Genomic DNA, 70,662 nt, shown 5'->3' with positions numbered 1-70,662 from the left:
ATTTACTTTTAATGTTTACTTATATGTGTATTTCTTTTTGTTTAAGGATATAATTTATATCTGTAGTTTATGTTTTCCAATTCTATCGTGATATTGAAAACACATAAACAGACTAACTTAAACATTAAACACATAACTAAACATTACCTGACGATGATCGCAAAGACGGAAACGCCTCACGAATTATCGGGCCTTTACCTCGCCCTCCGCGGAATTTCAGTTTTCCCTTATCCTTTCCCCCTCGCGGAACAAAGTAGGGGTTGTAGTGCCTCGCGGGTCCAGAGTTTCCTACCCTAGGAAGTGTAGCAGTAGGTTCTTCAGGTTTGGTGTAATAGTACGGCTGGAGGGGTATGTCATTCCTCCTCAACTTACTTTCTATCTGCTTCGCACGCCCAGCCAGATATGCTACAGAATCAGACTTTACCGCCATGAGTTCCTCGAACTCAGGCCCTAAACCTTTGACGTACCTACTTGCAACTTCCTCACCATCACGAACTAACTCAGGTACTTCTTCGCATAAACGCATAAACTCAACAGTATATGCCTCCACATTCAAATCTTCCCTAGTATATCCATATAATCCCTCAGCCTATCCAAACTTTGGTTCTCTTGTACCTCCCACTCGCTCACGTATTCCCATGACTGATTCGGCGAGTGTCTTATTTGCTGTTGAACCCTCCTTAGATGGTCCACCTCAGCTAAGAACTCTTTTACCTTAAATCCCAGATAAGCTGATGTAGCAGTCGATTCAGACACAGAGCTATGGCTATTTCCAGTACTGTTTATGTCTTCATTCAACATTCTCTCTAATTCCTCTACTCCAATAGCATCCTCCCATATGTCCATCACATGCTGATGTTGAGTCAACAGCCTCTATGGGAACAGATGTATCAGGTATAACAGGCAAACCTGGTACACTATGTGGATCAGACCCCACATGCGTATGAGCTCTACTAGGCCCAGACATACTGAAACACATGAAATTTTCAGCGTAAGTACCGTATGTAATAGTTGTAGAAAAATCACATTTTCACATAACAGGTATCAACTATTAAACCTATATAAGCAAAACATATAACAATCACACACAATTCAGAGAAAATCTAACTATTTTCTCGAACAAAAATTTAGAGGAAATCTTCGCTTTGTCCTGTGTTCAAACAGAACCATTCTCCTCAAATACTGGTCATCTGTTCTGACCATTCCGCTCCATGATTGTAACGAGTTTTTAACTTAGGAACATATCACATGTTCCATCAGTTATAACATGTCTCGAACACAAGAACAACTCATGTGTTCCTGATCAAAACATCAATACACACTACACACATGTATAGTTGCTATCTATAGCTGAATGTATTCAATAACTGACAACTGATCAAGACATGACTCGAATCCTATGTTGCTGCAATAGTTTACTAGGAATTCTTATGACTTCTAGTACCTCTACTTAACATATATCAGCAACAATACTTCAGACATTCAAGTCCTAAAACATTGCTCTGATACCACACTTGTCACGACCCGATTTCCGCCTCGAAACTCGAGCCGAGACCGGTGCTAGGGAATGGGAATGGTTGTTCCGAAACCCGTAGCAAGCCTAAAACCTCTATAAATTTTTCGCCTCCTAAATATAAATATAGGTCGTATCTCGCGTACGACCCGTTTTCAGAAAACACCGTTAAAACATTTTTCCGTTTAACGTGGAAAACACATTCTGAAAATATTCATATAGGCGATATCGCGTTTTCAGAAATGCTGGTTGAATAACCCTAGTTATTCTGACCCACGCGCATTTCTGAAAACCGGTGCGGTGGTACAGGGACTTGGCTCACGTGCCTTGCCTCGCAGGCAGCCCTGTTTCAAACCGCGCACCCGAACAATATGTTTAATAAAATATATCGAACACTTTCCTTTTCAAAGCGTTGTATCAAACATATTTAAAAACATGCACAGCAGGCACACAAACGTAAGGCCAGCTAAAACTACATACAGTGTCTTTGCAGACCAAAGACGCGAAGCTTGGCCCACCCGTAGGTAGGGGTGGGCATGGACCGGTTAACCGGTCCATGAGGACAATTTGTAAACCGGTCCATTGTAATACGGTTTTTAAAATTAAAAACCTAAACCTAAAATTTTAAACGGTTAACCGGTAAATCGGTTAACCATAAAAAACGGTTCGGTTTTTCGGTTTTACGGTTTTTAACCATATAACCATTAGAAAAATTAAAGACAAAAAAGATAAAATTTTAATTCTATTTGATTTTTTAGCAAGCAAAAAAAAACTATAGAAATTCAAATTATATTAAAAATATAAATCTAAACTATCTTATGAATAGTTAAGTCAATGCAAATATTTAAAACTATTATTATTTATAAATAATTTATGAGTAATATTAAAGCTAGATTTGTATTTTTTTGAATTGTTTGTGGTGTTGTTCACGTCCACTTTCTACTATTTATATACTTAAATATTCATATTTCTGTTAAGTAAATATTGTAATAAGAAAAACAAATTTCTTTTAAAATATTTTCATATATAAATTCTCCTAAAATATATAAATATTCCTAAATAAAATATATGTCAATATATTTTTATAATTAGATTTTATTGTGTATATTATAAAATCTATATTATTTTACAGATCATAAAATATATCTTATTAATTATTAAAAATATATGAATATATATATAAACCGGTTAACCGATTAACCACGGTTTTTTGAAATCCAAAACCTAAACCTAAACCATTAACCATGAAAACTCAAAATCAAAACCTAAACCTAAACCGTTGGACCGGTTAACCACATTTTCCGGTTCGGGTTTCCGGTTTCGGTTCGGTTAATCGGTTTGACCGGTTTTTTTGCCCACCCCTACCCGTAGGGGACACCATAAAACACCATATGCCTATTAAGTAGCCACTTATTAGAGCTAGACAAAGTCAGGTTCCTATCAGAGTATATAAACAGAGGAACCATGACGTGGCTACAGGCATATCAAACCTATATACACTATTGCAGCAGCTAAGAGTTTAAAGTGTTATTTACATAATAACAGAATAAGCTTCCACTACTAGAAATCAGGCATTTAGCGACGGATTTTTCCGTCGCTAAATGCCTAAAATCCGTCGCTAATTGATATTAGCGACGGATTACCGACGGACTCAGTCCGTCGGTGGATTTCTGGTCGCAAAATCTTTTACCGACAGAAAAAAAAAATTAGCGACGGATTTAAAAAAAATTAGCGTCGCTAATTTTTTAAAATTAAAAAAAATATTTTTTTTAATTAAAATTGTAAAATGAAATTTTATTTAATCAATAGCCCACCGTAACCCACTCACCCGCGATAGACCACACACGGTCACCCACCAACAATCCTCGCAATCGACCTAACTTCCCAGTAGGTCACCCATCATTGAATTGCTCCCATCCAAAGCTCTTTAACTTTGGAGTTCCCCCGCGCGCAGCTCCATCTTAACCAACTCAAACTCTTATTACATATGTATGTATATTATATTTAAATATAACTAAAATGAGAAAATATTTACACTCGTAATTTATATACTCCCGCATTATAAAATAATTATTTTTCATACAAATTATTTTTTAAATAAATAATTAATAAATAATTATTTTAAATAAAAACAATTAGTTAATTAATTTTTAATAGTTAATTATTTTTAATAATTACTTATTTTTAATAAATAAATATTGTTAATTATTAAATATTTTTTTGTTAATTAATATTTTTTTAATAAAATAGGACTTTTAGCGACGGATAATTTAATCCGTCGCTAAAATTTAGACATTAGCGACGGATTAAACTATCTGTCGCTAATTGATATACTTTTAGCGACGGATTCTAAAATCCGTCGCTAAAAGTGCATTTTTTTTTGGCGGGATTCATCCCGCCATTTTAGCGACGGAATTTCCGTCGCTAAATTTGGCGGGATGAATCCCGCCAATTTTTAGTAGGATTTAGCGACGGATATAAAATCCGTCGCTAAATCCGTCGGTAATCTTCATTTTAGCGACGGATTTAAAATCCGTCGCTAAAATCCGTCGCGATTAAGCAGTTTTCTAGTAGTGTTCCCTGATGGAAAAGGGTGGAAGCTCGACCAGACCCGGTAGCTAGGTACCTGAAAATGATAAACAACAACGGGGTCAGAAATATAAATATTTCTGAGTGAGTAGATAGGTTTACAGTTAAATACCAAAATCGCGTACAGATAAAATGTCGGTATATAAAAATATTACCAGTCCTCGATCCAAATGAAACCCTAATCCTGATTACGTTATAATGCTAACATATATATAATGCATATGCACAACTCTTGTTTAATACAGGATGAGCTGTATACATATGTATCACAGCCATCTTGACTCTGTATCGGGTTGCTGGGCCGGAACTTAAATCACTGCCACCTCAGGACTACCCGATAGGTTTAAGCCGCTTTACAAGCATCTGGCTTAAAACCTAATCTCAATATGTATGCTTATAATATTTACCTCTCATCTAGTTCATTAACACCGGTGATCACACAGTCCTATTGTTGCCCAATAGATAGCTCGTTTCAGTGGATCTTCCTTGGCTAAGTTTCATACTTAGTGCGATTTATGGAGTTAAAAACAATTGAATACTAATATTCAAAAGTAAACAAATGAACTCACAAACACCGCTAGATCTGGAACTTAATCCTGTGGTTGTGGTCAGACTGCTGGCTAGCTGGTCGGACTAAACACACAAAGCAAACAGGATAAAACACATCAATATATGTTTCCTATAAAATTTCTAGGTCCTTAAACCCAGATCTAGGTCAAACATATAATCATATAAACACGTAACACTTATGGTATGTTTTCTTTTAAAACCATATTATAAATTCTCGTTTTGAGAAAACGTTCTAACTTCTCTCTAGAAGTTATTTTAGGTATCACAATACCCTAAGAAAACCATTTATAGTATAGACCTAATTGTCAAAACAATTCTCGGTCATATACTAAATATTTAGCAAAACTGATTGCTAAATCTTTTAAACCGTTTAAACGTTGACTTTAACTCTTTTAAAGTGCATTATAAACGTTTAACTTAACTTTTAAAATCTCCTTTTTAAAAGTCTTTAGGTTTAGGTTATAAAACCTTTTCACTTTCTTCTAACACAAGTTATCATTTTAAAATATCTAACTTTAGTTTAAAAACATTTATTAAAAATGTTTTAGGTTCGGTCGGAAAACACCTCGGGTTATTAGGCGAAAGCACGTCGGAATCGCCCCCGGAAAGTCCCCCGAAAAGCCCGAAAAAAACGAACCCCGACAACCCGTCGGGGTTGCTGTGCGCCCGCACAGCATCAGCTGTGCGTCCGGGCTGCGCACCCGCACAGCCCCGGAAACGAATTTCCGGGACCTCCCGTCCTACTTAAAACGTCCAAATAACATCCAAAATCACGTATACACAATCCAAAATCAATACGGACGTTTAAAACGATAATTCGATACGGTAACCGTTTATAAACGAGTTTATATTCGAAATAAATCGAAATAAACGTTTAATACGGATATAATACCTCGATTACGTGAGTAATCGTTGAAGAAATTGAGTTAGAATCGAGAAATGGATCGATAGGCCGAAACCCTAGTTCGTCGCCGAAGTTACAGAGCTTAGCAGCTCATTTTCTTTCTTTCTGAAGAAAGAATAAGGCTTTTGGCCTTAATTTGCATCAAATGATGCATATATATACTTAATGGATAAATTGCACTTTAGTACTAGCTCAATCATGCACTTTAAACCAACTTCTAAACTAGTCGTCCGTAGCTTAAACGCAAATGATTTCCAAATTTCGTGAAAATTTTACCAAAAATCTAATAAAATATAGAAAGAATAAAAATATTATTTTTATTCCCATCAGACTTATATTTTATTCTTAATAAATCATTTTTGATTTATTAAGCCCGCATTGACTGCGCTTGATAAAATTTCTGCTTCCAAATTTTATCAAATTTTCACGATAACCTTTTTAAAATATTTCGCGAATATTAGTACCAAAAATATTCGCTAGGGACTTATGAATTATTCTGCACCCAATTCATAAATCCATATTCCCTCCGTTAACTATATAACTATTCAAATTTAAATTCTAAAAATTTAAATTTGCAATCCTATAGCCATATTAAAAATTTAGGGACACTTGTAAATTAAATTTATCTTTAAATTTAATTTACCTACCCCCGTCTAATAAAATATTAGACACGTGGCTATATTTTAACTCTTAAATTTCCGGGTTATTACAAATCAGGCCCCCGATTTGGACAACCAGGCCCCTAACGTTTCATTTATGCGTCAAAATTAGGGACCTGATTGTCAACATTTTAAGACGTTAGGGGCATATTTGAATTTTCCGGACATTGAGGGTTTAATTGATCTCGGAAATAAACCATAGGGGCATAAATGACCCTTTTTCCTTTAATAAAAGATCAAATTTGTTGTTTTGGACAAAGAAACACCCTCAAACTAAGTGTTTTAAACAAAAACAACCTCAAAATAAGTGTTTTAACTAGTTTGACCTATTTAACTCCAAATGGTCCAATAGTTTGTTGTCACCTCAAGTCCAAATCCTCCAATCATTTTTTATCACCTCAAAAGAGGGTAATATATCAAATTAACCAACTTATGAATGTTTTTCTTCTTCAAAATCATGAGTTTATCCTTAACTTTGTGCCAAATTAAAGGGCCAAAGTGAACTCGCTATTTTTTAATTCTGCCCTATAAACTTTCTAATTTTAATTTTGCAATCAGTAAATTTTCTATCATTCATTTTTTCAAAAACCGTTAAAATTTTCTAACATGATAATAAAAAAAATTAAGACACGAATACCACATGAATAATAACACCGAAAAAACCCTTAACCTAAAAAATTTTAAACTCCTTAAAAATTAAGAACTCCAACAGCCAGCCCCCACTAGGGGTGAGCAAAAGTACCGATGAATTGAATTAACTGATTGAACTAATGACTTTTTCAGTCTGTACAATTTGATTATAAGTTTGAGTTCGCTCAGTTCCATTTTTATAATAAAATAATTTGGTTTTTGGTTATCAGTTCAACTTGAAATAGTCCAAATTAACTGAACCGACCGAATAAATTAAAAACTTGATTTAAAAAAAAATCTTTATTTTTGTAGTTTTAACCGAACCGACCGAATTGCTGACCTATTCAGTCGGTTCGGTTTTGAAAATTTTCTTTTTTTATTTGGGCAGTCCGGTGTTGGTTAGAGTTTTTTATTCAGTTGGTTCAGTTTTGGCTATTCAGTTGGAGATTTTCGATTTGATTTTAACCAAACCGTCTGAATGCTCACTCCTAGCCGCTGCCACTTCTCCTCAATCTTAGATGTTGCCGCCTTCATTCTATCTCCTCCACCATTGCCTTACTGCTGCCTCTGCCACCAGCATCTTTGTTCTAGCCAAAGATTTTGTTTCCTCGTAATATTTCATAACTAGCATGAGTTAGAAATATAAAAAGGATATCGGGATTAGGCGCGACACATATCTTTATTTTCTATGAAAGAGTTATAAATGGTATAAACGCTTGACGTTGGCTAGAATTGCAACGAAATAATACAATTAAAATATTATTATAAAAGTTAAAAAAATTTGAATGAAATTACAACAACCCGTAAATGGTTGAATTTATTTTGCTATTAGGCTTTTCTAAAACTACGTGTTTTAAATGGAATAATATGATTATGATATAAATTCGTATAAACTTAACCAAATTCGGATAATTAAGTGGATCGTGTCGGAAATTGTAAGTGCTATTCTCCATGCAAACACTTGAACCATATAACATAAATCTAATTGTTTATTCGAGGCAACGGTTGTATCACACCATGGATATTTGTGATATAGGAATATTCAATGATTAATTATTTTTTATCATTAAGTATCTTAACATTATAAATGTCATGTTGGTTGTTGTACAAATGACATGGTACAAATGTTGCACTGTACACAGTGGCAGACCTAGACACGAAATTTTGAGGGGGCCAATTTATGACTAAATTAATATTATTTTTATTCTATTTTAAAACTCTTATTTTGTCCTATAAAAAATTGAGAATACATTTGTTATGATGTTTTTTTTTTATTTTGTCTTTATTAATAGTCATGAATTTGTTTTTAAAAACTTAATTTAAATTTATAAAACAAGGTTAAGAAATAAAATTTAATGTAAAATTATTTTAAAAATTAAAAAAAAAACTTGTAAAACAGAGAAAAATAGTATACTTTATAAAATAAAATATCAATTTGTTTTTTAAATAATGTATAATATTACACTATTATTGTATATAAATAAAATGCAAAGTTAATATATAAATTAAATAAAAGAACCAAATTGGAATTAAAATTGAACGTTAAAAGAGCCCAGAAATAGAGAATGTATATTAGAGGCAATAATAAGCAGTGAAACTTGGCATTAGTGGCCCAATATTAATTTTATAACTCTCCAAAATAATTGATCATTAAAATTATACCCAATTTGTCAAAACTTTGTTTGAGGTGGCCATTAAGGACGGTCCGTCCCTGACTGTACAATTGTTCAACAAAAGTTCATTTTGACCCTTTAATTTGAAATAAAAGATCAAACTCGTGGCTTTGAAAAAAAACGCTCTCAAAATAAGCATCTTGAACAAAACCCCCTCAAATTAGGCGTTTTGACTCGTTCGACCTTTTTAGTTCCAAATGGACCAATACTTTGTCGTCACCCCTCAATTCCTATAATCATTTTTTACCATATATGTCAGAAAAGTGGGTAATATGAGTCAAATTAACTAACTAATAAGTGTTATTGCCCAAAACCATGAGTTTATCCTTAATTGACATTGTGTGCTAAATTGAGATGGCAAAACGAACCTTTATTGTATTAAATCTATTGCAGTAGGTAGGCTTTGATTTGTGGTTATGAGATTGACGCGTTCATGTAGATATGATTGGTATGAAAAAGAGAAAGAAACTAAGCATGCAAGTTCAACGAAAGACCCTTTTTTCTCTCCTTTTAAGCTCATTCTTGAAACCCTAGCTGCTGAAGGATAATTACATAGTACAGATTTGAGCATGGAAGCCCCTAATTCAGAGAAACCAGAATTAAAGAAAGGTCCATGGACTGTTGAAGAAGATGAGAAGTTAATTGCTTATATCACGAGCCATGGCATAAGGAGTTGGAAGCAGATGCCCAAATCCGCTGGTAATAATCCTAATTTTTTTTCTATAAGTTTCATCATCTTAGTGATATAGACCATGCCGTAGCCATAAAATTTAGTGGGAGGACGAATTGTAAAAGAGGAAATGCTAATTAACGGTACCAATCAGGTCAGAGTTTATAAGAACAAAAACTTATATATCAAATTGACCAACTCCGACCAATATAATAATTATTATCCCTAATTCATTTTCTCTTATGTAATTAGGTTTATCAAGGTCAGGGCAGAGTTGCAGACTTCGTTGGGTCAATTATTTGAGGCCAGATATAAAACGTGGAAAGTTCAGCAAGGAAGAAGATGAAATTATAATCAGTCTACATTCAGTAATAGGAAATAGGTAAATCGTAGTTTTTTTTTTTTTTGCAAAGCACATAATAGGTACTTAAACTTTTGCTGTTTTTGTTATCGAGTCCTCTAACTTCATTGTTGTTTAATTGGATCTCCAAACTTCTAATTATATCATTCCTTTATGGATTCCTCATTAACAAATGTTATGAGCGTATACTACAATAGTCAAAAAGAGCTCATGTTTTCTATATTATTAGATCCTTCAACTTCAGTTAGATCCTCGAACTTATTTTTTTGCCATATTTAACTTCTTGACTGATTAAAATAAAATGTTAAATATATAAAAATATCGAACTAGTCATTTGACAATTTTTTTTATAGCTACTTGAATTTTTTTTCATAAAATTTTAAGTTAATATTTTCTAAAATGAGATGAAATTATTTATATAAATTATCTCTCTCTCTCTCTCTCACTAACTAAATTTAAGTAAACTATATTTTTACAATTAAATTTTTATAAAAAAATTAAAAATATGAAAACAAAGAAGTTAAGAGAGTCTTTAACAAAACTAAAAATGAAGATCTACTTAAAAAAGAGGTGACAGGTAAATTTTATAATTTAATGCAGTTATATGTTTGTAATACATGCTCCCAACTTCTGTTAGTCGGAAATTCACAGAGATCAATTTATATAATGTGTGTTTCTTTCAATATTAAAATTGTAAAAGATGATAATATTTTTCTATTTTTTAAAGAAATACTATTTTTTATATTACATTTTTTGCCACAAAAAAATATACTATACAACTTCAAATGATTCATATCTACTTTTTCGTTTAAATTTATTTCATTTGATTGATTTAATAAATAACTAAATATAATATTTCAATAAAAATATTGTTTAAAATAACATTTAATTATTTAACGGTATATATTGTGAATGAGTTAATTATTATAAAAAAATTAAGGGAGTCAATAAAAATTAAAATTGAAGGATCTATTTTAAAATATTGTGATAGTTTAAATTTATTGTTTAATTAAATTAAATATAATAATGCACATTCTTAACTTTCGTTATTCAGAATTCCACGAATGATAAAATTGAAAATATACGGACCCAATGAAATAAAAGTGAAGTTGAATAATTAAAACATAAAAAGGTGAAAGTTTAGAGACCCGTGATGAATTAAATGTTTTTTCCTATTTTGCCTTGATCTATCTCTACTTAAAGCAATCAATCAGTTTATTCAAAAACAATTTTGTAAATGTTTTTGAGGCATCAGACGGCAATTCCTAACAAATCCTAATTAGGTCTGAGAACTTTTATTTTCTATGATGTTTTTAGATGGTCTATGATGGCAAAACATCTACCAGGAAGAACAGATAATGAAATTAAAAATTACTGGCACACTCGCTTGAAAAAGGTGATGAGTACAAGAAATTCAATGCAAGGAAACAAGACATTCATTTTTGAAGATGAACGTATGAATTTGCCGGAAATTGGTGATGTGTATAGCGATAAATATACTTCAGATCATCAAGCAAAATCCGAATCATCATATACACCAAGTTTCAACTCTCATGAGATCTCATCAATATCATCGAAGTGGTCTACAACTAATTATTCTTCACCAAACTACTTGACTGGCGTGACTCGATTAGCTGCTCAAAATAAAACCATAGACATGGAAGAGAGTAGTGGTTCATTTGAAGCACCAAGAACCTCTCAACTTTAGTGCCATGCATTCCCAATTCAAAAGATTATCCATGTAACCATTTAAAATTTGAGGCTAGAGCTTCATCTCCTGCAAGAAGCTTATTCGGTTCGAATGAGGATTAGTCTGAATGTGGAAGTCTTAAAAATGTCGTCTTATAAGGATACCTCATGTACTTGTACCAAAAAAAAGATATATGCATCTTTATTTATGTATCTAATACATGATAAACATTTTTTTAAAATGGATAGACCAAATCTGCCATATTATCCATAGACTAAACTAATCAGTGTAATAACACCACGCTAAAATGATGGCAAATTGTAATAAATATATAATAAATGTGTTTAGATTTTAGTGATGATATTTTAATTTTGCCATTAATTTAATAAGGTGTTATAACATGATTGACTTAGTTTACAGGTGACGTTGTAAATTCGGTCTATTTAAAAAAAATTCAGATAAAAGATACGTATATATTTTACCTCCGTCTTTTGGATATCTTTAATGATTTTTCAAAAGTTAACAAAAGGTGAAAAAATGAATATGCGAGGGATTTAAAAACATTTTGTTCAAAATTTAACATAAAATATAAAAATAATTACTATTATTCACATGAGTTTATATCTGAGCTAATGTTTTTCCTCGAATTTGAAAATTTAATATTTTTTTTAATTTTTATATTTTATATAACTGAAACCCGCGTATATATATATATGAGGATGTTAGTTGGAGAAAATTAAACTATAAAAAGAAAGATAATTATATTTTAAGATTCATAGGGAAAATAATAATTTGGTGTAGAGTTATAAGGTAATAGTAAACAACCTAATTACACTTCCTCCTTCCCATATAATTGTGTACTTTTATATTATCACACAGTTTAATAAAACACAATTAATTCAATAAATTTTATTTTGTTGTCTACTTTTTCATATATCTCTATTTAATATAATCACTAAAACTTCATTTACTTATAGATAACAATAAATACACTCGCTCATTACTGAGTTTTAAATAGGGATAATAAGATGACATTAACTTTCAAGATTATTACTTTATTAGAAGTGGATAAGGGTTTTTAGAAAGAAAAAAAATAGAAATAGTGGGCAACTCTATTGAAATGGAGGAAGCAACTTACATTTAAGTAAACTTGTTCATGGGCCTGAGTTATTCGGCCCGTATAAGCTAGTATCTTTAGGGCAGAGTTTGAATACTGATTTTGGTTTCAAATCCGAATAAAGTCACTATTTTATAAGTAGGTTCGAGCATATATTTTTATTAATTTTACATATAGGCTCGTTAAAATCCAGTCCGCGTCTGCAAAAATAAAGTGTAAGAGCCGGATTTGTATGGTGAAAATGAAGCCCGGCTCGGATTCGAACTAAATTTGCGCTTACTTAAACAATAAAAAAGCTAGATAGGCCCGGCCTGAACAGGCCATGAATATGTATACTTTTAAGTCACTGATCCGCAGGGGATAGATGCACTTATGCATTACATTTTGGAGCTGAGTGGAGCTAAATTGGAGTTGAAGGACCTAAAAATTGTCTTTGAAAAAGTTAAAGGGTTTATGAGAAGCGTTTTCCTAAAATGGAATAAGTGTAGAAAAAGCATCAGTATATATAAAAAAAAAAATACAGCATTCATTTACTTACTTGGTTATTCATTTCATCCTTTAATCTAAAACCCAGCTATCAACCCTAATTCTCTCTTTATCGTCTCACTCAATCTTAACCTTCCACCATGGGTAAATTCTCTATCTCTATTTGTTACTGCTTTCGATTACTGTTATTATTTCTGTTTCAATTTTTCAATTTGTATATCTATTGTTTACATATTGAATCCATGGATCTATTTGTTCGCAATTCATTTATTATCATTTTCAATCGAAATTCGTGTTATTTGATTTTGGTATATTTCGGTTGATTTGATTTTTTTAAGCTGTTTATGTTTTTGTTTTTGGTTGGAAATTAACAAGAAGTCTTAATTTCTCACTGAATAGCTATAATTACAAGTATATTTTTGGATTTTTTAATATTTTTTGTTGTCTTTTGTAGCTAAACTTGATTGCTGAAAAACACTTTTTTTTTTTGCAGATATTGAGGCAGATATTAGGTCACTACAACTCGACTCAGCTGAAGGTAAAGTCTGAATGTTTTTAGTGTTAGTTCGGAATTTTAATGTTTGCAGTATGTTTTTTTTCCCCTATTAGTGTTGTACTTCAATTGAATGTTTTCATTTAATTCCTAAGTAGAAGAGAATAATGGGGCGGTGGTCGATGTGGAAGAGGAGAAACCGTTAGAGGTGGAGGAGCATGTTGAGAAGATGGATGAAGGTTTGATTTTTTTTTAAATTTGTGTGCATAAGTTTGGTGCGATCATTTTGTATGTTGCTGTAGATGGTTTGTATTTGATTGGATGTTCGTTTAATAACTTCTCCTTTGCTTATATGCAGATCCTATTCCTATAAACGATGCTGCCCACAAGGAAGTGCCCGCTGAATCAAATGGTACTTCATTTAGTCTTGATTTATCTTTGTTTTAATTTCGTGGGTTATATGTACTGCATTGCTTTATTTGCGATTGTTGATTTTACAGTGAAACATAAGGTGTCTGCCGCAACAGAAGCAGAAACAGCAGAAGAGATAGAAGAGGCTAACAAGAAAAGGCATTTAAATGTTGTTTTCATTGGCCATGTTGGTAAGTAATGCTGATTATCATTTACTGTCGTCGGACTTATTTGTGGTTAAGTTGCTGCTGCATTTGTAACCATTTTAATGCTTTTATCTTATCGCATCTAAATTTTCTTGATGATTGCTTATTGTTGTTTTCTTCTGTTGGAACATTAATGCATATTATCATCTCATTGGATTGCAGATGCTGGCAAGTCCACAACTGGAGGTCAGATACTTTTCCTTAGTGGTCAGGTCGATGATCGTACAATTCAAAAGTATGAGAAAGAGGCTAAGGACAAAAGCAGAGAGAGTTGGTAGGAGTTTCCTTCTAACCTGTCTTTGGAACTGTTGCAAATGAGTTGCCTGTTCTTCTATACCTATTATCTTTAGTTTTGTGCAACAGCATGGAAATTTTTTGTCATCTTTATTGCGGCTCAATAAATGCTCTCTATATTTCTTACCTTTACTTGTATCCACATTTATGAATAGTTTCATAACATCAATAATTTTGATTGGCTAGGTGTAATACTAGTAATGCTTATCCAAATTATGATTTAGAAGTGTTTGTGTCTCTTTCAGACTTTCTCTATTTATATGGCTTAAGATTCATGTCTTATTATTTTCATTACTAGTCCTCTTTTCTTTTTGTACTCGTTTCACATTTGCGAGTGTCACAAAAAGGTGAAAAATGCAACAGAGAATATAATGGCCTAGCAGTCACCAACTAGGACTTGTCATAGATAAATTTATATCCTTGTTTGTTAGTACCTGCCTGGTTGTTGTCACTCGTTTTTGATCCTTGAAGTTGTGGACCAAATTTCTATTTTCAGTTTGGATCATCTGAGCTTTATTTCCAAGAACATTTGACTTACAATTTTCTATAAGAAGTCATGGCTCCTTTGGTCCATTTTGAAACATGTACTATATTTATTATGTACTTTTATGAATTGAGTGGAGTTATTTCTAAGGAGTCGATTTATGCACATCTACGCTAAGAGATCTTTATTTTAGAAAGTCAAGGACCTCGTGGACTGAAGAAATATCATGTAAACTATGTTGTGTATGCGAGATTTAATTGTTGAAAATTGGTTAATGCATTATGGTGCAGATAGTTTCTTTTCGTTTGTGTTTATCCAGTGAACTTTATGTGCTTCTCCAAATTCCAATTTCAAATCAACCGTACTTCTTATATGCATCTTTTTGGATTTTGTCAATTATGCTATAAGGACAACTTAGTCTTGGAGTCTTGGCTCTATGTTTCCTGCACATCTAGGGGACTGCTCGCTCAAGCATCCCGGTTTCTGACTAGTCACTATTAGAACTCATTTTTAAGTTCATCCTGGAATTTGGTTACAGATTTTGATCACCATCAATCAGAAAATAATGTAGTTTGGCCATTAACTTATTCATTTAATAAGTTAAGGTTATTATCTTGGATTTATTGTGATATATGTGCCTTGTAGCATGAGTATTGTAGTATTTTACTCAATTTCTGGCAACTCCTAAAAGTCATTTCTCTTCAATGTGTTAGGTATATGGCATATATTATGGACACTAATGAAGAGGAGAGGGTTAAGGTATTCTTTATTGTTTTTGAATGATGTCTCATGCAGCTAGATTTTCTTATTCAGTTAATACAGCTTGTTGGAACCATCCATTTACATCAAGAATTGCTTTCCATTGCTAGATCGTAACATTTTTCATTGTGTGGTTCTGACTATAGGGTAAAACAGTAGAAGTTGGAAGAGCACATTTTGAAACAGAGACAACCAGATTTACAATTTTAGATGCACCGGTGAGGAATCACATTGAGAAACTTTATTTGCAGTTATTTTAATTTATCTCATCCATTGAAGTTGTTGTACCAACTAGCTTAACTGAATTGTGAATTACCTGATGAATGAAACTATGCATATTAGGCATACTTTGCATGGAATATGCTATTTGCCTGTGCATGAGCGACCAAAAATCAAGGTTCCATCACATTGTTCCTGTTTTGTGTTATTAGGTTATGGATTTAATTTAGAGCTAGTTTGCTCCTTAAGTTGCATGTCAAGTTATTGTATGGCATGCTTTTACCTAAATGCCATTGTCATGTTGCATTTCCTTCTACTTCCTATTGACGAATTATTTGAAATTTTGCTTTTTTATCTCTATTTAGGGCCACAAGAGTTACGTTCCAAATATGATTAGTGGAGCATCTCAAGCTGATATTGGCGTACTGGTAAGTGAGTGCTAATATATTTTTTTCTATGATTTTTCTTTTCAAGGGGTTTGCTTCTGGTTTTTGACTAGCCTTTCTCTTCACTATTAATTAGGTAATTTCTGCTCGGAAAGGAGAATTTGAAACTGGGTATGAGAGAGGTGGACAGACCCGTGAGCACGTGCAGCTTGCAAAGACTTTGGGAGTGTCTAGGCTGCTTGTTGTTGTAAATAAAATGGACGATCCTACTGTCAATTGGTCTAAAGAAAGGTGTGCTTGTTAGATTACCTCCATGCACCACTTGTTGGGGGTGCATATACATAAAAAGTTGTGATTTAATTTTATGTTGTTGCACTGTGTAACTATCAAAAGAATAAACTTTTTAGAATTTTCCCTGGTTAGCCCTGTGGTATTTATGCCTGAATATCTCGTGTTATTTCTTTTGTAGTCTATGTGTATCTTCTTGAATGTGTTGCTTGCTAGTAGTCTCTTTATGCTAATCTTTTCCTTTTCTTTCTAGGTATGATGAAATTGAATCAAAGATGATACCATTTCTACGGTCTTCAGGCTACAATGTGAAGAAAGGTATTGCATAAATTATGTTTAATGGGTCTAGCATGTTTTTTTTTTGGATGCAGCACAATGTTCTAATTGTCTAATTTTGAATGCAACTGTTATACTAAGTCCACTTCTACAGTGGGAATACTAGAATTTGCTCTCTTTATTGTACCACATTTTCTGGAAGAAATAAATGAAATCGATGGAGTCTGACATATGAATTGGAATAAGCTTATGGAAGAAATGGTGACATGCATCATGAATTTTTATGAGTGTTTACTTGGTTGCTTGTCCATCTCTGTCGTAGGACATAATATTTATCATATAAAATGTATCTGATTCTATGCTCACTCTCTTCATGCCTTTTTTGTTTAAAATCTCCAGATGTCCAATTCCTTCCAATATCTGGTCTGATGGGCACAAACATGAAAACAAGAGTGGATAAGAGCATATTTTCATGGTGGGATGGCCCATGTCTTTTTGAAGCCTTGGACGCCATTGAAGTTCCTTTACGAGATCCTAATGGTCCTTTCAGGTGAGCCTTGTTCTAGGTTACTTTCATCTGTATTCATATATATTTATTTAGTTGTGTTTTTGCTTTCTTTCCATCGACTCTACTTACAATTAATAATAGTGTTGTGTAAATGCTTTTGTTAGATTGTTGGTGCTCGTCTTCAGTAATCTTTTTTTTTCTATATTTTATAATTGTTATTTTGTTAACATGTTCATTCTGTTTAAATATTCATTCTACATTGGTTGCTCTTTAGAGGAAATATTCATATTGCTATGGAATATAAGAGCTTGTTAATTTTGTTCATGGAAATGAGAAAAGAGTGGCCATCTCTTAATGTAGAACTCATATTTCAAATTTGTTTACTTTGTATTCAAGATAGTTTGATTCTGTTTGCATTTGAGTTTTGTTTGGGTGGAAAATTGGAAGTGAATATAATACTAGATGAGGGGCTGATCTTCTGAATAATCTTCTGAAATTAAGGTTTGAGCATTGAATGCAAATGCTGCTACATTACTAGAGTCAATTCCTTTTGCAACTTGGGTATATGCAGATTTTCTTATACTTCGCATAATGAGTAATGATATATATTGTTGATTTGGATTGCCTGCTGCTTTTAATATATTCATGTGAACTGCATTCTTGATTTAATATCTACTGCTAATCTTAATTTTTGAACTTCCAGGATGCCTATTATTGACAAATTTAAAGATATGGGAACTGTAGTTATGGGCAAAGTAGAATCTGGTAGTGTGGCTGAGGGTGATTCTGTGTTGGTCATGCCAAATAAGGTGTGTCCTCTAACCAGCCTCCACCTTTATTCTCTACTTCACATTTTCTTTAATTCTATTCTATCCAGTATACATGTTATAACGAGTAACGTATCCATCTGCAGACTCAGGTGAAAGTTCTTGCTGTATATTGTGATGAAAACAAGGTTAGACGTGCAGGGCCTGGTGAAAATCTGCGAGTTAGATTATCTGGAATTGATGATGAGGATATATTGGCAGGTTTTGTTTTATCAAGTGTTGGTAAGTTGTTTTCTGAGCCTGTTCTTTGAAATAATTTAGGAAGGTGAATTTGTGTTTAAAAGTAAGGAAATTTTCCTTGTACGCTTTCATGTGTATTTAATTGTGACGTACTAATGTTACTTATTCTGCACTCTGATTTTTCCTTTGGTTTGTTACATTCTGCAGCAAAGCCAATAGTAGCAGTTACAGAATTTGTTGCTCAACTGCAGATCCTTGAACTGTTGGATAATGTATGCTATAATGAGTTTTAATTCTTTTGCTTGAAGCCATTTTATTTTAAGTAGATAACCATCATTTTAACTGGCTTCATTATGATTGTAGTGTCTAACACATTAAATTGTTGCTGTCTAGGCCATTTTTACTGCTGGTTATAAGGCTGTTTTACACATTCATTCAGTAGTAGAAGAATGTGAAATTGTTGAGCTGCTACAACAGATTGATCTAAAGACGAAAAAACCTATGAAAAAGAAAGTGCTCTTTGTAAAGAATGGTGCTATTGTTTTGTGCCGTATTCAGGTAGCCTGTCACGTCACTTCTCTAAGGAAGTCTTGAATGTAGCAATGCTTTAGTCTTCTTGTATTTACATAATTACATTACATAAATGCACAATAATTTATGAGTATACATTTATTGCTTCCAATATCTACAGAAATAATACCAAAAAGTAATATCCCTTTTCTTTATGTTTATTTGAATCTTTCTGTTATTCATCTCAGGTAAGTAACTTAATATGCATCGAGGGATTTTCAGATTTTCCACAACTTGGAAGGTTTACTCTTCGCACTGAGGGTAGGTTTATCAATTTTATGATAATTGGCTTATTCAAATAATTTGGCCCACAATTCATCTGATGGGTTAGTTGGTCCGTGCAGGGAAAACAGTTGCTGTGGGGAAAGTCACTGAACTTCCGGCTTCAGGCTCTAGTTTCTAGACAATTTTGGTATTGATGGTAATCTTCAAAAATCTGGGCAATTGTTTGTCGCTAGCTATTTTGTAGCTTTCGTATTAAACCCGCTGCATATCAAATGGTATACTTTTAGAAAAGTGATAAATGGTTAATTTTATACCTGGTTCAGATTTCAAACCCACATTTCCAGTGTCCAGCCTTTTTTCTTTTTCATTTTCTTTTCACTTTTATCTTATAGACATGCTTGGAAGTTATGGTAATGTAATTCCATTGTTGATGTTCTTAGGACAACTTGTTTGCTTCTATTCAGATTGAACCATTTTGATTGATTTGATTTGTTTTCACATTCTAATGGCATTTTGGATAAGTCTTTGTTTTAATTTTCTATATGTTAATGTTACATAGTTACTGTTTATGTTACCATGTATTGTAAATTAGGAACTTGACAGCCAGCTTTGTGTTCCTCATGGCAGTGCTTTTTTTTGCGACATGCAGGCCGAGTTAAAAGAACAAGTTTTTTGTGTACCTTTGAGAGCTAGCACACTGAGAAGCTTCTAGACGACGAATTCAGATAATTAAGGAATGAAGGTACTGATTGGGTCAAATTGGGTGTTACTGTTGCTGCTGGTGCTTTAGATGTTTTACTAGTAGTGTATATTCACCAAGTGATATTAAGGAGATTTATATATCAAATTTTTCTCAATATTGATTTTCTGAGATCAAAGAGCGCGTAACAGGTGAAAGAAGCTTGAAACAGAAGCTGTAATTTTCTTATAAAAATTATGATAAGAACTCATGGATAGTTGAAGAGTTTATGAGGATTAATCCATGTAAAAATCCCACAGAAACTTGAGCATTAATGACGAGGTGCAGAAATGTGCTAATCAGCTGATTGTAGTTTCTTTTAAGAGAACTGCATTCTTATTATGGTAAATTGGAAACAATCACGAGTTGGAAATACTTGATAGTTGTTTTAGTTAAAGAATTGCGCTCGTAATGTCCGTAGATTTAAAATTAAAATGAATTATCATTTGCTTCACTAAAATACTACATTCATCAATTGTCATACTTGGTTCATGTAATAGGTGCGGATTAAAATTGTTATTTTATATAAAATGACTATTTTTTATTTTGGTCATGGAAAAAATTATTCTTTAGAGTTATTTTAAGATTTTGTAGAATAAACAATCCTCTGAAAAAGTAAAGAATAGTTATTTTTTATGGAATAGCTGTTTTATTTTATAGTATTCTATTCTATAAGCTAAACATGGCCAATAAACCAATCAATCCTTGATTTAGCCGCGTGTGAAGATCCTCCGTAACGTCTAACGCATTGGAATTCTTGTCACCCTAGTTGAACACAATCCTTGAAGCGAGATAGACTGAACTTGCACCAAATAACCTTCTTCATCTTCAAAGATGGCTTTACATAGCATGTAACCAATTATGACTTATTAAAGCAAAATGTTTCAGATTTTAAAATTAGCTAATAATGATCTTCCAGGCCATATTATTTGTCACATCTTAAGTGAGTTGTTAAGGTGCTCTTTTAACTTAAGTGAGGTCGCAGGTTCAAACCGTATTCATGTATGCAGACTTAAAACTTGGGTTTAGAGTTTTACTTCCCGCAAGAGACTTGTCCGGCTCGAGTGGAAATTAGTCCGAATGTGAAAGGTTTAATTGTGCTGTTTTATAATTGAAACAAGTTTAGGACATCTTATGGTCAAACAAAGAAAACATTAATTGTTATTTTTTAAATTTATTACTAATTATAACTTAATAAGGTTAAAAGAACTAGTTAAATATAAAACTAGTGATAATTAATATGGACAATTTAAAAAATGTATAAACAATTTAAGACATATTTATTACTTTTTAAATCCATGTGAAATGGTCAAATGCGTCAAATGTTATGAACCGGAGAGTGTAATTATTAACGTGACAATATAAGAATGTATAAATAATTTTTCACCTATTTTTTTTTAAAGTAATTGTTCACTTCATTCATTAACTTGCCTTATGTATTGTAAATTAATTAAGCTATTTTGTCCAACAGAAGTTGGAGGGAGTATAATCTTATTAATTTCCGTAGGTAGGCTTTTATTTTCATTTTCAAGGTAGACGCATTGATCAAGTCATCTGGATAACAATAGTTTAATCATGTGGCTTTCCTTCATCTTTTCTTCTTCTTATTATTATTATTAAATCACCATATGATAGATAAGTGAAGCCACATAATGAAAAAGATATGAAGTATGAAAAGTTCAACAAATGAAGACCCTTTTTCCCTCCATTAATGTCATATCATACTTGCTCTTTCCATATAAATTTACACTAACTGGACCTATGCATTACGAATTTTATATGTTTTATGCCTAATCAAAAATAGTAGTTAATCACAATTTTTTCCTTTTAAAATTGATTATGATATAATTAAGAGGCGATCTATAAAAACCGCTCTTGAATTATAGCATTGCTAAAACCGCCCCTACAGGCTTATGTTATTGTAGTGGATGTTCTTTTATGTTTGTTTTTCTTTACACAAACTAGCCACATCTTTTCAACATCTATATGATTATAATCATCTATACGTCATATGAGAATTTATATTATTGTTTCACTATTATTTATTGCAGTAGGTTTTGATCTAGTAATTTAGATAAGAATAGTTTAATAATACGGCCTTCCTTCATCTTTCTTTTTCTGTATTATTAAATCAACAAATAAAAAAGATGTTAAGTACGCAAGTTCAACGAAATCCTCCTTTTCTCCTCTTTTTAATATCAAATTCACATTTGCTCTCTGCATATACATTTTACAGTAACTTGACCTTGGCAAACTGCTTGAAACCCTCGTTATGGAAGGAAAACACACCACAGATTTGCCGATGGAATCCCCAAATTTGGAGCAAACCCGATTGAAGAAAGGTACTTGGACTCGCGAAGAAGACGAGAAGTTAGTTGCGTATGTTAGTAGTCTGGATGGCAGAAAGAATTGGAAGGAGATTCCCATATTAGCTGGTAAGAACATGATTCTTTTTTTCTTTTCTATAAATTTTATGAGAGTGATAATAATTAGCTATAATTCATTTTCGAAAAGTTATACTCCATGTAATTCGTGCAAGAAACCAATAATATTTTAGTCATTTGCAATAAACTCTCTTCATTTTCTCTTGTGCAATTAGGTTTATCAAGGTCAGGGAAGACTTGCAAACTTCGCTGGTTGAATTATTTGAGTCCCGATTTAAAACGTGGAAAGTTCACCGTGGAAGAAGATCAAACGATAATCAGTCTGCATTCGATACTCGGAAATAGGTAAATCATATTCTTTTAACTCTCCGTTGCTATGCTGTTTTAGTGGAAAGTTCACCGATCAACAACAATTCTGAACAAACCCTAATTAGCTTCGGTATTTATTTTTTTCATGTGGTTTTTAAGATGGTCTGATATTGCAAGACGCCTACCAGGAAGAACAGATAATATTGTAAAAAATCACTGGCACACCCACTTGAAATTGGGTGCTGGTGATGATGATGATACTGCGTATTCTAAGCAGAATCAAAATCATCGTACTTAGTAAGCTTCAACTCTCATGGAATCTCATCAATGTCATCAAATTACTCGAGTCATGTGACTACGTTACTTCCTAAAAATAAAAGTATGGACATGGAGAGTAGTGGTTCATTTGAAGTACCATGAACCTCTCCAGTTTAATGGTATGTGTATCAAAGGAGAAATTTGTTAGTTGGTTATCACATGTGATATTCATTATAAGGTGTTTATTACATTTATTATTACAATGTGTCACCCGATAAATAGTTAATAATTTTACGGCAAAAGACTTAGATCATATATATATATAAGAATTTCTCATATCAAACACTGTATACAAATGCTTAATTATTATACTACCTTAAATGCTACGCCATCCTGCAATGTTACTCTTTTTGTTTTTGTTTAGTGTTGTATAATCCCGCAATATTACCATAAATCCCAAGAATGATATAACAAAAAATCCACATATTTCAAGATTGATCAAGTTTTTTCACAAAATTATCATGATTTTAAAACTAAAGATCAATCTTCCTTAACTAATTTTGGAGTTTTAGGATTTATCAATAATTTAATTTATTTGTTTATCTCAAGGGTTTGAAAAACATCTCCAATGGTACTTTATCTATACTCTTATCGCCTCTGATAAACATACCAGAAGAAAAACATCTAATTTAATGCATCTCAACTAAATTATGTATTAGCGATTAAAATTGTTACTTATACAAAAACCATTCTTATAATTAAAAATATGAAATAAAATACTATAATCTACTAATTAATTACAAAAACCATTCTTGTAATTAAAAAAAAAGATATAAATACACTGTAATTAATCTACTAATTAACGATAAACCCTACTGTCCCATTTAGATTCATTATGATCCCAATCCAAGTGAGGCCTCAACTGAGAAGATTGAAGAGTCAGTTCAAGACCAATAGTCGTCAAATAAACATCGTACTGACTCGAACCCTTCTTCCTAGTGATCTGACCGACCCACCACCCAACTCCGTCAAAAGCATCAACCGCCTTGTATCTCAAAAACCCACTAATCTTCGGAGACATTCCCGGTGCCGGAGGAGGAGGCGGCCGAACTTCATCGGCAGGAACAATCTCCGTCAAACTCGTGTTTTCTTCTACCGAATACTTATAGCGAACCGAGTAGGAGTGGTCCTGATCAAGCGGTTCGACCACTGTAGCTTCGTAGTATGAACCAACGTAGCCATTCTGTTTGCAGCAAACTTCCACCTTGTCGCCGGCTTTAAATTTCATCTTCTTTTAATGCAAAGAAATCGATTAAATGTAGAGACAGAAATTAAATTAAAAAGATTGTAAATGTCTTGAATTTTATTAATGAAGAGTGTGTATGGTGTATGCGTATTTATAATACTTTTTTGATTGTCCTGATACAAATAATATTAGGAAAAATCAAATCCTTTTGTATATGGAAATAATTATTGTTAAGATAAGTAAAACAAAACACACGGATTTATAAACTCCACAAGTTAATAATTAACATTCCACTTTTACTTTTTAAATTCTAAATGACTTAATTATCCTTTACTTAAAGTTATGTCTTAGTTATTTTTGTGAATATATTTCGTAATTATATTCTTTATTTTTCTTTTTGATTTTGCTGAATTCGGTTTAATAGTTAACAATTAGACTTAAATATTAATTGTTTTCTAAGCTTTCAAGTGGTGGACAATTTGTTTTTTTGACAAAATTGAAGTTGAATTAAATAAAATTATCTTGTATCAATTGATTTATTGAATTTTATCAATTTTTATTATTCCAAAAAATATTATTCCTTTTATACTCAGCTTTATCTTTTCAACGTATTTATTCATCTATTCTAGCATAAAGTTTTAAATTTTTAAAAATAATTGAAAATTAAACAACAATTTTTCTATGATAATACTTATTTGTATATATCAAATTACTTCTTTTCATAAAGTTTGTTGTAAATAACTTATAATATATTTCTTAAAATTTATTATTTACTTTAACTAATATCAACAAAATTAATTTATGAAATTGCTATTAAAACACTAAATTGTTATTTTAATAAAACAATTATACTTATAATATCTGAATTTAGACCCTCAGATAAAATTCAAATGGGCTGTTTTCCTTTTCCTAATGGTAAATGAAGGTAAATAAAAGGATAAGATAGTAAATAAAGAGAAGTGGCGCCAAGCGCTAATATTCCGCGAAAAATTGACCGTTATTATGTTGTTAGTTTTAGCCCCAATCTTGTAATTAAGTACAGTATTTCAGATAACTCCGGATTTCATATTACTACTACTACTAGTACACACTGATTTTAATAGCAATATTTATGTTGTTATTTCTCTATATAAATCTGACCACAAAACTCTCAATTTTCTTTTACTGCGTTCTCTCTTTTTCTTGCGCTGAATTTCTCTTCTTCTTCTTCTTCTCCAATTTCATCATCCTCCTCATTTTTTTTGCTGTTCTCTGTTTTTTGTACTTGTTCTTCTGTTTTACGCTCGTCGCATCACTGCCGCTTTATAAAGTGGGTGGCGGGTTTTAAAAGAATGGATTATAATTTACATCTTTTAGCAGAGACGGCGTGCATTGTTGCTGCCGATGATAGTATTTTGGATAATCTCAGTGACAGCGCTACTACTGTTCGTAGTCGTACTGATTCAATGGATCTTTTAAAATTTATGACGAAAAAGAAGAGATCGTGCATCAAACATGAGAGCCCACCTGTGGTAGCAGTGAACAATATTAATTCTGAGAATGAGTCCGAATCTCCATTTTTCAAGAAACATAGGACTACTGATGATGCTGTGGATCGCGATACAACGACAACTCCCACTTCGGTATTGGATTCAAGATCGCCCGACTGTAGTTAAAATTGGGTTCCTTTTTGATAGTTCTTTGAGTAGCTTGTTTGTGGAGTAGAGATTTTTGAATGTGTTGATCTTAGGCAGGAATTTAGGGTATTTACTGTACAATGGTCTGTTTGTGTTTGGTTTCTTGTAGTTTAGGTTTAATTTCGTCTCAACTTATTAACAAGCTTGTTCATTATGTTTTCAGTTTAGTAGGTATCAATTGATAATATGGAAGTGTAAAGATTTTGATCATAATCATATATGATGGTTATAGATTGGTTTTACTCGTAAGCAAATTTTGTTAACCAAACCGAATCGGAAAATTTGATTCGAATTGACATTAATTAGAAAATGTAATTTTACAGCTGGTTGAATTTTAAAAATAAAAAATTCAGTTCAATCCAGGTACCCAACTGAACTTAGAAAAATATTTAACTAAACTATCCGGTTCTATTTAATTTAAATTTTTATAAGTTTAAGTCGGTTTGATTTAATTAGAGTAGAATGCTCATTCCAAGCCACCATGAATTTTATGGTTAAGATGTGATGTTCATATTTACTTCCACACTCGTCCCCAGATGACCATATCTACATGGTGAGCGGATAATATCGTAAATGCAACTGTTGTGCTATGTTATTCTAAACAACCAGATGTCGGTTGAGATATTCATTATTTGTTTAATTTTTTTTATCACTAGATATGCTAATACTGTATACATTTTATTGATTTTTTTTTTGCACAAATGACATAGTAACAATCAAGATCAGGAATTAAACCATGTATTTATAAAAAAATTAAAATTCTTTTCTGCTTTCTTCCACAAAACCATCGTTTGCATAAGCAAACAGCAAGTGATTAAAATGGGAACATGAAGGCGACATGCCTTCACATAGGTTTCTTTTGCTTTTAGGTATTTCAAACTCTTCATATAAGTTCGAATTAGCCAGATGAATGGGCGCGCACTTGCCTGTCTGCATTAAGTGATTATTTTACACAACGGTTATAATAAATTAATGAGTATTTATAATTTTGTAATATTCAACTATCGTGTATTTTTTATCATTAAATACCCTAACATTACAAAGAGTCTCATTGATAAATTACTCACTATAAAAAATACTCTATTTAGCAACGATAATTTTGCAGCTATTTTTTTTTTTGCTGCTAAAAAACATTTTGCAACAACAATTTTAAAAATTGCTGCAATTAGTTAATTATAGTAAATTTTACTGCCCATTACTTCCAATAACGTTTTATTAGCAGTAATATGTCACAATTTTTTTGTTACTACATATTAATAGTAACAATTTTTGCACTATTAACAGTAAAAATATTTGTTGCTAATTTTAATATTCCTTGTAGACTTGTAGTGAGTTATGTCACGTCATTTTTATAATAAATTAATAAAAAACTATAATATTTTATTTATGAATTTAGTGCAAGAGAACCTGTTATGCTTTTTAAAATGAAAAAAGTTTGTTGGATGATAATCCAGGAAAACATCGCTTATGTATAGGAATGAATTTAATACAGAATCATAAACAAAGAAATGTGTAATATTATTATAGAATAAGTGTCAATACATCTAGTGGCACAATGACACTAACAACTAACAAGAAGAACATTCCAAACCACAAGTAGCTAGTTTAAATTTATTATTCTCCCGGAACAAATAGATGTAGAACAATAATCAAAACTTAATTCAAAAAAAAATTAAACTCGAACGAACGAGCTTCCATCAAGGACTACAACAACAGACCGGAAGTTTTCCGGAGCGTTGGCCTGTAAGACATTTACCAAATTTGAACTTTTTAGCAATGCAATCTGCTAAACATTCTGTGTTGGAATAGGATCCTGAGCAAGTCTGGTAGCAAAATGGATCAACTGCTCTTTGTGTTTCAAAATCTGTAACAATATATATATTAGATACGTATAATAAACATATTTGAAAATATTGTGTAATAGAAAAAATATTATATTCATATTCGAATTCAACCTTCAAAAATGTAGAATGCAAAATTAATTATTATATACACTATATTTAGGCCAAGCATTTGGTTGGTTTGGTTAAAACGAAACCGAAATCTCTAAAACCAAAATTAACCAAACAGACGAATGCATGCTCAAAATCGAACCGACTGAAAACTTTACCTTAACTAAAACCCAGCCGCCAACAAAAATTCAAAACCAAAGTGAACCTAATAAGTTTTCGGTTGGTTTGGTCAAAACTTAAAAATTACAAGGAATAACTATAAAAATTATATAAAAAAAAAATCAAATATTTAGTTTCTTTATCGGTTCAATTTATTTGAACAATTTAAATCTTATATAAAAGAAAATCAAATATTTTGCTCACTTCTTCATTTTATGTATCTCATAAATATATAATATGATAAACAACTTAATTATCATATTTATGAAGATGGTTGGTTATGGTTAGATTTCGAGCTCGAGCTCAAATTCGAAATAAAAATCAAAGATGTACAATTTCGAAGTATGCTTTAAGTATTTACCTGCCCTGACGGTAGGCATCAAAATCAAAGCAATGATAGCAAGAGAAACAATAACAAATTTTGCTACTCCCATTATTTTTTTTTCCTTTAGTTTGGCTACAAAATATGTATTAATTTTACTTGTTATTAGGAATATAAGGATATAGCTTTATATAAGGCCAAGAGAGAATACAAATTAATTCTTTATTACAAGGTGCATGTATATGCTTCAGACAATACTAATGTTTTGATGGATAAATTGCTGTAACTTTCTAATTTTGATATTTCCTTACAAATATAAAAATATAATTCTTATTTACCCATTTATTTATTGTATTAGTTTTTTTTTCTTTTAATATGAAGGTCTAATGATTCATGAACTACATTATAGAAATTAGAGTCTTCAATAAAATATTTTCGAAAGTGGTCACATTTAAAAAAGAACCAATTATATTTTTAATTTATTTTATTTATGTGTCTCTAGTAAAAAAATATATGACATGGCTGCTATATTTTTATATTCGTCATAAAGAGGTAAATTATTATTTTTACAGATAAATATAGTTATTCAGAGACTGAAAATTAAAATATTCACAAATTCTATCAACAAATTATGATCACTTTTCTGAGAAATTTCTAAGTAGACTAAATCCACCACGTCATTTATGGACTAAACCTATCATATTATGACCCGTCATTAAAATAATAATATTATCATAATATTACTATTCAAAAGCGTAAAAAATAAAAAAAAATTACGATAGTGTCATTATTTTAATGACGTGTCATAATATGATATGATAGTTCATAGATGACGTGGTGGACTGAGTCTTTACTTTCTAATGCAAACTGGATGCTTTAATTATAGGCCTAATGGTAAAAAAATCCAAACCTTTACGACTTGTTGCAATTATATCCAAACCTTTTAGTTTTTGCAATAATATTCAAATTGCATTTTTTTTGTTGCAATAATATTCAAATTGCATTTTTTTTGTTGCAATAATATTCAAATTGCATTTTTTGTAGCAATAATAGTCAAATTGATGATAAAACTTGTTGTTTCAATTAAGATATTAGGCTATTATTATGTTTTGATATATAATAATATAGTAAAAGTCCCAAAAAAATGGCAAAAAACTCAAAAAAAAAATTCATATAAAAAGTGCAATTTGGATATTATTGCAACAAAATAATGCAATTTGAATATTATTGCAAAAATTAAAAGGTTTGGATATAATTGCAACAAGTCGTAAAGGTTTGGGTTTTTTTTCGCCATTAAGCCTTAATTATATTCAATAGGAAACATTTATTTTATACCTATTATAAGAGTACCTTCCATATGTAAAATAAAATTATTTGATATTTTTTTGCTGTATATTAAATTAAGGAAAATAATTTGCTTATTTATGAATCAGAAATTGGTTGCATATTACTTGTACTGTCTAATTTTAGAATATTATTACTTTTTTTCTTATTTTTGTATGATACTGATTTGAACATTCTCTTTTAGTTGAATCTTGTTTCTTATATTCTATGTTGCAAAGAAAAATACATGCAATATTGTCAGTTTATATCAATATAATTGTCAAGTAATGCTCTTACACTGTTAAAGAGAATAATTATGTTAATTATGTGACAAACTTAAAGCATTAATCATTGTGGTTGTCCATAAATAGAGCTAGCCATGGGCTGGTTTGATCTGTGAACCAGCCTGGTCAAATCCGATATGGAATCGGTTAAATCTAAAACCACACTAGAGCTGGCCCGGTACTGTAGAATAATTCTCAATGATTAACATTGAAGCTATTTTCATGAATTTAACAATGAAGCTACGAATGCAAATTCATGGGATTTTTTTTTTACTGCATTAGGATTAAATTCTCAATGATTATTTAAATTACTCCCACCGTCCCACTTAAACAGTATCTTTATAATATTTCATGCATATTAAAAAGATATAAATTATAGTATTTGTTTTTTTTTCTTTTGCCACTATTTGTTGTGCTTTAAAATTATGCATATCATTAAGTGTCTTATAAAATATGGTTGACCATTGAGATAAAACAAGAATAAAAGAGGAGAATTATGCTAAAAGGCACAATGATTCATTTTAAGTGTAACACAAAAAAATAACAAATTAACTAAGAGACTTCCTAAATGGATGGAAGGAGTTAAATTTAGAGTAAATTACTCACATACTCCTAACATTTATCATACTTTTATGGTTTCGTCTCTTTTATTTAAAAATTAAATAATATAATTTTTATTTTTTATTTTTGTTAACATTTTAGTCGTCCTGTTTATTTTGATATTAGTAAATTAATTTAAAAGTTTTAATTCATAAATTAAAATTAAAGTTAAAATTAAAATTAAAACATAATCTTTAAACTTATTTTCAATACAAATATAAATATAAAATTATTTTTATGAGAATAATGACTTAATTTAAGTTATTTTTATACATGTATTCAAATTTTAATTTTTTAAAATAGATTTTATAGTATTTTAAAAAAAATCATTTTTAAAAAATAAGAGAAGTAAAAAAATAAATTAATAAAAATTAAATAATATATATGAGATTTAATAAACTATTAAATTTACTAAATATGTAATTTTTATTTTAATTATATCAAAAATAAATTTAAAAACTAAACTAAAATTTAATTTTAATTTAATTTTTTAATTTAATTGATTAACATAAAAAATGAATGAAATGGCTAAACTAATGTCGAAAATAAAAGTGAAAGATCATATCATTTAATTTATACATAGAAGTGACGAATATGTATTCTTTTACTTAGTCCCAAGATATTTTATTTTTTTATTTAGTTTTTTTACTTTATCTTTTCTTTTTCTATTTTGTTTGGAGAACTCTTTTTTTTTTCTTTATTAGTCTTTGTATTTTATAATTTTTGATAAATATAAATTAGCAGGGAGCAAGTAAAGAAAAATGGTAAAATATAAAGATTAAGTAGAGACGAAAGAAAAAAATGATTAAATATAAAAATTAAGTAAACAAAATGGCTTAATGAAAAAGTAAAAAAAAGTACAAAGTCATTTGAATAGGTTATGCCCACTCTTTCTTCTCCCGTACTATTTTTATTGTCCACCTGTTCCTTTTTGCCCTTATAGAAATATTTTTTTCAAGAAATATTTACTCTTATTTTATTTCTAGTGTAGTGAAAGGTTCATTTTATCGCTTAAACTTGAAATTAAAAATCAAATAAGTATAAATTTATGGTTTCGAATAAAAATATTCTTTAATTAGATAATTTAGATAAAAACATCCTTAAAATAAACATCTCGACTCATTTTTTAAGTTCAAATGGTCGAATAAACTGTCATTAGCTCAACTTTGCTCCAATCATCTTGTACTGTCACCTCATCTAAGAAGGTAAAATGAGCTAAATTAGTCAAACTATCAATGTATTTTAAAACCATAAATTTATCCTTAATTGATATTTAATATATTGCTAAGAGAAAAAAAAAACCTTTGTTGAATATTTTTTAGTCATCTTACATTTTTATTCCTCATTTTTTACTGTTTTCTTTTATGGAACTACAGTATGCCACCTTTTTTTGGAAAAAAGAAAAGTAATACCTTTTTTTTTTCTCTAGACCATTTTGATTTTAAATTTTAAATTTATTTTTTGTTTAGTATTTTAGTTAAAGTTATATCTAACTTAATTTATTTTATTATAAAAAAGTTTAATTAATATAATATATGTATTTTTTTTTATTTTCGGATGGAAATGATGTGTGTAGCAGTTAAGAGAGTTTGATCTCAAAGATCATAATTTTTAACAGATATCTGGAAAGAAAAAAAACTAACCTTCTATAGCTTTTCTCGTAGATATTTTTTGACGGTCGTTAATATTTTATTTTTTTCGTTAACAGTAGCCACCCCTTTATTTATATTATTTTAATTTTATAAAATATAATAAATAGCAAAAAAAATTTATAGATTAAAATTTATCAACAAAGTGCATATTCAATTCAACGGAGTGCATATTCAGCTCTTTACCATCTTTTTAAAAAACAAATTGTGATGTATATGAAATGTATCACATATGTATTATAAATGTATCTCTAACGCGTTAAGATATTGCTGCTGACGAGATGGAGTGCTGCTGCACTGGCACGTCTAACACGCTAACGAAAGCGACATGTGTCATTTCTACAAATGTGAAAAAAAATGTTGGATGAAAAAAAATAAAAACTCAATATTTTTAAAAATATTAAAAGTGTTAAGATTTTTGTTTTATTTCCCCGCCTAATTATATGCCTATTTGATGCAGCTTCATAATATTGAATATATTAACTGATAATAACTTTTTCAATAGTTATATTTTAAATTTTTTATTCCAACATCTCATAATACTAAATCAGACTGAATAATTAATTTTTTTACGGTTCCTTAATCATATATATTTACGGAATAGTTATCGGTGTTCATTTGTTAAGTTTTGATAACTGGATTTTTTTTTTCTGAAATAGGAGACCATTCTTTCAACTCCAGCTAATAATCGCCTATGAGGCCAACAAATTACCTACCTGGAGGGGTGTGCAAAAACTGAACAAACTAAAATGAAACCAAATCGAACTTACAAATTCAATTTAGTTCGGCTAGATATAATAAAAAATTGATTTTTTAATTTGGTTTTATATATGAAAAATTCAGTTAAGCTCCAAACTAATCAAATTGAAAGTTGACTGAACCGATTTATTTTGGTTTGGTTTTAAAAATTAATTTATAAAATTTTGACTCATTTTAATTTTGAAAAATGAACAATTTTAGTTCAGTTCGACTTGAATCGGATACAACCCTAAGTAGTGAAGTTGGATACCCAATAATTTGTCAGTCATATAAGCAACTATTGATTGAAATGGACCGAATAATCTGTAAAAAATAAAAAATTAATAATCTAAATATGACAAATAAAACTTTAATAACCCATCTGTAAAATATATATACAGATCAGTATATAATCACCATTTATCAAAAAAAAAATTCAGATATAATTTAGAAATTGAAATTTTCTCAAGTTCATTTTAATTTGAGAGGTCAAATTCACGATCTACACCATTCATCACTAAGATTGTACCTTTTTTGATCTACACCATACATCGGATAAAGAATAGTGTAATTTCATTGAATTTGATCCCTCAAGTTGAAATGATATTGAGGGAATTCTAATTCATAATTTAGCAATACCCATAAAAATATGTAATTAATTGGGCTCTATTTTTTATTATACTAGGACTAAAAGTGGATATTAAACTCTATAGGTTATTAGGTTTTATCCAATTTACAGAAAGATCACTAAACAAACTTTTGTTACAAAAGTATTACTTAAGTTAGCAATTTGTTATAACGGGATGTCACCCGCACGAAATTCACCGTTTTTGGTGACATGACTTGCCAGATTTGTCCAACAAAGTACTAACATTTAATTAGAGTGATTCATTTATTGACGTGGAAAATGAGACATGAACAATGTGGACAAATCCGGCAAGCCATGTCATCAAAAACAGTGAATTTTGTGCAAGTGATATTCCGTTGTGATAAATTATTGACTACAGTGGTATTTTTAAGTAAAAGTCTTTTTAGTAGTCTTTTTATAATTTGAGCAAGGCCTAGTTACCTATAAAATTTAATATCCACTAAAAAAAGTAGTTCACCGCAACTCAAATTTGTCAATTTAACCAATTTTCAGATTTGTAATCAGCTAGGCTACACAATTCTTGGCTACAGATGAGTCCCAAAAGAAAATTGGTGCATTTAGGTACAAAGTGGTTGAATGTCACTTAATTGCCAAAACTAAAAATAAATCCTAATTGTATGTTCCAATTTTTATTTTATTTTTAGAAATTTAATTGTTTTTTCATTGACTATGCCCAATCATTACTTTTATTTATTTTTGAATAATGCATTCTTCCGTAGCCACATTTGGTAATTTACATACGTATGCAAAACAAAATCCTTCAGATACACTTGAATTAAGAGTTTAGGTTGAGAAATTTTTAGGTAGATTCACTCTACCATGTTATCCGTGGACTGAATCTATCACATTATGACATGTCATTAAAATAATGATACTATTGTAATATTATTATTTAAAAATGTAAAAAAAAAATTATGATAGTATCATTATTTTAATGACGTATTATAATAGGTTAGTTAACGGATGACGTGGTGGACTGAGTCTACCTAAAAATCTCTACTGTTGAACATTGTTGGTTACAGTATCAAGTTTTGGTTCTCCTACCCACTTTTAACAAAGTTCTAAAATGAGATTAGGACAATTAATGCTGGGATTGCTTTGCTTTTTCATTTCTACAGTTTGATTATCTAACTTTAAAACATTATAAATTAATCATCATACTTTACTTTTGATGATTACAACAGATTAAAAAAAAATCCGGCCAATTTATGCCTACGTGGCAATTAAATATCACTTTAAAATTTCAGATTTAAAATATAAAGAAAGTAACATGATAATTGATGGAGTCTGCCTTCTGAACCGGTAAGTGAACCTGCAAAACAGGGTAGAAGCTAACCGGACGGTGGTTGTCCGATTAACTCTCCGATGCTAAAGTCAGTCTAGAGCTTTGAGCAGCGTTTTGAGTATATGAATGTAATTGTGATTCTAGGCATAGCTCGTGCTCCTTTTATAGTAGTCGAATATACCTAGTAGAGTTGTATTAGGCAAGTGAATCCTACTTTATAGGGATTCGGCAATATCGTAGAGATTCTCCTGATTTGTCGAGATCTACCTTAATCTGATAAGAGTCCTATTTAGGAACGTCTTCCTAAATAGTCTTATCTTCCTAAAGTAGAGCTTATCCTTCCATATGTAGTGTTTGTGTCCGAATAGGACAACACTTCCATAATTAGTCGATTATCCGAATCCCGGACCTGACGCGCTTTCGGCAGATCATGTGGGATTCGGTCTTTATTAGCATGTCACCGAATCTTAAGAGATTCGGCATCTCCTTCATATCTTCCGATCTTCAGGGGGAGTCCGGTATCGTCTGAGAGTGGATCTCCTGCAACTCGGCTCCATTATACTTACAATAGGATTCGGTATCCATCATTAGCCCCCCCGCAAGTGAGCTGAAGTAGTTTGGCATTTATGCCTTAGTGGATTTTAGCTCTTTTGGAGCTGAGTTCTCTTATACGGGCGAGTCGTTTTGTATTCCGGGCGAGTCGTTTCATATGTTTGTGGGTGACGTTTCTTCTTTAGTAAGATTCTGTGTTGCCACGTGTCGGCATTTAATGATTCAACGGTTAATGATTCAAAAGCGTTTTGTATTTAATCTCTTTGCATTTCTTCTTTTCCCTCTTACTCACTTTTCGAATTTACTCTCATTTCTTGTAGCTATTTCCTTTTCGTTCTTTGTTTGATTATTTGATTCTTCGTGACTTGTTTTCTCCAGATTTTTCAGGTATGTTTTCTTTCGTCGTTTGGATGTTAATATGGCTTTCTTCTTTGTGTATATTCTCCATGATTTATATTCTGGAAATTCCTTTTCTGTACTTGGTGTTCTTCGATGTGTTCTTCAACGTGTTCTTCAATATATTTTTTGTTTGATCCTTATTCTGTGTTTATGTTTGTGATTTCCTGTTCTAGGATGCCTCTTAGTCGAGTGGAAGATGCATGCGCTGCTATGGCTTTTACCCGATCAAAGCTTCGTAGGGATGAAGTCTTAGATATCTATTTTAAGTATAGCTTTCCTTTCGATTATAGGGTAATATTACCCGGTGCCGATATGGCTGCGTCCGATTCTCCAGGATCTTCTTGTAGGGCGGTTCTCTTCGAAGAGCAATTTGCTGCTGGTCTTAGGTTTCCTTTAGATTCATTTTTAGTAGAAGTGTGTAGGGATTTAAAGGTTGCTCTGGGGCAACTTTACCCTGGTACGATTAAAGTAGTGCTCGCCTTTTCGGAGGCATGTAGGCTCCGGGGCTGTGCCCCTTCTCTCAAAGTGTTATATCATTTTGTAGACTTTAGGAAGTGTGATGGTTGCTTCGTTTTCGCCCTTGGCAGAGAAGGGCGATCTCGTATTTATCTTCCTTACCTAACCAGTCGCTGGCGAAGGCGTTTCTTTATTGTCTACCATAAATTTGTTTTTCTTCATTTTTCGGATGGTTTTTCTTCTCATCAAGTTCGGAGCTGTCCTTCTCCTTTAAGTTTATCCGAGTCAAAACTTGCTTTCGACATATCTTCCTGTAGTATTGAATCGCGTCCCATTCTAGATGTCTTGGTCAATAGTCATCTTCGGCGTCGATGGTTTCCTTTGGAGGATCCTCCTCGAGGCTTGGCGGATCTTTGCTACTCTTTTGTTCAAGGTATATTAATTTGCTTAAGTTCTTTTTAATGTTTCTTTTGTAGGATGTCTTCTTCTTCTGACGATTTCCTTTCCGGATTTCAAGTAGATTTGGACGTTCCGATGGGTGGTCCTGACGTTCCTATTGCCAACATTATTCCTGGCGACATTGACGTGGATGGGGCTCTTGTTGATATTCCCATAGCTCCCGCCGAGATAGCGTTGCCTGAGGTTATTGTTGTAGATGATGATGATGATGACTCGGCTGATCCAGTAGGTGACGAGGCGGTTCCGTCACTACTTCCCCCTCTAGCATCATTTACCGTCTCGGGGGGAGTTGGGGGTGTGGCTTCAGAGGGGCCGGTTGTTGCTGATTCGGGAGAGATTTCTCTAGGTCGAGACCCGGATTCTCCGTCTAGGAAAAGACGTCGAGTTGGCGATGGTTCTCCATCGAGGGAGAGTTTTCCTGGAAACTCTTCTGCTCCAGATTTGGTTCAGTGGGTCGAAGGTCAGGATCCTGCTAGTTTGCTGAATCCTAGAGTGCTGGCGGAATATATTCGAACTCTGGCGATTCCTGATGATGTCACGTGGTTCTGTGGTAGGCCGGGTCAGGAGCTTTCCGATCTGGCTTGTTCTCTTCGAAGAGCGTTATGATGGAGTCTGCCTTCTGAACCGGTGAGTGAACCTGCAAAACAGGGTAGAAGCTAACCGGACGGTGGTTGTCCGATTAACTCTCCGATGCTAAAGTCAGTCTAGAGCTTTGAGCAGCGTTTTGAGTATATGAATGTAATTGTGATTCTAGGCATACCTCGTGCTCCTTTTATAGTAGTCGAATATACCTAGTAGAGTTGTATTAGGCAAGTGAATCCTACTTTATAGGGATTCGGCAATATCGTAGAGATTCTCCTGATTTGTCGAGATCTACCTTAATCTGATAAGAGTCCTATTTAGGAACGTCTTCCTAAATAGTCTTATCTTCCTAAAGTAGAGCTTATCCTTCCATATGTAGTGTTTGTGTCCGAATAGGACAACACTTCCATAATTAGTCGATTATCCGAATCCCGGACCTGACGCGCTTTCGGCGGATCATGTGGGATTCGGTCTTTATTAGCATGTCACCGAATCTTAAGAGATTCGGCATCTCCTTCATATCTTCCGATCTTCAGGGGGAGTCCGGTATCGTCTGAGAGTGGATCTCCTGCAACTCGGCTCCATTATACTTACAATAGGATTCGGTATCCATCAATAATGAAACATGAGCGGTGAGATGTTTCTTATTTATGTGAATAGTATGAAAATGTGAGGAAATGGAAACATAAACCAGCTGTCATATATTATTAAATTCTGGCCGAATTTTAATAAAAATTTACATGAGCCCCTGAAAATATAATACGATAATAAATTTATAATATTTTAAAGTTTAATAACTAAAATGCAGGAAAAAAGACAATAACATGCGAGATTAATTAATAACCGAATAATATTGAAAAAGCTTAAATGCATAAAAAAATCACCAACTTTTACGTGTTTTTTGTATTTAACATAAACTTTTAATTTTGGCGTACAAATACATGAACTTTTAAAATTTTACAATAATGACACTGACACCGTTTTGAATATAAAATGACACTGTTTTGAATATAAAACGGCACCATTTTAAATGAAAAAGCGCAAACATGATACATACTTGCAAAATTGAAAAATTCATGTTATGCCAAAATTTAAAATTCATGTTAAATATTAAAAATATGTGACAGTTGATGGGTTTTTATACATTTAAGCCTATTCAAAATGCCATAGTATAAATATTTTTTTACAAAAACAAAAAAACAGCTATACCATTGCATAAATTAAACATAGCTTAATGGTCATCACACGCCAAGAAAATATTCAAGCAGTAGAAAGTTTAGACCTAATTACTTAAAAACCACCCATCTTGTAATTTTTTTTCATTTATACCATGATTTAGGAAAATTTTCAATTGTACCCTATTTTCGATTTTTATGTTTCATCTCTCCCTAATGAGTTGAATTGACCTATTTTTTTTTTGAAAAAAAGTTTAAATTAGTGCTTCATTTTTAACCTATATTCTGATAAAACATTAATGTTAATCATTTATGTATCTTGTTTTTAATATTTTCATCCTTAAATTAATTAAATTATCAAAAAATTTAATATTGGGGTACAAATGAAATATAAAAATCAAAAATAGGGTACACTTGAAAATTTTCCTAAGTCATGGTATAAATGAAAAAAAGTTATAAGGTGGGTGGTTTTTAAGTAATTAGGCCGAAAGTTTATGATGTAATTTTAGAAAATGTGACGTTTTAAGAATATTGAATAGGGATGTATGATTGGTTCAAATCTAATTTAATCGAATAAAATTGAAATGTATGTAATGATAACAAAAATTATAATTTACATGCTTTTAAATCAAATCAAATTAAATTAATTTTATAAGAACCTAGAGTATTTCAAACCAATTGAACCAAACAAATCGGTATAATCAATTTTTAGTTTGGTTTGGCTGAACTAAAATAACTTGTTTTTTTCAAATTAAAAAAATCTATAATTTCAAATCGAACCAAATTAAATTTATCAGCCCAGCCAAATATTTGATTTGATTTTTACACGTGCCTAATACTTAATGCAATATGCAGAGAAAGAAAGAATTAAAGAAAAGAAGAGGAGTTTGAAAAATAAACAGATTAAAGGATCAAACCGAATTAAAAAAATTTAATTCAGTTCACTTTGATATTATAAAAAAATTAATTTTCTAATTTGATTCGGTCTTTAATAAAAAAAAAGCGATCAGCTAAATTTTAAAATAAACCGAACTGAAATAACTATGCTTATGATCACTCATAGTATCTCACTTTAGGGTCTTCTATCACCTCCAAGTTGTAAAAACAATCAGTAAACTCCGTAACTTTTCATAACTTCTCCAATAAATCTCTTTTGCTCTAAAAATGACCAAATTACCCCAAAAATCTGTATAAAAAAATCAAATAAACTCAATCTAACCTAAATTCATCCACACAACCAAATCAAAGATAACCCATCTATCTAACCAAATTAAATCTAAACCACCAGTCCACCCAACTAAATTAAATCACTCAACCGGAAATCAAAACCCACCGTGACACTTTTTTCCGCCACCGCCGCCCATCCATCATCGCCTCCATTGTCGGAAAAAAGTTTCCAATAAAAAATTATTTTTTTTTATTTGAAAAGACGAACGGAACCATTATGTTCGTCTTCTCAGGCAAGGTCCATATTCATCGTTGATGAACAGACCATGGGGTTTGTTCATCTGTTCATAATAAACAGACCCCATCGGTCTGTTGGTCAGTTTTCGAGCGAACCCAAATGGATTTGCTTGAAAATGAACCACAAATGAAAAAATAATTACAAAATAGTTATTTTAATTGTTTTTTAGTTTTATGGCTGGAATTTTTTTTTCGACAATTCAGGCAGCGATGTATGGATGACGACAGTGGATGGCCGTTTCCGGTTTTATTTAGTTGCGTAAATCGGTGGTTTAGATTTAATTTGGTTGGATGGACTGTTTATGTTTGATTTATTTGAGTGGATGATTTTAATTTTGGTTGGTCTAGTTTTTTTATTTTTTTGTTAATTAATAAATTCTAGGGGTACTTTGGTTATTATTGGGGTAAAAGGGGTTTACTGGCCGAAGTTATAAAAAGTCAGGAGGTTTAGTAATCGCTTTTATAATTTAAAGGTTTTGTGATAAAAGTATCTCGGGTGATTATAAGCCGTATAAATTGAATTAAAATTCAATCGAACCAAAACCGACTGATTCAATTCGATTCGAACCGAATGCATAGTAGGTAGGAAAAGAAAAGCATAAGAGAAGAAGTTAAGTAAGGAAGTAGCTAGAGATATATAATGTGTGTATGAGATGGAATTGAGTTTGGTTTTTCTTAATTTCATGAATGTAAGATTGGCATGCTATAACACTTCCCTTCTTCTTATAATCTACCTACCTTTCTCCTCTTCTCTCACCCACACTTTCAACCTACCCCTCTTCCCCCTTTTTCTTTATTATTTATATCAATCTATACTTTTAATATTATTCCCTATTTTTTAATATACTAAACACATACACACACAAAAAAAAGAAAAAAAAATTAGCTCCTCCTTAGTTCAAGAAACATGATCTCCTTAGCTTCATCACCCGAACCACCAAAACAAGAACTCTCTTCTTCTCAAAAACAAACTCCGTCCTCACCGGAAACTCATATTTTCCGCTCTAAATTGCCTGACATTTCCATTTCTAACCACCTTCCTCTCCACACTTATTGCTTTGAAAATCTCTCAAGTTTATCGGACAGACCATGTCTGATCTCAGGTTCAACCGGCAAAACCTACTCGTTTTCAGAAACCTATCTCATTTCTCAAAAAACCGCTGCCGGATTAGCCAAATTAGGTATCAAGAAAGGCGACGTGATCATGATCCTCCTTCAAAACTGCCCGGAATTTGTCTTCTCTTTCATGGGAGCCTCCATGATCGGTGCAGTTACTACCACCGCTAATCCATTTTATACCTCTAATGAAATTTTCAAGCAGTTAAATTCTTCCCGCGCTAAACTTATTATTACGCAGTCTCTTTACGTAGACAAACTAAGAGAAACCGCCGAAAACCAACCGAAAATCGGCGAAGATTTTAGGGTTATCACCGTCGATGAGCCGCCGGAAAACTGTCTGCATTTCACTGTATTGTCTGAGGCAAATGAGGCGGAGATTCCGAATGTATTAATCGATATCGACGATCCGGTAGCGTTACCGTTCTCTTCAGGAACTACAGGGTTACCTAAGGGTGTGATTTTAACGCACAAAAGCTTGATTACAAGCGTAGCTCAGCAAGTTGACGGCGAAAATCCGAACTTATATATAAAAGAAGAGGACGTTGTGCTATGTGTTTTGCCTCTGTTTCATATCTATTCGTTGAACAGTGTGCTGCTGTGTTCGTTGAGAGGTGGCGCCGCCGTGTTGTTGATGCATAAATTTGAGATCGGGGCATTGTTAGAGCTGATTCAGAAGCATAAAGTGTCGGTAGCTGCGGTGGTTCCGCCGCTGGTTTTGGCGTTGGCTAAGAATCCGCTGGTGGCGGAGTTTGACCTGAGTTCTATTAGGGTGGTGTTGTCTGGAGCGGCGCCGCTTGGGAAGGAGCTGGAGGATGCTCTCCGGAGTCGAGTGCCTCAGGCTATTTTAGGACAGGTTAGTAACCGTTTTTCATGTTAGTAACTTGCAATTTTATGACATCATAATTCTAATGTTTTTATTTGTTATTTTTTTTTAATCGGATGTTCACTAATTATGTGTTGCTTGTTTTGGAGTCAAAACTGGATTTTGTTACCAACTTAACAAATTTATTTAATTAATTACAATCAAACCCATGAAACTAGATCAAATTACTATTTCCTCATATATATATTTTTTTTAAAATTGATTATTTTTATTTTACTAATTTAGAACCTCATATATACAAGAGGGAATTTCAGTTAGCTAATTACTTATATAATATAGGAGAAATAATAATATTTAGGTATATGAGAAAAATAGTAACTTTGATATAATTTTAGGAAGTTGATAAAAAAATTTAGTATTTTTATATAGCTTTAGTACAATGAGAATTATTTGGAAAAACTAAATTATTCTATACTTTGTGTGATTTTTTTTATCATTGCTTTGTGTGATTTAGTTGTTAATTTGGCTATGAACTCGTGCATAAAAATTTCTAATGAAGTTTTTATGTGACAAGGTGTTATGTTTGTTCATATCATTTCCTTTTTAGAACTTTGTTCATTCACTTTTGGTTGTTCATCTTGGGTCTTTTTTAAAATGGTGCCAAAAGAATCGTTTCTTTATAATTTTATTCAAAACTTTCAGAATTTACAAACTATTTCAATTTATTAATTTTTTTATAGTATTATTCAAAAAAAAATTCAATCAGTTTAATTGTGTAAATTTTTAACTTTTATACAATATTTATTTGGTTTTTCTATTCATTGTGAGCTTTAAATTTGTTTTTGTTTTGCTTCAGCCATGAAAGAATAGAGACTTTAATAATTTTAATGTTACTTTAATTTTTTTAACAGTTTGACTTAAATTTGCAATTCTAAAAGAAAAAAAAATTGCTAACTAATGAGTTAGTATAGAAAATGAACTGATTATGAAAAAAATTGAGCAAAATTGTAATGAAATGTTCAAATTGGAATAAATTTATAAATTTTAAAAAAATTAGATAAACTCACAAAAAACAAAAAAAAAGTTACCTTTTTGGCTGCAGTAGCCATTAAGTCTAATAGAACAAAAAAGAAAAACAATATTTTTAGTTTTTTTTTTTTTTTGAATCTCAAATTGAATTTATTAAATCAAATCCGAAGCGAGTACATTGGTAAGGAATTCAGGACAGTTATAAAACTATTCCCGATGACCTGACATAGAACGAGCCGATTGTGCAATAATATGCGCAGCATGGTTCGCAGATCTCCTAACAAAAACAAAAATATGAACGGACAAAAAAATTCTTGATGATACGGTTTAATCAATTTCTTTAGAAAAACTAAGACCTAATGGTAAAAAAACCCCAAACCTTTATGACTTGTTGCAATTATATCCAAACCTTTTAATTTTTGCAATAATATCCAAATTGCATTTTTTTATTGCAATTATATCCAAATTGCATTTTTTGTAGCAATAATAGTTAAATTGATGGCTAAACTTGTTATTTTCAATTAAGATATTAGACGATTATTATGTTTTGATGTATAATAATATAGTAAAAGTTCCAAAAATGGTAAAAAAACTCAAAAAATCACATAAAAAGTACAATTTGGATATTATTGCAACAAAATAATGCAATTTGGATATTATTGTAAAAATTAAAAGGTTTGGATATAATTGCAACAAGTCGTAAAGGTTTGGGTTTTTTTTGCCATTAAGCCAAAAACTAAAGTCCATACATTGGTACGACTTGTTGTCTAATTAAGGAGTTAAAGTTACATCAGTATTAGTATGTGTCGTAGAATGAAGTCCAAGAATTCGTGTTAAAATGTCTATTTATTAGTCCAATTTTTATGAAAATTTATTTGATACGACTATAATACACCTTGTATTAATAATATCAAACACTAAAAACCCCAATTAATTGAAAAACAGTTAAATGAATCATTGAATTTAAAGATTGGCATTTAATTTTAAAAACAAAATTTTCTATAACAATAATAAAAATTTGAAAAAAAAAAGTTATTGCTAAAAATCCCACTTTTTTACTATCATACATTTAAAAAAAAACACTATGAATTGACAGTGATCATACATTATGATTTTTTTTTAAATCTATTTTTTCTACCATTTATTTATTTAATATGATCACTTGTTTTTATTTTCTTACATGTTTCAGTAGATAGTAACAAATCCTAACTGTTAGTTAATTTTAAATAAAAATAATACAAAAAAGTAAATTTTAAAAGTTATTGTTTACTAGAAATAGATAAGTATGAGATAAAAGAAAGTAAAAAAATCAGACAATCTTATTCAGACAGAGAGAATATGCCATGAAAACATTAAAATTACATATTTTTCATAAACATAGGATTAATTTTGTCATCCTTTTCTTGTGATAATGAAGCAGTTATATTGATATGCAACTACATATATTTGTTTTATTGGCCAAATTTATCTTGAAGCATCTGTATTCTCATTTTTTTATTTATCTAATCATTTTTTAAAATTATGTCTTTATCCAATCCATGATCTTGATTTATTTTGAATTTTTAAGTTTTTTTTATGAAAAAGAACGTGCACTATACTTACCGTAAAATGCGTGAGGCTGAACTTGAAAAGAAATTAGATAAATAAAAATTTAAAAATATAAAGATTAGATAAATAAAAATTTGAAAATACAAGGATCTGATAAATAAAAATTAAAAAATTTAACTTATAAATTCAAAATCAATTAATTATTTTTCCACGTGGTAACGGTAAGTGTAATTGAACACATATTTGATAATTTTGTCTAAAAATGAGCCTATTAAATAAAAATTTTGAAGTATAGAGATTTAATAAATATAAAATTTTAGAAAATGACTGGTTAAATTAAAAATAAAAATAGAAGAGCTTTAATATGGGTTTGACTTTTTTTTTCTTGTAACTTATTGTAGGGGTACAGTATGTCCACGTGCTGTGTTTGGGACATTTAAATAATTTGGCAGATGAAATATGCATCTAATATTAATGAATATCTGACATGAAAACTTTTATTTATATGCATAAGGTAAGGAATTGGACCTTTGGAATAACATACTAGTATTTTACATTAATTTAATGTTGCACTTTTGTATTATTGCATAATTAAATTCAAATGACATATTTGATGATTACTTAATTGAATTATAGTTCAATGGGGGCAATAAGATCTTTGAAGATTAATTTCGTGTACAATTCACCAAACTTATTAAAATAAGTTCAATACTTTTTATTTCAAAAGAAAAAGTTTCAGTACTTCTATCAATTTGCCTTCTTATAGTAATTAAAGAAAATAATAATTTCATATTTTTTTTTTTTTTTTTTTACCAAAGGCTAATATTCATTAATAGAATAATCAAATGTACAAAAATAAGTGACTCCTCAACAAATCTGAGTGAGCCAGTCTAAATGTAAATGATGATACCGCATAAAGCAGTCATCCAAAAGGGCTTTTTCGACCACCAGTGGGCCACCCAAATATGTTAACAATGTAAATAAAATTATTGTTACAAACAATTCTGTCATCACTAGGAGAATGATTTTCTGCATTATGAAATGATGATAGTCTTGTGAGTAACAACTCTTCCATCATCGCTAACGCCATAGTACAATAATCACATTTAAAAGAACGCCAAATTTTAACCATTTAATATATATGCTGCCATCACATGTGTATATTTTCTATAGTTACTTTATTAATTTTAACAAAATATATTTATTTTATCCATTACTCACCATTAGATGAAATAAATTCATCTAATGGTAAAAATAGATAAAATAATTTAACAATAAAGTAACTATAAAAAAATTAATTATAGCCAAATTAATAAATAAAAATTTATATTAGAAAAACATAATAACTACTTTTAGCGGTTAACATAATTATACTACAAAATAATAATAATAGATGTACTATTTTTTTTGAGAAGATAATAATAGATGTACTAATTTGCATAGAATTTGCAAGACAATTAATATTGGCACATATTACTTAGTCCTATCTTATTATCTCAATAATTTACGTTCAACTATTTAATAACACATTCCATTATTACAAACGGATCATTATCTCTATTAATAAGACATCAACCAACATTTTCACTGTTATAATTAATAAAGATATTGATTTTTATTTAAACATCTTAACAATATTAAAAATGCCATTTGAGAAAGATAATTTAAATTATCCATACAGATTAAACATGGTAATCTATATATTGTAAGACAAAAATACTCGAACTAGTTATTTTAATTAAAGTTCAAATTTATTATCATTAGTTCAAAAGTTTTAGCATTTATAAAGAAATATAAAATATAATACTTAAATATATCATATTGATAAGAAACGCCAAAATTTGTGAGTTAAGATCACGCCAAGATTTGTGATACAAGATCACGCCAAAATTTGTGATATAAAATCACGCCAACAGTTATGATATAACATCACGCCAATAATTGTGATATATAATCACGCCAAATTCTAGGTAACACAAATATGAAAACGAAAATATTAAAATATATTATTTAGATATACTCGAAAATAAAGTTCATAGTTAATAATAAATTATTTTACAAGTTTTATAAATATAATTAAAATTTTATAAATGATATAAAAATATTATATATTTCAACAAAAATAGAATATGAAAAACACAATTTTATCAAAGTGTCCGTGCTTCCTAGGCCAAAATCGTGATATTAAATCACGCCAAAATAGTAATATTTAAACTTTGTAAGATAACTACTATTTTGCAAAACGAGAATTATAAAAATAAAAATGAAGTCCTGATTTCTAAATATGTTGCTATTATCTTAACAATTACAAAATTTTGTTAAATTAAATAACTAATAATAATTCAATTTATGGTTTAGAGAAATATTGTTGGTGAACAATTTTTATAGATTAAAGTTTGAAAATTTAAATCCTACATTAAACCGGAGAAATAGAAAAACAAAACTGAAAATCAGTTAAAAGTTCAACCACCCAAAACCAATATACAAATTAGAATTTCAGAATACCATGGAATCAATCTAATTAATAAAAATTGTTCATCTTTAAAAAATATCAATATCCTCAACTTCTCACCCCATTTGATGATCATATATACAGAGATGGTGTTGAAAGCAATTCCAAATTCGAAAGTATAGTTAATCGCAAAAATGATTAATGATCATAAACCATATTGGACAATTAAAATAAGAATACCATCGATCAATTCAACATGCAAGGATAAGTAGAATGACAAGTGTGAACTTCCAAAAGAATCCACTTTGTTCACCAATTTTTATAAAATTTTGAAATATAAGTGTAAAATAAAATTGGTAAAAATTACTATAAATTGTAGTTGGCCAAAAGTACTAACCAGATTTGTGCAGATCCGGCACTGCCAAAATAAAACCGACGGTGGAAGTGATGAACGGTTCCCGCCTGTACTCTCTTAACTATGTCTCATAATTTCATATCTTAGAAAATAACAAAAAGAGAACAGTTATTTGAAAAACGTGCATTTCCCCCCCTATATGAAACTAAAACTAAGACCAAGCTTATAGACAACTAAAAGGTCAAAAAAAAAGTACGATTAAAAAAATGAAGAGAAACATTTAATGTTACATTTGGTGGAGCTAAACAGTTTTAAGAAAAATGATGAAAAATGAAATAATTTAATAATACGAAAAATGTGATTGAATAAACTTCATGTTCGATCTGAATATTTTAGGTTCGATTTTTGTTTATAATTTAAATTAATTAAAAGAAGAAGGGATTGGATAAATTATTTTGTAGGGTCAGCCATAGATTATTGAGAGAATTTAAGTTGGATGTTTCCTGAAAAAAAGACTCGGCCCCTTGGCTAATGGTACTACACAGAGTGTCGGCCAATTTTGTGGCTAACAATGAGTAAAATTTTGCCCATATCATCCAATTCCTACTTCCCATCAATCTATTAAATGTTCGCCCTTTCAATCATATTGCAATTATTATTAATCATTAGAGAAGGGAGAGTTTTGGCGCTTGTACAAGAAATTAAATCCACGACCTTAACAAAATTCTACGCATAACACTTTAAATTCAAAACCTATATGTAAATTCTTGCTTTCTAGTGCAGTAATTAAAATTTATAATTACATTTTAAGATGCGTGTTTAAATTTGTAATATTAGAAGAAAACATTTTTTAGTCTGATTTTAGAATTTTCATTCTAGAAAAGAGTTAAAATAGACAAAAAAGAAGGAAAATGAATAATTGTGTTTGGCATTATGATCAGGGATATGGAATGACAGAGGCAGGGCCAGTGCTATCAATGTCCTTAGGGTTTGCAAAACAACCATTACCAACCAAGTCAGGATCATGTGGCACAGTGGTCCGAAATGCCGAGCTCAAGGTCATCGACCCTGAAACCGGTTCCTCCCTTGGATTCAACCAGCCCGGCGAAATCTGCATAAGAGGACAGCAAATTATGAAAGGTTTGAATCTCGGATTTAAGATTTCCTTGTGTCATTGCATGCAATTGTTACTTATTCGACTTTTCATATACAAACTACAGGATATCTGAATGACCCCGAAGCCACTGCAAACACCATAGATGTGGAAGGCTGGCTGCATACTGGAGACATTGGTTATGTTGACGATGATAATGAGATTTTCATCGTTGACAGAGTTAAGGAAATCATCAAATTCAAAGGCTTCCAGGCATGTTCTGATACTGTTACTAGACCTTGCGAATAATCAATCCATGTTCACATAAGAAAAACAGCTTCATTTCTATTTTATTTATGTACAGGTGCCACCAGCAGAGCTCGAGGCGCTCCTTTTAAGTCACCCATCAATTGCAGATGCAGCTGTCGTCCCGTAAGTAATCATGTTAAGCAAGGTTCAGCCAAAGAACAAATAAAAGCTGTAGCAAATTCTTGTAACTTAAATCTTATTATGTGTGTATTGTTATGATTAGGCAAAAAGACGAAGGTGCTGGTGAAGTTCCGGTTGCATTTGTGGTTCGATCAAACGGGTTTGAACTCAGTGAAGAAGCTGTTAAAGAATACATATCAAAACAGGTACCAAATGAGAGTTATTCTCACTACCCTTTCCTTACACAATAAGGCATTACTAATAAACTGATATTGGAAGTGACAATGCACAATTTATGCAGCACCGAAATGGAAACGCTGAAATAGAAAATGCTGAAACGGAAACAGCAGAACAACAATTTTTTATTAAAGCATGTTTTAAATATAGAGTCTCTGAATTCCAAAGCGTTTTCTATAGCATTCGAAAAGTTTCCATACGATACAATGCAATCTCATCTTTTAGATATGAAAATAAACTAACTAATCATATTCAACCTTCTCATCCTTCAATTTGTCTACATGTTATTGCTTGCAAAAGTAGATTTGTAATGTCTTATGTTTTTCGTGCTTTGATTAGGTGGTATTCTACAAGAAATTACACAAAGTGTATTTTGTTCATGCAATTCCAAAGTCTCCCTCTGGAAAGATATTAAGAAAAGATCTAAGAGCTAAGCTAGCCACAGCCTCTATGTTGTCTTAAGATTTTTCAGATGAATTTCTTCTTATTATGTAAGCATTGTACTCTGTGTTCAATTGGTATTAACTTGTGCATCAATTCATGAAATTTCTGAATTTTTCTCCTTTTCACATTCCATTTTTCATTTACATTTGGATGTAATGTAATTATCCCTTTTCGGCGTTTGTTGTGTAATTTGATGTTTGTCTCTTAATAAATATGAAAGTAGCATTCTTTTTTAGTTCCATTTCTTATTGCTTCAAGTTGTTAGTAGACTCTTAAGGATTATAGATTGAAAAATTATTAATTTGTTGAATTTATAAAGAAAAAATTATTAATTTGTTGAATTTATAAAGAAAAAATTATGAAAATTACTCCCTCCGTCCCATTTTACAAGACTCACTTTTCATTTTGAGATGTCTCATTTCTATTTTTAGAGTAATTTTACATTAAATTTCTCCTTTTACTCTTCTTTTAGCCATCTTAAAAGAAATTTTATAGAAAACTTCACTACCATTAATAAGAATAAAACATGAAAAAAAAATAGTAATAAATGTTCTCTTAATGTTTGTGTAGAATGAAATGAAATTTCTAAATTAAGACAAAGAGAGTACGAAATTAATGAATTCACATTTATAGACCTAATATTAATGTAACATTACAATAAAAACAATTAAATATACTTAACCATCACTAGAAACTTACTAAACATACTTAACCATCACTATAAATAACTAAATATACTTAACCATCAAGTAATTCGCATTTATGGACCTAATATTGATATAAGAAAAGTCTGTTGTTTTAGCATTATAATATAATTAAGTGTAGACAACATTTTAGTTATGATTCACATAAATAATTAGTGAGTAATAACTTAATTTAGTTAATATATATACATATACTCTTTTAGAAAAATCTCCCTAATTCACATAAAGAATATTTTAAATTTTATTAATTATTAAATAATACAATTAATAATTATCTAACATGGAGCGAAGTTGGTTCTTTGAAATCTTATTAATTACTAGAATTGTTCATCAATTGAATATTAAATATTAGAGTCAACTGTAGTTGAGAATTTTAAGCTTATTATCAAAATTTAAACTCTTAAAAAGTTCAAGTTTGGTATGATGTTCTTTCTAACCGCATAAATTCGGGAATTAGTTGAACAATGACATCCTACATGACTCCCAAATTGCATAACTAGAAGAACAGCAAGACAATGCATTGAGTATTGCTAGCCACAAAAGAATATGAAAAGGAATAACTAATAAAGAGGAGGAAACTTAAGCTAGAAAATCGCCAATCACGCATGATTATAGTTATGTCAAATCCTTATTCAATTGATATTGATATTGAAATATCACTTAAAAATACATGGACTTTTAAACACCAAGCAAGCATTTAAGACCAGAACAAGATGATAAAGAGAGACATAAATTGCATAAAAATAGCAACAACATACAGTTTATCTTTGCAAATAAAAATGGTACCAAACTCCTAATGATGATGGTGATCCTGGACATAGCGCAGGCCACAGTACTTGCATATAGCTGGCTCCTTCAAGTCAAGGCAAATGAACTCGATTGGATGTCCAAGTGCAGGGTCAGTGTCTGCAACAAGAAATATGATGTTAACCCCAAGTGCAATTAAACTACCTTATACGCTTGAATAACAGCAAGCAATCAACAACTGCAACAGACCTCCTTCACATGCAACAATCCTGCCTTCAACCTTGATGGGAGGAATTTCATTTATCAGCTCCATTGGAGATTTCTTGGAAGTATCCTACAAATACAAAATAACCATGGTTACCTGAGTTTTCACAAGTAGATCTTTCAAGTAGAAATTAAACAACCACCATAATAAAGATTGACTCACATGCAAAACTACCAGCATAGTGAATATACTAGAGACAGTGTAAATGTTACAGTAACAATTAAATTACATAAATTAAAAGCCACGAGCATGAATTACATAATAGTATAAGATAAGCATACAAGTAAAATTAACGGTTAATGTCATAAAAATTCACCAACTTTACACGTTTTCTCATTTTAATCACACAGTTTAAATTTCTCATTTTCATGCACGAACTACCACTTTTTCTCAAATTCATACACGGTGCTGAGGTGTCACAACTCCATTGGTGTAATTTGCTAAGGTGGAGGTTTTTTTACACCAACGAATGAGTGCCACCTCAAAACCGTGCATGAATTTGAGAAAAAGTGGTAGTTCGTGCATAAAAATGAAAAAATTAAAACTGCGTGATTAAAATGAGAAAACGTGTAAAGTTTGTGATTTTTTTTAACATTAACCTTAAAATTAACTACTAGGAAAGAATCTCTACATCTAGGGTGTTAAGGATTTTCTATAAATCTAAAAAGCTGTCAATAATACTATCATCTGAAATGGATAGCGTATAAAAGAAGACTACAAATTAGAAGAACTCGTAGATAATGTAAAACTAAAGTTGCATGCTTGATCAACATTTCACCATGAATTAAGGAAACAACTATGGGTGAAAAACAAGCAAAGGTACTCAATCTGGAATCAGCTTCCTAAATATTCAAATTCAAATCACCATTAACTTGAGTCTTTCAATATTGAAAGACTCAATTTAAGGAGTTTAAGTTGACTTCCTGTACAATAATACTAACTCAAGAAGAAACAATAGAAGTATTACCATGATCTTACTGGATTGCACTCTTACATAAAGTTAAAACTTGACAAGCTAATTAGACAACAGCCTATTAACTTTCATTTAATAGGAACTAGAGCAAACGGAATATTTTGGGTAATGCATGCCTGATGCGTCAGTATCTCAAAGAGCATAAAATGCATTGATGAAGAACAATACTGGCATATGGAATGGAAACTGGTTTCAAAAATATCATGAGATTCATGACATAGACAGAAAGGTCAGACATGCAACACTCTGTATATATCAAAAGCAACATGATAAGCTTGAACTTGAAGAATCAAGCTAGAAATACACAAAGCTAACTCTATCAGAAGCAACTCATTAGAACAATTCATTTTCCAAATCCAACATAAGTATATGCAGATCATCAATTCAAATTATGGGCCTACAACATAAGCAGGGAGCTCATACACGAATCATATCATAATTCTGCAGTTGAAAAGTTTGCACAAGATAGTCTTAAAGACACAACACCACTAGCATCCAATTATAATAAGAGAAAGTATTTACACTTAACTCTAAAATGCATAGATATCTAAGGGTGCTATGCATGATATACAACACAATTGCAGGCAAACACAGCTACACAAGTATGTCCAAGAATAAGAACTTCTGAAGTTACCAAGTCAAACACCATAAATAAGTTTTCAAATATGACATGTATGTATTAATAACTACCACCTTTCATTGCTTGATTCGTACAACTAGAATGTTCGATGAAACTAAAGGAAATCCATAATTCTTGTAATAAGCAGTTAAAAGCATGATATGTGAACCTGAAGGCATACATCAAAGACCAGCCCATCCACATACCACTATAACAGTCAAGCTCAAACCACACCTATACTAACTTTAGACAACCATAAAATAGGCAATGGAGAAATTTTGTGGAACTCCAGGTAGAGATTCCAATAAAGGCTAAATCCCACTTCATAATAAGTTTGTGTCAAAGAAACAAGCAATTTATAGATTGCTACTTTCCCAGGGTTACTGTTGAGAAGTGAATTGGGTTGCAATGACAAACAAGTGTTCATATGTAGAGATCCTTATATCCGAATGACCTATGCACAATGCATATATAAGGCAAGTATTATACAGGGAAATGAAAAGCTAAACATAGTATAGCTAAGCTTAATAACCTTAAAATATCGATGCCAACTTAATTACGACAAACATGGACGGCAATTTCCTATTCACCTATAAGTGTTACAAACCCTAACTAAATCATCGACGAACAAATGATGTAGGAAAAATTTGAGAAACTTTCGACATATGTTTGAGTAGATAACAGGAAATGTTATTAGCAAGCATTATTCCGCCAACTTAGACAAAACCGGAAAAAAAATCCCTTTAATTAATCGACTAACTCGTAAATGCATACATAATCAGCACCAGAAAGATCATTAAAATAGCATTAATATTCAACAACACTCTAGAATAGCTTGAAATCTTGATTTAAATTATGAAAACTAATAACTAAAAATTAGATAACCTAATCTAAACTGCAATTTCGAAGAAAAAAATCATTGAAAAACCATCAGAGAATCGATTTTTCACCAATTTGAAGTTTGAAAATGATGATTAAATCCTAAATTACTATAATTACCCAAAAACTAATCAATTAGAGACCAAAAAAGAGAAGTACCTGCATCCATTTAGCAGTGTGGTTGCTAATTTGGCTGGTGACGAGACTGAAATTTCTGGTGGTTGAAGCCAGATTTGACGATCTTGTTAGGGCTCTTAATAGACTTGAAGCCATTCTCTGATTCCTGCGAGTAATTCTTTTTCAGGAAGAACGAGGGAGATAGGAAATAGTGGTGTAAAATTGAAATGGGCCAAAGAGAATGTTAATTGGGCCATTGACAAAAGGGCCATCTAAAAATTGCATGGACCTTCAAATATGCATCCATGTTTGGTCTAAAGATCAAATTGGCCCTTTATGTTTGATAAAATGTTAAAACACACTTAATATTTTTATAGAGGGCTTAAATAAACCCCTTTTTCTTACACTGTTTGAAAAATTGTTGTTTATGTGAAATTTGACGTGGCTTATTGAAGGTGAGATGGCTCTATTTTGCCATCAATGTTTGACATGTGATCCAAATATGCTCTTCATATATGAACTGTTTCAAATATATCATTCATGTATGAAAAAGATTCAAATATTTTTAATATATATTAAAAAAAGATCAAATACGCCCTTTATGAATGAATATGTTCAAATATCACGAGTAAGGTTAGAAAAAAGATTAATCAACCAAATTAACCAACCAAAATGATGATTTTCGTTTTCTTTCGGTTATGAGTTTATGTTTGGTCTGTTTGGTTCGATTTTGAAGAACATGGATGTCATTTGCTATTAGCATTGTAATTGAGTAAATTTAAAGAGAAAAACAATGTAGATTTGATTTTCAAATTTTCAATTGGAAACTCTATTTCAACCAGATAAAATATCATTTTAGAAGTTTGAAATCGGTAGAATTATTGAAACTCGAATATAACTCAGCTTGACTTGATTATCCCTATTAATTTTTTAAAATTAAATTTATATAAAATAAGAATATTATTGTGTGTGTATGTGTATGAACAGTTACAAAGATAAAAAGATAAATTTCTTAAGTTCGATTAGGTTCACAAACTTATCGAGCGGAGTACTTTAAAGCTCGAATTGAATTTCATGATTAGCCTAAGTAGTTCGAACTCGAACTCGAACTCAGTTATTTACTAATAAATTTGATTTTGGATACTCGTCGAGTCAATTTTAAATAGATGGAACAACTTACGAATCGACCGACTAGGTTAAACTCCGCATAAAGAGCATATTTGAACCTATATACATAAAGTACATACTTAAATTTTTTCCATATATGAAGAACATACTTGCACTTTTCGTATACAAAATATATATTTGAACTTTTTTTATTTGAACCTTTTTTCATGAATGACATATTTAAATTATGAAATATTGAGGACATATATAAACTATGTTTAAACCGCCACGTCAAATTGCACATAAGCAAAAACTGACGATTTTTCAAACCGGCCTGGAAAGGAGGTTTTTTTTTTTTTTTTTGAGAAGAGGAAAGGAGGTTTTTATGTGTTGTACTTTTTAGAGATATTAAGTGGGTTTAGCATCTTCTCAATCAATTTATTCCCTATGCAAAACATAGAGGGCATATTTTTCCCTTTTTCCAATAACGAAAGAAATCATGGTAATTCATTTTCTTTGAAAATTGAAAAATAGAACAGCACAAAAATATCAATCAAACATGTTATCTTCTAATTCTCCCTCCATCAACTCCCACCATTTTCCAGGAAAATCCTCCACTTTCCGGGAAAACAAACAGTGAGAAGCATCTAAATTCTTAAAAAATGAACTCCTCCATCATCCTCAAGTCCACCTTCTTCTCCCCTCTTCAAACCCCAAACCCGAACCCAAAACCCCAAAAACCCATCTCCAAATTCTCAATAAAATCCTCAATCCACTCAGACCCATGGTCACTAAGCGACGGAAACGACATATCAAAACCAAAACCCAGATCAAGAAACGCCAAAAAACCACTCTCAGACGACAACGCAAGGCGCATAATCAAAGCTAAAGCACACTATTTGAGTTTGCTTCGTAAAAACAAGGGCCCACATGTCCAAACACCCAAGTGGATAAAAAGAACGCCTGAACAGATGGTTAAGTACTTGGAGGATCATAGAAATGGACAAATTTATGGGAAGCATGTGATTGCTGCTATTAAGACAGTTAGAGGAATGGCGGGTGTAAGAGAGGAGGAGAGGAATGTGAGGCTGGTGATGAGTGGATTTGTGAGTAAATTGACGTTTAGAGAAATGTGTGTCGTTTTGAAAGAACAGAGAGGTTGGAGAGAAGCTAGAGACTTCTTCTTTTGGATGAAATTGCAGGTGTGTTTGCTGTCTTTCTTTAATTTTGTTTGTAGAGTGTGTTTAGAAAATACAAAAATGTGTGTCGCCCTCACGGGTTTGGTCTAGTGGTCGCCATGGTCGGGGTTTCAAACCCTGGTTATGCCCTTTCCAATAAATGGAGTGGTTGCTACTGGGTTGCTAGCAATTATAGCCAGTAATTTCCAGGTATATGTGGGCTTCGGCTCCGGTGAGTGAGTCTTCGTCCCAAAAATAATGTATGGCGGGTAATTTATGTGTTTGGAAAGTATAATGCATGTTAAAATTTTGTTATTTTATAGTTTATAGCTTACAAGTTATCTTGACAGAAATGAGATCGTGAAAAATGCAGAATGTTATTGGAAGATCGTTTTTTATTTTGGTTGATATAGCTTGTAGAACTTGATGAAACTTACATATTAGGTTTTCAATCACTTGAAGATAGCACATGCTTCACTAATTTAGCATTTGGTTAGACTGATTTCTATTACATTCTGAGAACATGCTTAGCATACTTGTAGCAGCATTAGATTTTCATTTACTAGTTGAACCTAAAAATTTGTGTTCCTGTGATTTTACATTTGTGCTCCTAAAATATCCAGAAATTAATTTCATGTAGTGACAGACTTGTGCTTAACAGCTATGCTACCGTCCATGCGTTATTGTCTACACAATTGTTTTACGAATATATGGACAAGTTGGAAAGATCAAGTTGGCTGAACAAACTTTCTTGGAGATGCTTGAATCGGGATGTGAACCAGATGAAGTAGCTTGTGGTACGATGCTGTGTTCATATGCTAGATGGGGACGTCATAAAGCTATGCTTTCCTTTTATTCCGCTATACAAGAAAGGGGCATTGTGCTGTCAGTTTCAGTTTACAACTTTATGCTGTCGTCTTTGCAGAAGAAATCACTTCATGGCAGGGTTATAGAATTGTGGAGGCAAATGATGGATAAAGGGGTGACACCCAATAGTTTTACTTATACTGTGGTTATCAGTTCACTTGTCAAGGACGGCCTACATGAAGAGGCTTTTCGAATGTTTAATGAGATGAAGAATAGTGGGCATGTCCCTGAGGAAGTGACATATAGCTTGCTTATTACCATAAGTACCAAAAAGTATAACTGGGACGAAGCAGGGAGATTATATGAGGATTTGAAATCTCAGGGATTAGTTCCAAGCAACTTCACATGTGCTTCCCTTCTGACCATGTACTACAAAAATGGAGATTTTTCTAAAGCTCTTTCTCTGTTTCTTGAAATGCAAAGCAAGAGAATTCCCGCTGATGAAGTAATTTATGGACTGCTCATTAGAATATATGGGAAACTTGGTCTTTATGATGATGCCCAGAAAATATTTGAAGAGACTGCAGAACTGGGTTTGCTGAGCGACGAGAAAACATATTTGGCAATGGCACAAGTCCACCTTAATTCAGGAAATTCTGAGAAAGCTTTATATGTTATTGAAGTGATGAAGTCTAGAAACATTTGGTTGTCAAGATTTGCTTATATTGTTCTATTGCAGTGTTATGTTATGAAAGAAGATCTCAACTCTGCAGAAGCTACATTTCAAGCTCTGTCAAAGACTGGACTTCCTGATGCCGGTTCTTGTAATGACATCCTTAATTTGTATCTAAAACTGCAATTGACTGAAAAAGCTAAAAGATTTATCACCCAAATAAGACAAGATCGAGTACATTTTGATGAGGAGCTTTTCAAGACAGCTACCAAGATACTTTGCAACTGGGGCATACTAAGCGATGTGGAACAACTGACAAAAGAGATGAGCACAAATGAATTGCTCAAAGATAGTAGGTTCTTTTTGACATTTTTCCAAATTATCTATGGAGAAGACAAGGAATCTAAAAACTTTCTGGCCTTTGGTCAATTTGACACTTTGACTCTCCGGTATATTCTTACTCTGTATCTGAGACATGGTAACTCTAGTAAAATTGAAGAGATCATGAAGCTGTTGCTTGGGACTGGTGGTGGTTTGTCTGTTGTGAATCAACTAACTAGAAACTTCATAAGGGAAGGTATGAATGTATATTTCGTTTTAATAATTCAATGAATTTATGATGTGGTATGAATTTGAAGCACTGTTTCTCTTTTTGTTTCCCTCTTCTCTGTGGGGCTAACATATCTTCTTATACATAGGTGATACTGGAAAAGCTGAGGCACTTATTGCTCAAGTGACCAAGCTAGGTGGCAGGTTAGACGATGAAGTAATTGCTTCTTTGATTAGTTTGTGTGGCAAAAGACAAAAGCTGAATCAGGCTCAAGAGGTATTTGCAGCAACTGCAGACTCCCCACTCTGTGGAAAACCAATAGTTAACTCAATGATTGATGCATATGCCAAATGTGGCAAATCAGAGGACGCGTACTCTCTATATAAAGAAGTAACTGACAAAGGGCTCAATCTGGGTGCTGTTGGTGTCACCATATTTGTGAAGGCGCTGTCTGATTGTGGTAAGCGTGCAAATCTTAATAAGATTTATTAAACCTTTTATTACTTTTTGATATTTGTTACTTGTCAGAATTAGGTTCACTGTCATGAATACTGCTTCACAAGTTAATGTTTCTATCTCATTTGAGTTAGTAATTTACCTTCATTAATAGGCATTAGGCACTAGACATGATTTTACAGCTCATCCTGCTTCGTCAGTGTAGTTACTTCTCAAGCATTGCTCTATTCCCAGGCAAACATCGAGAAGCGGAACGTATCGTTCGCACGAGTATTCAGGATATGGAGCTTGATACTGTGGCTTACAATGTCTTTATCAAGGCAATGCTAGAAGCAGGTTGATACAGACTACCCCCATTATTTTTATTATATAAGCACAGAAGAAACTGTGGATTAATGCATGTTTGTAATTAACGTTGCAGGTAGATTGCATTTCGCAGCCAGCATCTATGAACGCATGATTTCCGTGGGAGTTACTCCATCTATTCAGACATATAATACTATGATTAGGTGACAACCAATGGAAGAAACTTGCCTTAGAAAGGTGCCTGTCTATATATCTGGGGAGTTGTGTTGCAGCTATTAACTTACTATCAATGCAGTGTTTATGGACGAGGTGATAAGCTGGATAAGGCTGTGGAGATGTTCAATACTGCTTGCTGCATGGGGGTATCTTTAGATGAGAAGGCGTACACGAATATGATTAGCTATTATGGCAAGGCTGGTAAGAATTGCTTTTTTGTTTACTGACAAGTGGTATTTAGTGTCTTACAGATTTATATTTTCATTTTGAGCCTCTTACAAATTACGTTGAAGTTTCATAATTCTAGCGTTCTTTTAACAATAATATCCTTCACTTTCAAAACATTGCTTTCTATTTTAGGAAAGAAGCATGAAGCATCTCTTTTGTTCACCAAAATGCAGGAAGAAGGGATAAAACCAGGGAAGGTACATTCGCATCTAATATCTATACACATACTCTGCAAATTTCTTAGAGGTTGAACTTCAGGGATTTGATACCATATGTTCCTCGACACAACATGACAATTAAATCTCTCTTTATAATTGTTTTCCTAGATATGTGTGTAGACTGACTACATCTTTGTACTTACATTGTTTACTCTGTTGACAAATTTGTTAATTATAATAGTTCATTTTGAAGTTGATAGTAATATTTCATTTCAAACCAAAATTTCTGCCCTCAAATGTAAAATGACCAGAGATCATTGTGAGCTAAGTTTAAGTTAGTAAAAGTACTGACCATTCTTCACTGGGAAAATGCAGGTTAGCTACAACATTATGATCAATGTGTATGCCCGAGCAGGTTTATATCGCGAAGCTGAAGAACTTTTCCAAGCGATGCAGAGAGATGGCTGTGCACCGGACTCGACCACTTGTCTTTTACTCATCCGAGCTTATACGAAGAGTTTGAAATACTTAGAAGCAGAAGAAATCATTGATGCTATGTGGAAGAAGGGTATTTTACCTTCCTGTTCCCATTTTAATCACCTACTCTTTGCTTATGCAGACGCTGGTCTTGTGGTAGAAGCGGAAAGGGTTTTCAAAAAATTATCGACATGTGGTTTAAGTCCTGATCTTGCTTGTTACCGGAGTATGCTTAGAGGATATATGGACTACGGATATGTGGAAGAAGGCATAAAGTTTTTTGAGCAGATGAGCGAGTCTGTTGTAGAACCTGATCGATTCATTATGAGTGCTGCTGTGCATTTATACAAATTTGCAGGAAAAGACACCAAAGCCGAAGTGCTTCTGGGATCCATGAACAATATGAAGATGTCATTCTTGAATAATCTTCAAGTGGGAGCAAAGGTAGTTAGTACCTAGTATGTGTCAGCTTTGGTCGGTGATACAGTGGATAACTTGGGAACAAAGCGAGAAAGGAATGTGAATTTTGATGAGGACCAATGGTGACAAAATTTCCGGTTATGTAAAAGCGTTGGCCGGCCATCATATAACATGATGTTGCAGCTCCATCTCTAAAGAGGGTCATGGAAGATGGTCCAGACAGACTATACATGGAATGGGCGATGAGTAACTATGAAATCCTGCTGCAAGATTGTATAGCAGAGAAGACAGGATGATGGTGATGTTGGACTCCATAATATCGTCCACTGGCCATAAACTGGAGACGGGTACAGATATAATTATGAATAGGACATCTTCACCACAAAGTGCATGGTGGCTGGGGATGTGCATTCCGTTCGATCAAACCGGACTGAACCAAATTTACAAGGATTTAAAAGATTTTAGATCGAAATGAATCGGTCAGTTTGGTTGGGTTTTTTTGGTTCAGTGCCAAAATTGAACTATTTTATTTTACTTTCAAAATGAAACCAAATTGTAAAAATTATGTATTTTATAATGTCAAGTGAAATCAAATTTGTCGATTTGGTTCGGTTATTCAATTAGTTCAGTTTTTGCACCCTCCTAATGGGTGACCAAATTTCCCCCTTATGGAACATTTTATTTGTGTCATATATATGGTAATGTAATGATGAAAAATATGAATCTGCATTCTGTTTAGCATCCAGTTGGTTCGACATGGCCAGCAATCAAACTGAAGATTGATTCTCGCAAACTCTTGGTGAGGATGAAAGACTTGTGCCAATATTGAAGCCTGGAAATTTATATGCTTGTTCTAATTGAAAATGTAAAATATGATAGAATTCATCCTCAAGGCGCAGGTGAATTGGTAAGACACTCTCCTAGTTTAAGTAACGACCGCACTGTATGCTTTTAAAATTTGAATCCAATACCGAAGTGGGAGTTGTCGTTGTATCACGATCCACAGCATCACCAGTAGTCCTATTTTTCTTCAACAACGGAGATTCGGACTCCTTATTCTCAGAATTACTATTGTTCACTGATGGCTCTCATGTTCTATGCAAAATCTCTTCCTTTTCGGCATAAATTTTAAAAAATTCATTGAATCAGTTCTACTACAAACAGTAGCAGCACTGAGATTATCCAATTCATTGCCGGCGACAATGCAAATTTATTAGGTTCACCCAATTCATTGCCGGCGAATCATATCATAATTCAATTTTACTTAAATAATATTAAAAAATATCCTTCAAATTTATCAAATATTTTAAATATTACTTGATGTTAAAAATTATACAAAAAGACCATCTTTTTTCTAAAATAAAAAAATTATATAAATTAAATAAATAAAACATTTTCGACCCCATTTCGCCGAAATCATGGTGGACCCGTGTCGGAATCACGTCGGACCCTGAGGAAGACGAGCAAATCTGCTCGTCTCCCATGGGGGGCGAGCACGTCTTCCTCATGATGACGAGCACGTCTTCCTCAAGAAGACGAACAACAGCTCGTCCTCCCGTGGGGAAGACGAGCGCGGCGGTGGATTGACGGTGGGTGGTGGCGGGTCGGAAAAGATGACGGGTCGAGCAGGTGGGTTGGATACGTTTAGGTATTTTTTTAATTAGTGCAGAAGAGGGTATATTTTAATATTTTTAAGTTAAAAGACTTATTTAAATTTGTCCATATAAAAACAGTATAATATAGCTCCTAATTTTAGTTGTTTTAAATACTTACATCCTTATAATAACAAAATTGTTTATTTTTTTTAATTTAGGGTGCTATTGAAACGTAAGAATACGAAATAGGGTGATATTGAACTTTTTATAAGACCAGGGTGCTATTGAAAAAAAATTGAAAGGTGAATAGTTTTGGAGCTAGCTATTGTCTAGTGTTAAATGAAAATAATGCCAATGTGGGCCTAGTTTGGATGGCTAAGGCATCTTTAAGTGCATCAAGAGGTTGTGGGTTCGAACCACGCCTCGGTAACTAACAAACTAACAATTGCGACTCTAAAGAGTCGATAACCACCTTTGACAAAAAAAAAATGAAAATAATTATGAAATATTCAAAAATAACTTCTTTGAGTGATTAAAGGGTAATAAAGTCAATTGAATTTTAAAAATGTAAACGTGAAGTGCAATGCAAAAATCCCTATCCTATTTAAATATTTACTTCAATTCTTAATTGACCGACTTTAGTTAATGTTTGAGTAGAGCTGTGTGTTTAGTTTTACTTCTCTTAAGTCTTAACACTAATCAATTCCTCAATACAAAGGGATTTAATTTTTCCTAATACTATTCGTATCAGGACGGTCAAAAAAAGTATTATAAATAGGCATGCATGCACTCTTCAGCTCTTATAATCAAACTCCTCAAGAAATTTATAATCTTTTTGGAGTTGATCGATTTCTTTGCACTAAAGGAAGATGAAATTTGAAGCCGGCGACCGGGTGGAAGTTTGCAGCAAACAAAAAGGCTACGCTGGTTCATACTATGAAGCTACAGTGGTCGAACCGCTTGACCAGGGCCAGTCCTACTCGGTTCGCTATAAGTATTCGTTAGAAGAAAAAACGAGTTTGATGGAGATTGTTTCTGCCGATGAAGTCCGTCCGCCTCCCCCTCCGGCACCGGGAATTTCGTCGGAGATTAGTGGGGTTTTGAAATATAAGGCGGTTGATGCTTTTGACGGAGTTGGGTGGTGGGTCGGACAGATTACCGGAAAACCATGCTGGAATCACTATGATGTTTATTTGATGACGAGTGGTCATCAAGTTAGTGTTCATGCTGCTCAGCTGAGGCCTCATTTAGATTGGGATCATAATACTTGTGAATGGGACAGTAGGGTTTATCGTTAGTAGATTATAGTATTTTTATTTCATATTTCCAATTTTAAGAATGGTTTTTATTTCATGTTTCCTTCAATAAAATCTATATCATTTTGGTATTAACTCTAGTTTTGTTTATTTGTATTTGAATTATAATTGTCAATTCTAATTTTGTCTTAAGCGATCCACTTGCACAAACAATAATATCAAAACAAATCAGACTTTGTGTTGCCTGAAAACCACTTCGGTAGTAAAATCAAGATCAGGTCATCGAAAAACATTGAGTGCATATGAATCTGTTTTGATATTTAAGCCTTTAAATTAATCATGGATTATCCAGGTTTAGAATTTTTTAAAATATGTGTGGCCATATTCCCACGTCTAATAGCCAGTGTGGTAGGGAATATCATGTTTTTGGATTGCCGAACTAGGCATACAAGAATTGAGGTTCGTCATTCGTCAAGCTCGCTTGGAGATCCGGAATATATTTTCTTTTCTTAAAATAGAAATTAATTAGTTATGTGTAAGATTTATAGGTTTTAAATTCAGCCGAACTAACAAGCTGTGGAGATTAGAGTCGAACCTACGACTTCCTATTCTGTTGAAAAACCTAACCAACCAGGCTAGGCCTCACTTGCGTTGGTAACGATAATCAATGCCAACTAGCAAAAAAATTTATAGTAGTCAAACTATATCTCCTTAATGATTATATAGACTACTCCAAACAAATTATTCCTATTTCACTATTAAAAAAATAAGTGTCACTACTACTTTATATAAGTATTATTATTTTCATATTCCTTAATTTGCATTGCAACAATGAAAAAAGACACTTATATACATCTGCAAGCTGAAGATTAGAGGGAACATGGGAGGTGACAATAGAGCCGGACTGGGAGCTATATATGGTATGTGGATCTGTACAGCTGGTTACTGCTAATAGGTCAATTGTAGAACCATATCTCTTTTTTGGTACAGGGTCCATGAGGTTTCCTGAACGGGCCTCAACTATGAGACGGCACCTTTAAACCTTCCACATTTAGACTAATCCCCACTCGAGCCGTGTAGGTCCCTTACGGGAGGCAAATTCTGGCCCCAAATTTTAAACGGCTGCATACATGAATACGGTTCGAACCATATTTCTAAAACTAGGCTTGTGGAGGTTCAGGAAACAGCTATAACTAGATAGATCGAGCGAAACCAAGTTGGACAGATTCAGGAGCTGTGCTGGAATTTGGCCAGAAAAAGGCTGAATAGGAGAGGTTCAGATAAGTCAGGCTCGTTAGCTCGCCTATTCGTGATGGTATTTGCGACCGGTAGAAGTCATTATAAGCGAGGTTAAGGCTTTGAAGGTGAACAAGGTCGAAGAGGGTGGAGTTGGAGTTGATATCACTCATTCCATGCCTCAATACACTGTTGATACTTAATACTAAAGACAAATAACAAATAAAAAAAGATGAACTCTGATTACAAGTGAAACAAAAATTGAGCTAAACTCAAAGTCCAAAGGCATGGTGTACACTTGAGTTGATATTCTATGCTTCCGAGAATATCCCGGCACCAAAGTGCCTAGCAAAACTTTTATCCCATCATTTATTTCATCATCTCATAATCACATCATCATATTTCTCAAAGTCCAAAGTGAATTCGTTTGGTTTTCCGGTTCAGCGCCAAAGTTGAACCAAACTGTAAAAATTATGTTTTTTTATGGAAAAGTAAATCAACTCTCCCTAATGGTCGAGCTATTGACATCTCTGCCCCTGAACAGGATAAGCTTTTCCGCCCCTTATGTCAAATCGATTCAATTTGTCGGTTTGGTTTAGTTATTCTGTTAGTGCACCCTTCTCATGGTGGTGGCCAATTTGCCCCATGATGGAGCATTTTGTTTGTGTCATATATACGGGAATGGGAACTGCATTCTGCCAGCAACCAGTTGGTTCGACATGGCCATCACGGTTCTTTCATCAAATAACATGAAGCAAACTATAAATTGATTTCGGAAGCTATTGGCGAGGTTGAAAGACTTCCCGCCAAATTCAGTGACGAATTCAGAATTTTTGTCGAACTTGGGTTTAATTTCTAGCTCACTTCTGATTTTCCGTCAGCTCAAATTTAACCTCCATCTAGCCCTAAATTTATTATAAACTCACTCAATTTTTTATGAAAAAGATTGATTACGCTAACCTAAGGGTAATTCCGCCCCTAACGCCAATAGTAAAGTTTGGACCTTCAAATGCTTGGTCTGATTGAAAAAGTACTAACACAACACATCAATTAATAAAGAAATATTAGTTACGAAATTTGCACAAGAGTAAAACCAATCTAAATTTTGATCAAAATCTGTATACATTCACATAATCAACTGATTCCTATTAAATTACAAACATAATTAACAAGTTCGTTCATATAAGCTGAAACGAAATTAAACCTAAACTACAAGAAACCAAACACAAACAAAAAGAGACACCCTTGTACAATAAATACCCTAAATTCTTAAGATCAACACAAGCATAAACTAATTTTAAGTAGAGTCGGGCGATCTCGAATCCAAAACCGAAGTGGGAGTTGTCGTCGTATCGCAATCTTTAGCATCAGCAGTAGTCTTCTGCTTCTTCAACAAGGGCAATTCCTCAGACTTAGTATTGTCCACCGGTACGGTATCATGTTTTATGCAGGATCTCTTCTTCTTCGTTACTGATTTCAAAAAACTCATACTATCAGGAGCAGTAGTGACGCTGTTACTGAGATTATCCAAAATACTATTATCGCCCGCAACAATGCACGCCGTCTCTGCTAAAAGCATTAAATTGTAATGATCCATTCTTTTAAAACAGAAGAACAAATATAAAATCAAAGAACAGTAAAAAAAAAAAGAGGAAGATGGTGAAATTCAGCGCAAGAAAAAGAGAGAATGAAGTGAAGTAAATTTTTTTAGAGTTATCTGGTGCGACTTATATAGTCAAATAATAACAGAATTAACGGTCGTATCTTTCTTCGCGGAATATTGGCACTTGGCGCCCTATTCTTTTCATTTACTATTTTACCCTTTTTTAACCTTCGTTTACTACTAGGAAAAGGAAAACAATCCATTTCATTAAATCAATTAATGATAATTATCTTGAACGTTAAATAAAAAATTATTGGTTTGTTAAATTTTGTCAAGTAATTGTTGGAATTAACGTAATTGATCTTTATTCACATGTTGAATTCATGGAAAATTATACGAAATATTTAACTAGGAAAACGCCTACAACAAAAAGGTAACTCTTTAATTTTATTTATCTTTTACTTCGTTTTCAAATTATATAAATTTTAATTTTTTTCTCGCAAACTTTATTCAATACTTAAATGTAAAATTATCCGAATTTAAATTCATGAAAATAATTATTTTACTGCCACATTGAATCTAAACCTGACATCAATTCTTTTATATGGTGGTCATGAATAAAATTTATTTATAGATATTTAAATTTATTATGATAATACTCTTTTATAGAAAGATTTACTTAATTGATTTAACTGGTCTTTTACGTATATTTTTTATGATGAACTAATGATGTTCAATTTTTTGATTAAAAGATACTTTTATATATTATAAATATTAACATATGATGGCTTTTTTTTATGGTTACTTTGTTATAGTTTACTTTATTTATTTTATTATTAGATGAAAATTAGTATAATTTATCCAATAATGATAAATAAATAAATAAAAATACTTTATACAAACAAAGTTACCATTTGGCTTATTTTATTTTGTCTTATATTTGGCAATTTTAATTATAGCAATAAGTCACCGAATTTTTAGACACATACGGAAAAATTGTTACTACAACGTCTCTTCATCTTTAAATGAGTTATTAGGTTTAAATAATTTCAAATATTTCTTTTTTATAGATGATAAAAAGCTGAAGCGACAATTATTTTCAGTTTAATTTTCGGTCTTTATTATATATATATATATCATTTGATTATGGTATGACTCACTCATTGTGATAAGCAGTCGTAATTTTTATATTGTAAATTAATACTCTCATTTTATTTAATGAAGTTTGGCCTATGATAAAAAAATACTCCCTCCGTCCCGTTTAAGAAGAGACAAATGAGTTTTGCACAAAGATTAATAAAATAAGACAATATTTCATTTTGTCATGTCTACCCCTATTAATTAGTATGGTTTCTTCTAACAATAGAATATATGTACTGTAAATTGAGTTGCATTTAATGCATATTGAAATAACTAAAGGGATAAAAGTGGAAGTTCAATATAAATTGACACAGAAAACACGATATGACAATGGGACAATTAAAAATGGGATATGTCCCTTCTTAAACGGGACGGAGGGAGTAGGTTTTAAGAAATATATTATAAGCTATTTATAATAATTGTTTAAAATATTTAACATATCTTTAATTTAATTTTTGTAATTGACCTCCTTTAATTAATGTTCGAGTAGCTACGTATTTACTTCTCTTAACACTACTTATTTCCTTATACAGTACAAAAGGATTTGATTATTCCTAATTCCATTCGTATCAGGACCTTCGAAAAAAGTATTATAAATACGCATGCAGACACTCTTCAATTCTTATAATCAAACTCCTCAAGAAATTTATACTCTTTTTTGTTCCAAACTCTAAATTTGATCGATTTCTTTGCGTTAAAAGAAGATGAAATTTGAAGCCGGTGACCAGGTGGAAGTTTGCAGCAAAAAGAAAGGCTACGTTGGATCATACTATGAAGCTACAGTGGTTGAACCGCTTGACCAGGGCCAGTCCTACTCGGTTCGCTATAAGTATCCGGTAGAAGAAAAAACGAGTTTGACGGAGATTGTTTCTGCCGATGAAGTCCGTCCGCCTCCCCCTCCGGCAGTGGGAGTGTCGTCGGAGATTAGTGGGGTTTTGAAATATAAGGCGGTTGATGCTTTTGACGGAGTTGGGTGGTGGGTGGGACAGATTACTGGAAAACCGTGTTGGAATCATTATGATGTTTATTTGATGAGGAGTGGTCATCAAGTTAGTGTGCATTCTGATAAAGCTATACTATAGCACACGGTTTGCAGCTGACTTGTAGTGTTCATTAAATACACAACTTCTATTATATAGCTGTACATTTTTAGATATAGTTAAACACTTCAATATCTATCTTGTATAATAAGAGTTCTAACTCTTACCATTCACTTGCTGTATATATAGCCTTGTACCATTGATTAATAAGATCATTCATTATTAATCTCATTCAATACTTCTTTATGGTATCAGAGCCATAATTGGTTCAACAACCTTTTTTTCCCGTCAATATGTCTTCTAGTATTCTACCCATTGTTAATTCTCAGTTTTCACTTTCCTCTTTACCAAATGCTGCTGCTAATCTTCCAATCAAACTCAACTCTACAAATTATTTAATATGGCAGGCTCAACTTCTTCCCCTGCTCAACAGCTATGATTTAGCAAAGCATATTGATGGCCGCCTCGAAGCTCCACCGGCAACTCTTGAGAACGAACAACCAAATCCAGGTTTTCTCACCTGGTTTCAACGTGATCAACTCGTTTTGAGTTGGATTATTGGATCGATGAGCGAGAATTTCGTTCCACAAATTATTGGAGCCACTAGTGCTCGACAGGCGTGGCTTAAACTGGCAGCCACCTATGCCTCTGGTTCAAAGGCGCAAGTTCGCACAATAAAATCCAATTTTTATCGACTTCAAAAAGAAAATAGTGAAGGTATTTCTGCCTACATTCAACGTGCTAAAGGCATGTTTGATCAACTCGCTGCCTTGCGCAGTCCTGTACTTGAGGACGATCTCGTCCAAGTCATCACAAACGGTTTAGATTCTACTTACCGTCCTTTTGTTCGTTCCTTGGAGAACCGCCTTGATAGTGTCTCGTTTGATGATCTTTATGGGCTTCTTTTGAGTGAGGAGTCTAATTTACTTTTAGAAAAGCCTATAAAAGAAGCAGCCACATCCTCTGCATTTGTTGCATCTAGTCCTATGCCTAATCAATTCCGCTCTTCCCAATATCAGCGTGGAAGGGGTAGACAGCGTGGTCGCGGCCGTAATTCCAACTACTCTCGCCAGTATCAGTACAATTCCTCCAGCAATCCATCATTCGATACCACCACAGCTACATGTCACAATTGTAATGGTTATGGCCATATCTCACCACAATGTCCTTCTCCAAAAGTGCCTCGTGATACTCGACCAATTCTTCCCAAACCAAACAGCAATATGGCAGCTGCTTCTTCCAATCAGCAATGGATCATGGACACCGGAGCGACACATCATATTACTCCTGATTTGGAGAATTTATCTCTTCATACAGATTATGCTGGTCCTGATGGCATAAAAATTGGCAATGGTACAACACTTTCAATTTCTCATATTGGTGATTCATATTTTAATTCTTGTCGTTCTTCTTTTCACTTAAATGACATGTTACATGTTCCTCAAGCTAGTAATAATTTGCTTTCTGTTTCTGCCTTTACTAAAACTAACAATGTGTCTATTGAATTTTTTCCCACTTTCTTTGAAATCAAGGATATCCACACGAAGGCTTTGCTCCTCAAAGGCCCGAATGATAGTGGACTTTACTCCATGTTTTTGCAGCCTACGTACGCGCCTGCAATTCCAAAACAAGCTCATTTATCCTCATTATCTCTCTGGCATGCTCGCCTTGGTCACGCCAACTTGCGCACTGTTCGACAAGCTTTGCATCAGTCTAATATTTTTGTTTCTTCTAATAATAGTTCTAGTCTTTGTCATGCTTGTTCAATTAGTAAGAGTCATAAACTACCATTTCCGGTTTCTAATTATCAAGCTAGAGGTCCTTTAGATTTAGTTTGTTCTGATGTCTGGGGTCCGTCTCCATTTGTTTCTGTTGACGGAAAACGTTATTATGTTATTTTTTATGATCATTTCAGTAAATATTCATGGATTTATTTTCTTACTTATAAATCTGAGGTATTGAATGCTTTTATCAAATTTCGTCATGTCGTTGAAAAATATTTCAATAGTTCCATTAAACAATTTCAAGCAGACTGGGGTGGAGAATTTCAAGCTCTCACAGGCTATCTTTCTGACAACGGTATTACTCAAAGAAGTTCCTGCCCTAAAACTCCAGAGCAAAATGGGTGTGCTGAACGAAAACACAGACATATTGTTGAAATGGGTCTTTCATTGCTGCATCATTCTTCTGTTCCTAAGAAATATTGGACCTATGCATTTGATACCGCTGTCTATACAATTAATAGATTGCCTACTCCTATCCTCAACAATAAGAGTCCTTACTTTGTCTTGTTTGAATCTGTACCCAATTATAATGAATTACGTGTTTTTGGCAGTTTATGTTATCCTTGGCTACGGCCGTATGCTCCAAATAAATTAGCGCCTCGTTCCGCTAAATGTGTATTTCTTGGTCACAGCAAACTTCATAAAGGTTATTTTTGTTTAGATTTTGTTACCAAGAAAATTATTGTCTCACGCCATGTAATCTTTGATGAACAGGTGTTTCCATTCAATGATGTGTCGCAAGGTGTTTCTCCAGCATCCATCCCTGCTACTATATTGCTGCCACCATTTTCTACAACTCAAAATTCCTTACCAAATCAACCTACCAGCTTGTCTGATTCCTCCACAGCTGAACCAATCAGTCCGCAAACTCCTTCGACAACTCCTTTGATCCAAAATAATCCGACCACTCCACATACCGACCACAACACCACGACCACATCTACCTCTCCT

At 32.2% G+C, this 70,662-nt stretch overlaps 9 protein-coding genes across 12 annotated transcripts; 6 read left to right on the top strand and 3 right to left on the bottom strand.

The window, feature by feature from the left end:
* Positions 1–8,940: 8,940 nt before the first annotated feature.
* LOC126671635 (MYB-like transcription factor EOBII) lies at positions 8,941–11,500 on the top strand. Its single transcript, XM_050365419.2, has 3 exons — positions 8,941–9,237; positions 9,461–9,590; positions 10,887–11,500. The coding sequence occupies exons 1-3, from the start codon at positions 9,108–9,110 to the stop codon at positions 11,275–11,277; spliced, it is 651 nt and encodes a 216-aa protein (XP_050221376.1). The 5' UTR covers positions 8,941–9,107; the 3' UTR covers positions 11,278–11,500.
* A 1,394-nt stretch (positions 11,501–12,894) lies between these two features.
* LOC126671634 (uncharacterized) lies at positions 12,895–20,102 on the top strand. Of its 2 annotated transcripts, none has more exons than XM_050365417.2 (19): positions 12,895–13,006; positions 13,356–13,400; positions 13,514–13,594; positions 13,714–13,767; positions 13,856–13,957; positions 14,135–14,246; positions 15,464–15,509; positions 15,656–15,727; positions 16,094–16,156; positions 16,251–16,405; positions 16,656–16,720; positions 17,078–17,228; positions 17,890–17,995; positions 18,100–18,235; positions 18,401–18,465; positions 18,587–18,751; positions 18,952–19,024; positions 19,108–19,184; positions 19,638–20,102. In XM_050365417.2, the coding sequence occupies exons 1-18, from the start codon at positions 13,003–13,005 to the stop codon at positions 19,164–19,166; spliced, it is 1,554 nt and encodes a 517-aa protein (XP_050221374.1). In that variant the 5' UTR covers positions 12,895–13,002; the 3' UTR covers positions 19,167–19,184; positions 19,638–20,102. The 2 variants fall into 2 exon arrangements, with proteins under 2 accessions (XP_050221374.1, XP_050221373.1); XM_050365416.2 differs by having other exon boundaries at positions 13,511–13,594.
* A 1,768-nt stretch (positions 20,103–21,870) lies between these two features.
* Positions 21,871–22,935, top strand: LOC126671636 (transcription factor MYB13-like). Its single transcript, XM_050365420.2, has 3 exons — positions 21,871–22,162; positions 22,327–22,456; positions 22,580–22,935. The coding sequence occupies exons 1-3, from the start codon at positions 22,000–22,002 to the stop codon at positions 22,716–22,718; spliced, it is 432 nt and encodes a 143-aa protein (XP_050221377.1). The 5' UTR covers positions 21,871–21,999; the 3' UTR covers positions 22,719–22,935.
* A 602-nt stretch (positions 22,936–23,537) lies between these two features.
* On the bottom strand, positions 23,538–23,966 carry LOC126672169 (DUF724 domain-containing protein 3-like). Its single transcript, XM_050366115.1, has one exon. The coding sequence runs from the start codon at positions 23,964–23,966 to the stop codon at positions 23,538–23,540; it is 429 nt and encodes a 142-aa protein (XP_050222072.1).
* A 3,187-nt stretch (positions 23,967–27,153) lies between these two features.
* On the bottom strand, positions 27,154–28,148 carry LOC126671920 (putative defensin-like protein 53). Its single transcript, XM_050365746.2, has 2 exons — positions 28,073–28,148; positions 27,154–27,464 (listed from the first exon to the last, which is right to left on the bottom strand). The coding sequence occupies exons 1-2, from the start codon at positions 28,143–28,145 to the stop codon at positions 27,298–27,300; spliced, it is 240 nt and encodes a 79-aa protein (XP_050221703.1). The 5' UTR covers positions 28,146–28,148; the 3' UTR covers positions 27,154–27,297.
* A 12,193-nt stretch (positions 28,149–40,341) lies between these two features.
* LOC126674023 (4-coumarate--CoA ligase 2) lies at positions 40,342–49,302 on the top strand. The gene is made up of 6 exons (XM_050368376.2): positions 40,342–41,620; positions 47,916–48,114; positions 48,195–48,340; positions 48,432–48,499; positions 48,600–48,702; positions 49,073–49,302. The coding sequence occupies exons 1-6, from the start codon at positions 40,556–40,558 to the stop codon at positions 49,193–49,195; spliced, it is 1,704 nt and encodes a 567-aa protein (XP_050224333.1). The 5' UTR covers positions 40,342–40,555; the 3' UTR covers positions 49,196–49,302.
* A 1,194-nt stretch (positions 49,303–50,496) lies between these two features.
* Positions 50,497–53,678, bottom strand: LOC126671156 (NADH dehydrogenase [ubiquinone] iron-sulfur protein 6, mitochondrial). The gene is made up of 3 exons (XM_050364874.2): positions 53,524–53,678; positions 50,878–50,962; positions 50,497–50,787 (listed from the first exon to the last, which is right to left on the bottom strand). The coding sequence occupies exons 1-3, from the start codon at positions 53,635–53,637 to the stop codon at positions 50,675–50,677; spliced, it is 312 nt and encodes a 103-aa protein (XP_050220831.1). The 5' UTR covers positions 53,638–53,678; the 3' UTR covers positions 50,497–50,674.
* A 1,425-nt stretch (positions 53,679–55,103) lies between these two features.
* On the top strand, positions 55,104–60,672 carry LOC126672628 (pentatricopeptide repeat-containing protein At5g27270). 3 transcript variants are annotated; one of them, XM_050366579.2, is made up of 8 exons: positions 55,104–55,790; positions 56,428–57,823; positions 57,945–58,256; positions 58,487–58,588; positions 58,674–58,761; positions 58,854–58,975; positions 59,135–59,199; positions 59,536–60,672. In XM_050366579.2, the coding sequence occupies exons 1-8, from the start codon at positions 55,251–55,253 to the stop codon at positions 60,094–60,096; spliced, it is 3,186 nt and encodes a 1,061-aa protein (XP_050222536.1). In that variant the 5' UTR covers positions 55,104–55,250; the 3' UTR covers positions 60,097–60,672. The 3 variants fall into 3 exon arrangements, with proteins under 3 accessions (XP_050222536.1, XP_050222537.1, XP_050222538.1); XM_050366580.2 differs by having other exon boundaries at positions 55,659–55,790; positions 56,413–57,823; XM_050366581.2 differs by having other exon boundaries at positions 55,675–55,790; positions 56,407–57,823.
* A 1,633-nt stretch (positions 60,673–62,305) lies between these two features.
* On the top strand, positions 62,306–63,005 carry LOC126674924 (protein AGENET DOMAIN (AGD)-CONTAINING P1-like). The gene has a single exon (XM_050369470.2). The coding sequence runs from the start codon at positions 62,522–62,524 to the stop codon at positions 62,948–62,950; it is 429 nt and encodes a 142-aa protein (XP_050225427.1). The 5' UTR covers positions 62,306–62,521; the 3' UTR covers positions 62,951–63,005.
* The last annotated feature ends 7,657 nt before the right edge of the window (positions 63,006–70,662 follow it).

Source organism: Mercurialis annua, linkage group LG3, assembly GCF_937616625.2.
Source record: "Mercurialis annua linkage group LG3, ddMerAnnu1.2, whole genome shotgun sequence".
In the NCBI taxonomy this organism is placed as follows: Eukaryota; Viridiplantae; Streptophyta; class Magnoliopsida; order Malpighiales; family Euphorbiaceae; genus Mercurialis; species Mercurialis annua.
The sequence above is the reverse complement of the archived record's forward strand: the minus strand, read 5'-3'. Positions and strand labels throughout refer to the sequence as shown.

Bases quoted from the DNA above. Each gene is read 5' to 3' on its own strand.
- LOC126671635 (XM_050365419.2), top strand. From the start codon at position 9,108: ATGGAAGCCCCTAATTCAGAGAAACCAGAATTAAAGAAAGGTCCATGG. The intron at 9,238-9,460 runs GTAATAATCCTA...TTATGTAATTAG, and splicing joins GCAGATGCCCAAATCCGCTG to GTTTATCAAGGTCAGGGCAG. The intron at 9,591-10,886 runs GTAAATCGTAGT...TGATGTTTTTAG, and splicing joins CATTCAGTAATAGGAAATAG to ATGGTCTATGATGGCAAAAC.
- LOC126671634 (XM_050365416.2), top strand. The intron at 16,157-16,250 runs GTAAGTGAGTGC...ACTATTAATTAG, and splicing joins AAGCTGATATTGGCGTACTG to GTAATTTCTGCTCGGAAAGG. The intron at 19,025-19,107 runs GTAGGTTTATCA...TGGTCCGTGCAG, and splicing joins GTTTACTCTTCGCACTGAGG to GGAAAACAGTTGCTGTGGGG.
- LOC126671636 (XM_050365420.2), top strand. From the start codon at position 22,000: ATGGAAGGAAAACACACCACAGATTTGCCGATGGAATCCCCAAATTTG. The intron at 22,163-22,326 runs GTAAGAACATGA...TTGTGCAATTAG, and splicing joins GGAGATTCCCATATTAGCTG to GTTTATCAAGGTCAGGGAAG. The intron at 22,457-22,579 runs GTAAATCATATT...GTGGTTTTTAAG, and splicing joins CATTCGATACTCGGAAATAG to ATGGTCTGATATTGCAAGAC.
- LOC126672169 (XM_050366115.1), bottom strand. From the start codon at position 23,966: ATGAAATTTAAAGCCGGCGACAAGGTGGAAGTTTGCTGCAAACAGAAT.
- LOC126671920 (XM_050365746.2), bottom strand. From the start codon at position 28,145: ATGGGAGTAGCAAAATTTGTTATTGTTTCTCTTGCTATCATTGCTTTG. The intron at 27,465-28,072 runs GTAAATACTTAA...ATATTGTTACAG, and splicing joins GATGCCTACCGTCAGGGCAG to ATTTTGAAACACAAAGAGCA.
- LOC126674023 (XM_050368376.2), top strand. From the start codon at position 40,556: ATGATCTCCTTAGCTTCATCACCCGAACCACCAAAACAAGAACTCTCT. The intron at 41,621-47,915 runs GTTAGTAACCGT...CATTATGATCAG, and splicing joins CTCAGGCTATTTTAGGACAG to GGATATGGAATGACAGAGGC. The intron at 48,341-48,431 runs GCATGTTCTGAT...ATTTATGTACAG, and splicing joins TCAAATTCAAAGGCTTCCAG to GTGCCACCAGCAGAGCTCGA.
- LOC126671156 (XM_050364874.2), bottom strand. From the start codon at position 53,637: ATGGCTTCAAGTCTATTAAGAGCCCTAACAAGATCGTCAAATCTGGCT. The intron at 50,963-53,523 runs GTACTTCTCTTT...TTGTATTTGTAG, and splicing joins ACACTGCTAAATGGATGCAG to GATACTTCCAAGAAATCTCC. The intron at 50,788-50,877 runs GTCTGTTGCAGT...TTCTTGTTGCAG, and splicing joins GATTGTTGCATGTGAAGGAG to ACACTGACCCTGCACTTGGA.
- LOC126672628 (XM_050366579.2), top strand. From the start codon at position 55,251: ATGAACTCCTCCATCATCCTCAAGTCCACCTTCTTCTCCCCTCTTCAA. The intron at 55,791-56,427 runs GTGTGTTTGCTG...TGTGCTTAACAG, and splicing joins TCTTTTGGATGAAATTGCAG to CTATGCTACCGTCCATGCGT. The intron at 58,589-58,673 runs GTTGATACAGAC...TTAACGTTGCAG, and splicing joins CAAGGCAATGCTAGAAGCAG to GTAGATTGCATTTCGCAGCC.
- LOC126674924 (XM_050369470.2), top strand. From the start codon at position 62,522: ATGAAATTTGAAGCCGGCGACCGGGTGGAAGTTTGCAGCAAACAAAAA.